At 36.9% G+C, this 72,089-nt stretch overlaps 1 protein-coding gene across 1 annotated transcript; it reads right to left on the bottom strand.

Annotated features, from left to right (window-relative positions):
• Nucleotides 1-16,209: 16,209 nt before the first annotated feature.
• On the bottom strand, nucleotides 16,210-67,792 carry LOC109680386 (vomeronasal type-2 receptor 116-like). Its single transcript, XM_074053473.1, has 7 exons — nucleotides 67,457-67,792; nucleotides 39,089-39,267; nucleotides 29,290-29,581; nucleotides 27,294-28,100; nucleotides 25,005-25,232; nucleotides 19,068-19,191; nucleotides 16,210-17,132 (listed from the first exon to the last, which is right to left on the bottom strand). The coding sequence occupies exons 1-7, from the start codon at nucleotides 67,790-67,792 to the stop codon at nucleotides 16,210-16,212; spliced, it is 2,889 nt and encodes a 962-aa protein (XP_073909574.1).
• Nucleotides 67,793-72,089: the final 4,297 nt, after the last annotated feature.

Genomic DNA, 72,089 nt, shown 5'->3' with positions numbered 1-72,089 from the left:
GCCCCAGACTCCAGTGCTGTGCTGGGGAAGCCAAGGTCTCTCACCACTGCTTCAAACAGATCCAACATCCTCATCGTCCTGAGACTGGGGACACTGGTCACAAACACCACATTGGCCTGCTATGGTGATTGTGGTTCTGCCCTCCAACCTAGCTGAGCTCACACGTAACAGTGGAGTGAGGTTGAGTCTACAGTCTCTAAATCAGAAGAAATTTCAGTGATTCAGAAAATAATGGGAACCAGAAAGTCATTTTCCAAAGAATAGGTGATTTGCCTCCGCCCACAGGATTCTGGTTGGATAATCTAGACAGTTCTTTTTCCAAAGACTGTTCTTTTCATTGGCTATTGAGCCAAGGCCTTGTCACATTAGATCTGTGTGAAAGGAGAAGTGATACTCCACATAGTAGAAAGTCAGGACCATAAGTGATTCCAGGCACAGCCCTTAGCAGACCAGGCCTCCTCCCTGGACCTTATGTTCCCCAGGGTGGGGATGCATTGTATTTAAGCCAAACCTGCACCTGGCTTTTCCAAAAGAACTCTATTTTTTGTGGAAATGGAGCCAGGAATCTTCTGAGAATATTCCAAACTTAGCATCTAAGGATATAGCCACTGATTTCACAGAAGGATCAATTTGTAGGACAGAGCAAGTGAGACTTCAAAAGAATAGGACAAAAGGCCTGATGTTGTCACAGTATGATCAGCCACTTGCCTTTATGGACAAGGATTTCTCACACCTGTTCCCTCAATCTATCCATTATTACCCAAGAAATTTCAAGAACAAGCTGGGTACCAGTGGCTCACACATGTAATCCTAGATACTCAGGGGTCAGAAATCAGGAGGATCATGGTTTGAAGCCAGATGAGGCAAATGGTTTGTGAAACCATATCTTGAAAAAAAACCTCTTCACATTAAAAGGTATGGCAGTGTGCATCAAAGAGTACACCATTACTTCAAGCCCCAGTTCTGCAAAAGAAAAACAAGAAGGAACATAGCAACAAGTGAGCCCAATTATTAAGTAGAAGACAAGCTGTAGCTATGACACCAATCCATACACTAAAAAAAAAAAAAACCCTGAAGGTAATAAAAACCTGCCTTATAGCAGACAGAACCAAATGTGTATTCTTTTTCCAGTGTACTTCACAAGCTTTCTCAATTGTCCGAAGGTACATTCTGACAAAATCAGCTCACTTAATGCATGTGCAAACAACTTGTTTGTGCAGAGGCTTTCAAGTGGTACAGGGCCTACCTAGCAAGTGTGAGACATTGAGAACAAAGCACAGTACCACAAAAAGAAAATAGAAACAGTTGAAATATTACCAAAGCAAAGTAGTCCTAGAAAACACTCATGATTAAATAACACCATCTTTTGTGTTCCCATTATACTTACATGCCTTTCCTCAGTAAACCTAAAACAAGGTAAGGCTCACACTTCAGGTATTCCCATTTTCTGCCTCAAAACTTTACCTTAATTGGTCAGAAGAAACAGAACAGCAATAAACAAATTTTCCTGATTGATGTCTCCTTTTTGCACTCCTGAATTCTATGACCTACCCTCAACCTGAGGCAACACAATAACCCCTTTTTATGGTCACCTGATGACAATGTCAGATCCAGGGGAAGGATATCTGGTCAGAGAGCTGATGGTTCTCCCTTTGTTATCCTTCTTCTCCCATAGTCAACCACAACAGTATGCTCCTCTCTAGAAAGCACAGCCCTGCTCTACTGCACCCTTGAGACCCTACAGACCTCAAAGTTGGTGCTGTCCTCCTACTGTGACTTCAATATGGTCAGTCCCTGTCTCCATCTGAAATTAAAGTTTGATCATACTATCTAGACAACTCCAAAATTTGTCAGAGATTGCAAAAACTCAGACCTTTGAAACCTTCCCAATATGTCCCCTTTATCATGAGCCCCACATGCACATGCAGAGACTTTGCTGTGAGCTGGACAATGCAAATACAGCATCAGTTTAGGAATTTATGACAGCCCTAAGAAGCACTGGGCTATGGACTGGGCTGCAGTTTGAGATCAGCTTCTAAACACTTAGCTAATTCTGGGCAATCACCAATAATCCAAGGATAATGGAGGAAACCAAAACCTCCCACCCACTGAAGCCTGGGGAGACCTAGAGCTCAGGTGCTGAGGAGTCCTAACAGGGTCTGGGTCTGGGCCATGTCACTGCACATAGAGGACAGGATGCCTGAGTGTGCCCATCTGAACAGTCCCACCCCAGGACAGAGAAGAAAAAGGGCAAAACTGCACAAGCAACAACTCAGGCCAGAAAATGCAGTGATGAACTTGGGAGGCCCACGTCTGTACCAGCCTCTTCAGGCCATTTCTTACCTTCTCATTCTCCTAGGGTCTAGAATGCCAGTTATAGACAGCATTTCAGGCTTCTTTGGTGAGATAAATTCTGCTCACTCACCTGGGACCATGCACAGGTTACAGTAGGAGAGAAACTAAGTTACATAGAATTGCTCTCAGCAGCACGATGCGATCCAGAAAATGGCAGAGACCAGAAGGCATTTCCTGTATTAATCAGAGGGTCCTATTTACACCAGCCTGTGATTTGTCAGGTCTCAAGCACTTCTCAAGGATAGTGATCCAGAACCCATCCCTTGATGAGTAACAGAAGATGTGATCCCCTACCAGGGAGAGTGCAAAAACTAAGTAATTGAATCCAGGAACAGCCCTCAGCAGTTCAGGTCTCTTCCCTGGTGCCTACCCACTCCAGCCTGGGGATTCATTGAAGTTAAGCGGAACCTGGCTTTCAGAATGCATCCTTCTTCCACTGGGAAATGGAACCTGGAGTATGGTGAGAGAATTTCACACTCATTTTCCCATGGGGACAGCCTTTGATCTCAGAAAAATTGTGGTTCTAGCCCAAACCAACAAAATGGAAAAACTTTGCATGAAGATAATATCATATCCACTCTTCACAAACTAGGAACAAATGAAAACAAATATGAAGAAACAGGGAAATGAGGATTGTCACTCAAAAAGCGTTGTAGGATTCCCTCAGACTGCTTTTCCTAAAAAGCATGGACTCCATACTAAGTCCATGAATCAAATAAATTAACTAAAAGCCGGAAAAAATATTGCATCTCTCCATTTTCAATAAATCTTTTCTCTGAGCCGTTTTCTGCAGTCACCTTGCAACACCCTTGGAATCTAGGGAGCAAAATATAGATATTTTCTTCAAGACCTGAAACCAAATCTACTCCCAACAGTAGACCCTCCTTTGCATGGACCATATCCTGGATAGCAACTCCAGAACCTCTCCCATAACAGCTGAGCTATAACAACTAGACCACACTTGTGATGGGAACTTTATAACTATGCATGTCTTTGGTCCCTGCCCCCAGTTCTTTGCCTATTTAAATCTATATCTCATGTCTGTACCTTGCAAATGGCAAACATAAGCTCAGTGCTTAAGCTGCCTCATCCCACAGCATATTCCCTAGCTGTGTAATAGTTCTCCTTTCCCTGCCTTCACCATGCTTCTTTATTTGAACTTGAAGGGTAATTAGCTGGACCTAGAATGTGGCCTCTGAGGAGCTTGGGCCCTGGGTCCAAAACTCTATTTTCAGAATGAGAATATTGATTGCTGAAAAATCTCAGGCAGTAGACTCATTTCACAAACCCTTTCTTGGGACAGTCTAAAGTAGAAAGAAGGGATTATAGGCAAGCATGTTGAAGAAACAGCAAAGTGGAAATACTATGCCAAAGAACACAATGAAGCCCACAAGAAAAATCAAAAAGAAGAAATACTACAGGTAATCAATGAGAATTTTATAGAGATGATACTGGATATGTTCAACCAAAATGTGCAGGAGACACTCAAGAAATTCAAAGAAAACAAAAAAAGAATTTGAAAATGCACAAGAAGAAATAAAAGAAACCATAGAAGCACTGTGTAAACACCAAAGTGAACATGATTAATAAGGAGATAAATGAACTCAGGGCAAAAATAGACAACATTAAAGAGGAAGGGACTCAGGATATGGAAAACCTCAGAAAAAAGAACGAAACAGAATTGCAAAACAAAATGGAAGGCCAATCCAGCAGAATAGAAGAAACAGAAGACAGAATCTCAGACCTCAAAGATGAAATGGTAATTAGAGGAAAAATGGAAGAACTATTAGTTAAACAACTAAGACCTGTGAAAAGAAAATGCAAGAAATCACTGACTTCATCAAAAGACCAAACCTGAGAATCATGGGCATTGAAGAAGGAGAAGAGGTGCAAGCAAAGGGAATGCGTAATATATTCAACAAAATAATAACAGAAAATTTCCCAAATCTAGAGAAATCTGTTCCCATACAGATGCAAGAGACCTCCAGACCACCAAACAGACCAGACCAAAATACATGTACCCCATGGCATATTATCATTAAAATAACAAGTACAGAGACCTGAGAAAGAATATTGAAGGCTGTACAAGGGAAAAAACAAATAACATACAAAGGTAAACCCATCAAAATCACAGCAGACCTCTCAACAGAAACATTAAAAGCAAGAAGAGCCTGGGGTGAGATCTTCAGGGCACTGAGTGAAAATAACTACAACCCCAGGATACTCTACCCACCAAAACTATCATTCAAAATAGATGGAGAAATAAAAGTCTTCCATGATAAACAGAAACTAAAACAATATGTGACAACAAAGCCACCACTACAAAAGATTCTTCAAGGGATTCTGCACACAGAAAGTGAAACCCAACATAACCATGAAAGGGCAGGCAGCACCAAACTACAGGAAAAGAAAAAGCAACAAAGTAGAGAGTAACCTCAACTTAGGTACACACAATCAAACCTTCAAACAACTAAGACAACTAAATGCCAGAAATCACCACATACCTATCAGACTAACGCTTAATGTTAACGGACTTAATTCACCCATCAAAAGACATCGTTTGACAAAATGGATTAAAAAGGAAGATCCAACAATTTGTTGCTTACAGGAGACCCATCTCACTGACAGAAATAAGCATAGGTTTAGGATGAAAGGCTGGAAGAAGATTTACCAAGCCAATGGCCCCCATAAATAGGCAGGAGTACCAATACTTATCTTAGACAAAGTAGACTTCAAACCTGCATTGATCAAACGAGATAAAGAAGGATATTCCATACTACTAAAAGGGGAAGCAGACCAAAAGGAAATAACAATTATCAGTCTATATACACCCAATGTCAACAAACCCAATTTCCTCAAATATACACTGAAGGATCTAAAAGCATATATTAACTCCAACACAGTGGTCGTGAGACAATTTAACACCCCATTATCATCAATAGATAGGTCATCCAAACAAAAAATCAATAAAGAAACCCTAGACCTAAAATATACAATAGATCAAATGGACCTACTTGATATCTACAGAACATTTCATCCAACTTCTACACAATATACATTCTTCTCAGCAGCCCATGGAACCTTCTTCAAAATAGATCATATCCTAGGGTACAGAACAAGCCTCAGCAAATATACAAAAGTAGAAATTATACCATGCATTCTATCTGATCACAATGCAATAAAACTAGAACTCAACAACAAAAGTAAAGACAAAAAACATGCAAACAGCTGGAAACTGAATAACTCATTGCTTAATGAACAATGGGTCACTAATGAAATAAAATAGGAAATTAAAAAGTTCCTGGAAGTCAATGAAAATGAAAACACAACCTAACAGAACCTATGGGACACAGCAAAGGATGTCCTGAGAGGAAGGTTTATAGCCATGAGTGCATATATTAAAAAGACTGAAAGATCCCAAATCAATGACCTAATTATACCTCTCAAACTCCTAGAAAAACAAGAACAAGCAAATCCCAAAACAAAAAGAAGTAGAGAAATAATAAAAATAAGAGCTGAAATCAATGAAATAGAAGTCAAAATAAGCATACAAAGAATTAATGAAACAAAAAGTTGGTTCTTTGAAAAAATAAACAAGATCGACAGACCCCTGACAAACTTGACTAAAATGAAGAGAGAAAAAACCCAAATTAATAGAATCAAGAATGCAAAAGGGGAGATAACAAAAAACACCATGGAAGTCCAGGAAATCATCAGAGACTACTTCAAGAACCTAGATTCAAATAAATTCGAAAATCTTAAAAAAATGGACAGATTTCTAGATACATTTGATCATCCAAAACTGAACCAAGAGGATATTAATCACCTAAATAGATCTATAACACAAAATGAAATTGAAGCAGCAATCAAGAGTCTCCCCAAAAAGAAAAGTCCGGGACCTGATGGAGTCTCTGCTGAATTCTATCAGACCTTTAAAGAAGAAGTGATACCAACACTCCTTAAACAGTTCCACGAAATAGAATGGGAAGGAAAACTGCCTAACACATTTTATGAAGCCAGTATTACACTTATCCCAAAACCAGACAAAGACACCTCCAAAAAGGAGAACTATAGGCCAATCTCCTTAATAAACATTGATTCAAAAATCCTCAATAAAGTAATGGCAAACTGAATTCAACAACATATCAAAGAGATCATTCACCATGACCAAGTAGACCTTATCCCAGAAATGCAGGGGTGGTTCAACATATGAAAATCAATAAACATAATAAACCACATTAACAGAAGCAAAGACAAAAACCACTTGACCTTCTCGATAGATGCAGAAAAAGCCATTTTACCATTTCATGATTAAAGCTCTAAGAAAACTAGGAATATAAGGAAAGTACCTCAACATTATAAAAGTTGTATATGACAAACCTACAGCCAGCATTATACTCAACTGTGTAAAACTGAAACCATTCCCTCTAAAATCAGGAATGAGACAAGGAAGCCCACTATCTCCACTCCTATTCAACATAGTACTGGAATTCCTAGCCAGAGCAATTAGGCAAGAAGAAGGAATAAAAGGAATATAAATAGGTAAAGAAACTGTCAAAATATCCCTATTTGCATATAATTTGATCCTATACCTTAAAGACCCAAAACACTCTATTCAAAATCTCCAACATGCCATCAATAGCTAAAACAAGGTAGCAGGATATAAAATCAACATAGAAAAATCATTAGCATTTCTATACTCTAATAATGAACAAACTGAGAAAGAATATATGAAAACAATTCCATTTACAATATCCTCAAAAAATCAAATACCTAGTTGTAAACCTAACAAAGGATGTGAATGACCTCTACAAGGAAAACTATAAACTTCAGAAGAAAGACATTGAAGAAGACTATAGAAAGTGGAGAGATCTCCCATGCTCATGGATTGGTAGAATCAACATAGTAAAAATGTCTATACTCTGAAAAGTAATCTACATGTTTAATGCAATTCCCATCAAAATTCCAATGACATTCATTAAAGAGATTAAATTTGTATGGAAACACAAGAGGCCATGAATAGCCAAGGCAACTCAGTCAAAAGAACAATGCAGGAGGTATCACAATACCTGACTTCAAACTATATTACAAAGCAATAACAATAAAAACAGCATGGTACTGGCACAAAAACAGACATGAAGACCAGTGGAACAGAATAGAGGACCCAGATATGAGGCCACACAACTATAACCAACTTTTCTTTGACAAAGGTGCTACAAATATATGATTGAGAAAAGACAGCCTCTTCAACAAAAACTGCTGGGAAAACTGGTTAGTAGTCTGCCAAAAACTGAAACTAGATCCATGTATATCACCCTATACCAATATTAACTCAAAAATGGATCAAGGATCTTAATATCAGACCACAAACTCTAAAGTTGGTACAGGAAAGAGTAGGAAATACTCTGGAATTAATAGGTATAGGCAAGAATTTTCTCAATGGAACCCCAGCAGCACAGCAACTAAAAGATAGCATAGATAAATGGGACTTCATAAAACTAAAAACCTTCTGTTCCACACAACAAATGGTCTCTAAACTGAAGAGAACACCCACAGAGTGGGAGAAAATATTTGTCAGCTACACATCAGACAAAGGACTGATATCCAGAATACATAGGGAACTTTAAAAAGTAAATTCTCCCAAAACTAATGAACCAATATAGAAATGGGCAAGTGAACTAAACAGAACTTTCTCTAAAGAAGAAATTCAAATGGCCAAAAAACACATGAAAAAATGCTCACCATCTCCAGAAATAAAGGAAATGCAAATTAAGACCACAAAAGATTCCACCTCACCCCTGTTAGAATAGCCATCATTAGCAACACCACCAACAACAGGTGTTGGTGAAGATGCGGGGAATCCATTCACAATGAGCTTTTAGTCAGACATGAAGAATAACAAATTTATGTCATTGCCTGAAAATTGATCATGTTATGTGAAATATTCCAGGTTCATAAAGACAATATATTTCTCTCATACACAGAATGTATATTAAAAATGCAAGGAAGCAGAAGGAAGACTGCAGGAAGGTGAAGATGATACGAGCAAGAGGATGGAAGTGGGAATGGATTGGTAAATATGAAGTATGTAGTATGCAAGTTTGAAAATATCATAAAGAAAAAAGTAAAAAATAGAATGGATATATTGACAGTGAGAGTAAATCAGTGAATTTACCCACCTTTTCCCCCCTTATTCTCCCTAGACTCTGGTAATAATTTTGCAGTTGGCTTCAATCTCACCGCTAATTATTGATCTGCTAAAGTTATTTGTATGTTCTTTGTTAATTTTTGTTTGTTTCTATGGGTGGTGCACCATGGAAGGTCAGGATTGGGTGCACAGAGAGCATTAGTATATGAATCCACCAATTCTCAAAGCATCATTCTTCCTGGTAATGAAAAATTAAAAGCATGTGAAATCACTGTGTTTATATATTTGCTAGTATCACAACTTCTGCTGTCTAGGAATAAATTGTAAAGGGAGAACAAACCTATAATTAGCGTATCTCCATCCTTTTATACACTAGGTTTCTTTCTGGAAAATCATTAGAGTTACCAAAGAAACTGACAACAAGGGGAAGCTGAAGGAGAAGAAAAACAAAATGAAAGGCACCATCATAGAAGGGTCTGTAAAGCTTTATTTCTTCATGCACCATTAGGAAGGCATATACATATATCTTGTATTTGTTTGCATATGTTTATATGCTTTTGTTTACTGGGGTAGCCATTCTATATCCCTGCATTTTCTTTTATCCCAGCCCTCTCCCTTCTTCTGAAGGAGTCTGGAAATCTTTCTGACCAGGAACTTTGCATCTGAGATCCTGCATCCAGATAAAAGCACACATGTTCAAAAATATACTTCAGAATTTGTCATTCCATGCCCATGTGCTACATTTCTTTTTAAAATTAATTGTACAAAAGAATAGATTTGAATGTGACATTTTCACACTTGCACACTGCAGACTTTTATTATATTCCTCTTTACACCAACTTCTTATCTCCCACCATTTAATTCTGGTCCCAATTCCCCCCTTTACTTTAATGTATTTTTTAAAAATGAAGAATCTGCAAGTGAGAGAAAACGTGATATTTGTCTTTCAGAAGGCTTATTTCACTTACCATGATGATTTCTAGTTCCATCCATTTTTCTAATAATCACGTCTTCATACTTCTTCATGACTGAATCATTTTTTTTTCATTTTTCTTTTATTATTCATATGTGCATACAAGGCTTGGTTCATTTCTCCCCCTTGCCCCCACCCCCTCCCTTACCACCCACTCCACCCCCCTCCCGCTCCCCCCCCCTCAATACCCAGCAGAAACTATTTTGCCCTTATCTCTAATTTTGTTGTAGAGAGAGTATAAGCAATAATAGGAAGGAACAAGGGGTTTTGCTGGTTGAGATAAGGATAGCTATACAGGGCATTGACTCACATTGATTTCCTGTTTCGTGGGTGTTACCTTCTAGGTTAATTCTTTTTAATCTAACCTTTTCTCTAGTTCCTGGTCCCCTTTTCCTATTGGCCTCAGTTGCTTTAAGGTATCTGCTTTAGTTTCTCTGCATTAAGGGCAACAAATGATAGCTAGTTTTTTAGGTGTCTTACCTATCCTCACCCCTCCCTTGTGTGCTCTCGCTTTTATCATGTGCTCATAGTCCAATCCCCTTGTTGTGTTTGCCCTTGATCTAATGTCCGCATATGAGGGAGAACATACGATTTTTGGTCTTTTGGGCCAGGCTAACCTCACTCAGAATGATGTTCTCCAATTCCATCCATTTACCAGCGAATGATAACATTTCGTTCTTCTTCATGGCTGCATAAAATCCCACTGTGTATAGATACCACATTTTCTTAATCCATTCGTCAGTGCTGGGGCATCTTGGCTGTTTCCATAACTTGGCTATTGTGAATAGTGCTGCAATAAACATGGATGTGCAGGTGCCTCTGGAGTAACAGTCTTTTGGGTATATCCCCAAGAGTGGTATTGCTGGATCAAATGGTAGATCGATGTCCAGCTTTTTAAGTAGCCTCCAAATTTTTTCCAGAGTGGTTGTACTAGTCTACATTCCCACCAACAGTGTAAGAGGGTTCCTTTTTCCCCGCATCCTCGCCAACACCTGTTGTTGGTGGTGTTGCTGATGATGGCTATTCTAACAGGGGTGAGGTGGAATCTTAGTGTGGTTTTAATTTGCATTTCCTTTATTGCTAGAGATGGTGAGCATTTTTTCATGTGTTTTCTGGCCATTTGAATTTCTTCTTTTGAGAAAGTTCTGTTTAGTTCACATGCCCATTTCTTTATTGGTTCATTAGTTTTGGGAGAATTTAGTTTTTTAAGTTCCCTGTATATTCTGGTTATCAGTCCTTTGTCTGATGTGTAATTGGCAAATATTTTCTCCCACTCTGTGGGTGTTCTCTTCAGTTTAGAGACCATTTCTTTTGATGAACAGAAGCTTTTTAGTTTTATGAGGTCCCATTTATCTATGCTGTCTCTTAGTTGCTGTGCTGCTGGGGTTTCATTGAGAAAGTTCTTACCTATACCTACTAACTCCAGAGTATTTCCTACTCTTTCTTGTATCAACTTAAGAGTTTGGGGTCTGATATTAAGATCCTTGATCCATTTTGAGTTAATCTTGGTATAGGGTGATATACATGGATCTAGTTTCAGTTTTTTGCAGACTGCTAACCAGTTTTCCCAGCAGTTTTTGTTGAAGAGGCTGCTATTTCTCCATCGTATATTTTTAGCTCCTTTGTCAAAGATAAGTTGCTCATAGTTGTGTGGCTTCATATCTGGATCCTCTATTCTGTTCCACTGGTCTTCATGTCTGTTTTTGTGCCAGTACCATGCTGTTTTTATTGTTATTGCTTTGTAATATAGTTTGAAGTCAGGTATTGTGATACCTCCTGCATTGTTCTTTTGACTGAGTATTGCCTTGGCTATTTGTGGCCTCTTGTGTTTCCATATAAATTTAACAGTAGATTTTTCAGTCTCTTTAATGAATGTCATTGGAATTTTGATGGGAATTGCATTAAACATGTAGATTACTTTGAGGAGTATCGACATTTTTACTCTGTTGATTCTACCAATCCATGAGCATGGGAGATCTCTCCACTTTCTATAGTCTTCCTCAATCTCTTTCTTCAGAAGTGTATAGTTTTCCTTGTAGAGGTCTTTCACATCTTTTGTTAGGTTTACACCTAGGTATTTGATTTTGTTTGAGGCTATTGTAAATGGAATTGTTTTCATACATTCTTTTTCCGTTTGCTCATTGTTAGTGTATAGAAATGCTAATGATTTTTCTATGTTGATTTTATATCCTGCTACCTTGCTATAGCTATTGATGATGTCTAGAAGCTTCTGAGTAGAGTTTTTTGGGTCTTTAAGGTATAGGATCATGTTCATGACTGAATCATAAATGATCATGAATACATCTCATTTATCAATGAGTCTTTTGGTGGCACCTAGACTGATCCCTGACTGGCTATTGTGAATGGTGCTCCAGTGATCATGAATATGCAGATATCTCCTCTTTATACTGTAATCTGAACATGAAAAAGGCTTATAGTAGGATCATATGGTAGTTCCCTTTTCAGATTTTTGAAGAAACTCCATGCTTATCTCCATAATTAGTAGACTAATTTATGTTTCATCCCTTTTCCTGCATCCTCATCAGCACTGGCTGTTTTTTGTTTTCAGGATGATAGCCATTCTTTTTTTTTAATTTTTATTTTATTAATATGTGCATACAGTGTTTGGGTCATTTCTCCACCCTCCCCCCCATCCTCTCCCTTACCCCCCTGCTTTCTCCCTTACCCCACTCCTCGCTCCCTCCTTTACCCCCCATTACCCTTCACTACCCGGTAGAAACTATTTTGCCCTTATCTCTAATTTTGTTGAAGAGAGAGTATAAGCAATAATAGGAAGGACCAAGGGTTTTGCTAGTTGAGATAAGGATAGCTATACGGGGAGTTGACTCGCATTGATTTCCTGTGCATGTGTGTTACCTTCTAAGTTCATTCTTCTTGAACTACCATTTCTCTAGTTCCTGGTCCCCTTCTCCTATTGGCCTCAGTCGCTTTAAAGTATCTGCTTTAGTTTCTCTGCATTGAGGGCAACAAATGCTATCTAGTTATTTCGGTGTCTTCCCTATCCTTATACCTCCCTTGCGTGCTCTCTGACTGAGGTGAGATGTAATCTCCATGTAGTTTTGAGTTGTATTTCCTGTATGGCTAAGTATGTTGAACAACTTCTAATCAATTATTGTCAGTTGTACTTCTTATTGAAGTGCAATTCATTTATTTACTTCTTGGTCAGATCATTTGTCCTTTTAGTATTTATTTTTTTGAGTTTTCTTATATTCTGGTATTAATCCCCTGTCACATAAATAGCTAGAAAATAATCTCTCATCTTTGGTAGACTGTCTCTTCACTTTAGTAACTGTGTCCTTTGATTGTAAAATCTGTTTAATTTTGTGCAATCCTTTTTATCAGATCTTGCTCTTGTTTCTTGAGATATTTGAGGCCTGTTTAGAAATTATTTACCTATGCATATAACTTTATTTTGGTGGTACTAGGGTTTGAACTCAGAGCCTGTGCTTGCCAGGCAGGCACTTTATCACTTGAGCCATAGCCCCAGAACTCTTTGCTCTAATTATTTTTCAGAAAAGGTCTTGTGAAATTGACTGGGGTTGGTCTTGCACTGTGATCATTCTACCCATGCCTCCTGAATAGATGGAATCTTGTTGGAATGGGGGCGTTACTACCTTTTTGCCCAGCTGGCCTAAAACTGTATTCCTCTAGTTCTTGCATCCCGAGTAGCTTGGATCACAGATGTGTCACACCATTCCTTCCTATGCCTGTATCTTGAAGTATTTCCCCTATATTCTCCTGTAGTAGCTTCAAAGTTTCAGATTTTGATCCAGTTTGAATTTTTTCTTTATGGTACTGGGGCTTTAACTCAGGGTCTACACCTTGAGCCATACCAGCCCTTTTCTTGTGATGGGTGTTTTCAAGACAGGGTCTCACAAGCTATTTGCCTTAGCTGACTTGAAACTGTGATCCTCTTGATCTCCCCTAAGTTGTTAGGATTGCAAGTGTGATCCTCCAGAGCCCAGCTAGCAATCATTTTTGTATAGAAATAAGGATCTACTTCAGTTTTCCATATGTGGATAACCAGTAGTTCATGCACCACTTGCTTGAAGAAGCTGTCATTGCTCCAATACATACTTTGGCACCAGAATCATATTATTTTTGTGTGATCCAATTTCTGAGTTCTCTAATTAGTTGATCTACATATCTGATTTTGTGTGAGTATCACGATTTTCTGGTACTATTTCTGTGCTATATAGCTTAAAGGCAGATATTGTAATACTTACAGCATTGCTATTTTTGTTCAGGATTGCTTTGGCTATTTGGGGTCTTTTGTGTTCCCAGATGAATTTTACAACTTTTTTTCCTCCTTTTGTGAAGAATGTCATTGTAACACTGAGGATAATTGCATTGTAATTGTAGATCACTTTTAAAATAGTAATTTTGCTAATCCATGAACATGGGAGGTCTTTCTATTTTCTAGTGCGTTCTTCAATTTCATTCTTAAGTGTTTTATAGTTTTTAATTGTAGAGATAGTTCATCTCATTGGTTAATTCCTAAGATTTTTTGAGGTTAATATGGATGGGTTTCTTTCTAGTTTCTTTCTCAGCATCTTCATTATTGATATATACAAAGAAAGGCGAGTGATTTTTGTATGTCAATATTTTATCCTGCTACTTTGCTGAAAGTGTTTGTCATCTAAGAGATTTCTGGTGGAATCATTGGGTATTATAAGTACTGAGATAGCACCTACTAATAGGAACAATTTTTCTTCTTTTATATTGCATCAGTTTTATTTATTCTCTTGCCTTATTGCTCTGTTTGCCAATTGATTTTTGACAAGAGTGTCCAGGTCATTGAAAGTGAAAAGAATATGCCTGTAATAGCTAGTACTAAGAACTGGAAAAGTAGAAAGTTATACTTCTACCTCAAAACACATTCAAAAGTGAACTCAATGGATCAGAGATGTAGATGTAAGAGCTAAAATTATAAAATTCAGAAGAAAACATAGGGGTGGAATTTTGTGACCTTGGATGTGACAACATGTTATTTTACACGCAGTATCAAAAAGACAAGCAATGAGAGAAAACCAAACTGATATTCATCATAATTGTAAACTTTTGTTCATCAAAATACATTATCAAAAGTGTGAAAAAGAAACCCATGAAATGGTTTCAAATAACATATTTGATTAGTGTCTCTGGTAGCCAAAGTATGCAGAGAACTCTTATAACTGCAGTATAAGAATATATATATATATATATATATATATATATATATATATATATATTCTCAATATATATATATATATATATTCTCAAGAATATATATATATTCTCTCTATATAGATATCTATATATATCTATATAGAGAGATATCTATGTCTATATCTACATCTATATCTATATCTGTATCTATATCTATACATATTGCAGGTGATTTGAAAGAGAAGTCACGAAAAATAATATACAAGTGGTCAATAAGCATATGAGAAGTTGCTCAACCTTATTAGTCACTGTGCAAATGCACATAAAGCACACAATGAGATACAATTTAACACTCAGTAGGATGGTTACAATTAGTAAAAAAAATCAACAAAAGTGGAAATTTTGTGGAGACTGGGTTGTGGATGAAACAGAACTCTGATACATTTCTAGTGGTAATTAAAGAGGTTCAGATATTGTGATTGTAGAATCAACTTAGATGTCATGTATGGATGAGTGAATAAAGAAAATATGGAAAATATATACAATGGAATACCACTGCACAACCAAATCAATGAAATCCTACCATTTTCATAACACAAATGGAACTGGAGGACATTATGTTAACAGAAATAAATCAGTCACAGAAAGACAAACACCACATGCTCTGACATATATCTGGAATCTAAAAAGATGATCTTAAAGAAGTAGCAAACAGCATAATAGTTACCAGAGGTTGAAGATGGTGCAATGAGGGAGGGATGGAGAGATTCTGGTTAATTGAAACAGGGGTGCTGTAGGATAAGATAAATGATCTATGCTATAATGTGGTAACTATGGATAACAAGAGTTAATTGAATACTTAAAAATAACTAGAAGAGATTTTGCATATTACCAACACAACGAACTGAGAAGTGTCTGAGGTGGTAGATATGCCAAGTACCTGATGTGATCATTACTGAAATAAGCATCCCTCACACCTCATAAATCTTCACAATTAGTACATGACAATGAAGCTAAAAATTTATTAAGAATACAATAAAGAAAACTATCACTTAAAAATTTGGACAATGCTGATTAAAGTGTTTTTGGGCACTACATTATACTAAACATAAAAGAATTTAACATGGACAGTTAATGTTTGCACTTAGGAGAACTTCCAAATGCATCAGAAGATACAATGCAAATATAAAGATGTTATTAAAATATTATAATTTTAACAAAACTCTACTGAGGATAAAAACATCTTTAGGTCATGTATAATTTAATTATTTTATCAAGTTATCAATATAGGCCTGCTAGTGGATAAGTAAAATACAGAAAGTAATTCAAAATCAATAATTTTAGCAATAGTCAAATGAGACAGTTTTGACATGTTAACCTTAATAACTGGACAAGGTTAGTTTCACAGAATTATTCTTTAGAAAGGACATCAATGTTGCTGATAAACAGGTAAAGACATTCACTATCTCATTATAATGTCGTAATTGAAAATTTGGTAAAGTTTTTGTTCCCAAACCCTATAATTGTGAGAGAGGTTTATGAGATAAACTTCAGAGGTAAACTCTCAGAATGCCTTTTTTCCCCTAGAACTTTTTCTGTTTTTAAAATTTTTCAAACAGTTCTTATCAGGTCTCATGATAATAATGTAGCATTTGGGGAAAAAGATGCAGCCTAGAAGTCCTGCACTGGAGGCCAAGATGGCAAAGACCTCCATGGCCACCATGATCTTCCCTTTGGTGCTGTGGTAGACAGGGAGGAAGGTGACCCAGACACTGCAGAACACCAGCATGCTGAATGTCAGGAACTTGGCTTCATTAAATGTGTCAGGCAGGTTCCTGGCCAAGAAAGCCACAGTAAAGCTTGCCAGGGCCAGGGAGCCCAGGTATCCCAGGACACAGTAGAAGGCAGTGAGGGAGCCCTTGTTGCACAGGATGATGATGTGTCCATGTTCAGAGTGTGCATCTATGTCAATAAAAGGAGGAGAGGTTGCCAGCCAGATTCCACAGAAGATAAGTTGGATCAGGGTGCAGATGGGGATGACAGAGTTCACGGCTCCTGATACCAGCAACCACCTCATTGTTCTTCCTGGTTTCATAACCTTGAAAGACAGGATTACAGTAATAGTTTTGGCCAAAACAGTAGAAACCGCCACAGTGAACACAAGTCCAAATGTTATTTGCTGGAGTGTGCATGTGACCATGTTGGGATGTCCAATGAACAGTAAGGAGCAGAGGAAACACAGGAAGAGGGAGATAAGCAGGATGTAGCTGAGATTCCGGTTATTGGCCTTGACAATGGGTGTGTCTTTGTGTTTCATGAAAAACCCCAACACCACAACTGTGATGACAGAGAAGCACAGAGCTATGCAAGCAAGAGTCATCCCCAAGGAATCCTCAAATGCCAAGAAGATCACAACCTTAGGGATGCAGTGAGTTCTCTCACTGTTTGGGTATTCATATATTGAGCACTGGAAGCAGTGGTCTTCATCTAGGGAAAACACAAGACTAAGCATTTTCCTTTTATCAAATTCTTCATTTTTTCCAAGTTTAACTAAGTCTAGATTTTCAATATTGTGTACACAGATTGCCTCATACATAACACTGAGATACAAAAGAGAAAGTTTCTACATTTCTTATCCAGGAATAATATTTTCAACTACAGGTAAGATCAAACCCCTTTGAATGGCATCCTCAGAACATGGAAAGATTTAGTGGGGTGCCATTTGATCACTGTCCTATGGCTCAGTTGTGTCACTGATGAAGTGGACTCTTCCTACCTTCTTTATTTACTATTTCTTACTGTCTGCCTCAAGGTAAGACTTGTATTGATAAATTTAATATACTTATGTGAGGTATTAAAATTTAGTTTCCTTCTTCATACTTAGATGTTTAAATATACTCTCTACCTTTCCTGGGACATCCCAAGTTTTATCAATATCCTAATTTCTATTGCATAGAACTTGATTTGTTGTAGAACAAGACTTTCTTATTTAACATTTTAGTTTTTCAGTGACCATTCTTGTACATTTTCCAAATAAATACTAAAAACAGGGATTGAATTTAAAGCATGTGGATTGAGAATGTAATTATATTATTTTTATTTTATTACCTGTGGAGTAGTTGAGATTTTAGTTCAATTACTGAATAACAGTGTGCTTTAAATTTTTTCCATTCATTTACAGCTGAAATCATGGTTTCTTTACTTTGTTTGTAAAATGGCAGGTCATAAATATTGGGAGTTCTCCACAACCTATCATCTCTCCTGTGATAGTTTATGTCTTCTTTCATAGCACAAAGTCATTATGCTATAGAAATATTACTGACATATCTGCGTTTCAATAAAATGTTATTTATTGAAATAGGCAGCATAATCCTGCCTCATGAGTTCATGTAGTTTTTAATAGTGCTTACGCAATAGTATGAGATTCTTAAATATAGAGTAATTTTATCTTACATTTCTCCTCTTGAGATTATTCTCTTCATAGAGATAATAGGTACCCTGGCTGCATGGTTGGCAAATACAAACATGTGTACATTTTATTATGCACCCCATATCCTGTGCCCCTTTATTTATCTTTCTTATTTTTCAGAAGAAGAAGAATTGTTTGAAATACTTCACAAGAAGTAATTTTATGTTAACTAAATTCTTTTTAAGCTAAAGATATCTATTTATCCTGCAAAATGTTTGAAACAAAATGATTACTACTGATAATATGAATGGAATTGCATAGAACTTGTTCAACACTTCAAGTCAGCATAATATTTATTATTTATATTTACAAAATGGAAATATCTTAAAATTAGCCCCCAATTTTTATTTTACCAAAAACATCATTTGTTTTGATATATTATTCTTTATTTATTTGTAGGGATGCAATATTGAGCCCTTCATTGAATGTTATTTGATCTTGTTGCTTTCCCTTTCTATTTTATATAATTCTATCAGACAGGGTACTGGTATTACACTGCTATTACTTATGTATAGATGACACCTGATAAGCCTTAAAGACAAGGCACAAGCAACAATACACTAATTCTAAAGCAATTTATGTAAATTTCCTCTCTATGTGCCATTTAGGTATGAAAACAATATTAGCTGAAGTGTTCACAGCACCCACACATATCTTGGAGCATTACACAACTACATTTCATTGGTAGATTTCATTTGTCTCTCTCAGTCCCTGTATGGCAGAGAAAGATGACTGTTGGAATCAGTGCCATGGTTGTGTGCTAGTGTGAGCACCTCTAGAAAACAGATTGCACATAGTGACATAGCAATGGGGTTACAAAATGGATATACTGAAACAATGAGTGAATGGAAAGCAATGGTACACTATGTTGCCATCACAAATATCTTTGTATTTTTTTAATGAGTTGCTATTCATGGGAAGATACAGTCTTGGGGCAGTTCTATATTTTCTACCTGTCTGATTGGATATGTGTCGGTCTGGGCAAAAACCACAAGTAAAGCAGCAAATGGGTCTTCCTTCCTGTGGAATTTTCCTGAATCCTGGAAGGCAGCTCTGGCTACAAACAGATTGAGAATTCTGAAGGAAAAGAGAAGCAACAATCATTATCTTGCATGTTATTAAGAACTTTTAAAAGATGTAAATTTCTGTCTTCGTAAAAGAGAAATTCACCTTTCAGTAGGTAGTCATTACTATGTCTTAGTCCACCCCTCTTGGACATCTAATTCTGTATTAAAATGGTTATTTTTCATTTGATTTTTCACTGTTTACCCAGTGAACATTTATTACCAATACTACCCAGGTTCACCTTTACTTCTTTCATATATTGCCAGTTAACATACCTTGGGATCTTTCTTCATCTGTACAACAATTTCCTGAAAAATCTTTATGATAAATGCTACCATGTAGTAATGTTTCTGAGAACTTGTATATCTGAGGATATTTTACTAGTTTTCATACTTGGCTGGATATAAAATTTTACATTCTAGATAAAAGAATGTCATAACATGATACACAGGCACACTATAGAAAGAAGTGAAGAAACAAAAGATACCAAAAAGCACAAATAACAAAGAAGTAATGGGAGTCCACTGTTAATCTTGTTTTCCTGTTTACTCCAGTTTCAGGCTTTATAATCCAGGTGGGCACATATTCATAGAAATCAGCCACACACCATAGTTGCAAAGAATGATTTTTACCTAAATCTGTAGCAAAATTTTGTGGGATTTTCTAACTGTTGAAAGGCAAAATGAAATCATGCAACCAGGAGCTGGAAAGCTTGTAAAAGTGGTGGAGGGAGGAAAACTCCACAGGAGAGAGGGGAAGACCCACTTCCCACATGAGCTGTGAACAAACATGCTGGCTGGCAGGAGCAACAGCACATGCCCAGCAATCAGGAGCAGGAAAGCTAGTAAAAGTAGCGATGGGAGGAAAACTCCACAGGAGAGGGGGGAAGACCCACTTCCCATGTGAGCTGTAAATAAACATGCTGGCCTGAGAAAGCAGGTGTAGTGTCACCTCCCCCAGTGTGCTTGGAAAGAGGAAAGCTTGTAGCACAGGGGAACTCTGAGTAAAAAAGCCTGCGGGGCCAGGGGATTGCTAAGCTCACCCCAGATATCTGCATAAATAATGCCTCCAGCAACCGCAGGCTGACAGCAGTGGACAGACAAGCCACAGCCACAGATAGCCATTAATATAACTATTTCCAGACTCTTTTTTTCCCTCTCTCCCTACCTTTGATGAGACAAGAACCAAACTACTTGCATGCTGAAAAGCTTACTGAAACTGTATTGCATTTGAACTTGGGACACTTTGTGGGTTTTTTTTTTTGTTTTGTGCTGTTTTGTTTTATCTTATTTTTCACCTTTGATGAGACAATTACAGAACAACATCTGAGGCACCATCTCCAGGATTGGAGGCTGAGGGACGAACACCAAAATCATTAAGACTGAAAGTTTATTGCATTTGAACTATATATATATATATTCATTTATTTATTTTTTATTTTCTATTTTCAATCCTCTCTCTGTCTCTCTAATGCCTTTTCAGCTTATGGTTCATTAGTACACTGTCTCCCCCTGTTTATATCTTTGAAACTTTTTTGTTTGTTTCGTTTTGTTTTTTTTCTACTTGTTTATTTGTTTTCCCTTTTCCTTTAACTTCTTTGCTTTCCAACTCCTCTCAACCTTCCATTCTAAATATCACTAATGCTATTATTACAAGCCAGAAAATACTTAATTGCACACAGTACAGGAACAATAATAACACAAAGGGCAATGACAGGAAGACAGAAAAACAGGGAAACCAGTTTCCCCACAGCAAAAAAATTAGTACAGGAACCAGAGGGAAATGAAGAAAACAGATACTCAGACCCAGACTCCAACAAAATGAAGATAAACTATGCCAAAGAACCCAATGAAACCCACAAGAATTATCTAAAAGAAGAAATACTACAGGTACTCAATGACAATTTTATAGAGATGATACTGGATATAGTCAACCAAAACATACAGGAGACACTCAAGAAATTCCAAGACAACAAAATAGAGAATTTGAAAAAGCAAAAGAAGAAATAAAGGAAACCATAGAAGCACTGTATAAACACCAAAGGGAAACAGAAAGCATGATTAATAAAGACATAAATGAACTCAGGATAAAAATAGACAGCATTAAAGAGGAAATGACCCAGGATATGGAAAACATCAGAAAAAAGAACAAAACAGAATTGCAAAACAAAACAGAAGGTCAATCCAGCAGAATACAACTAACAGAAGACAATCTCAGAATACGAAGATGAAATGGTATTTAAAGGAAAAAACCGAACAACTATTAATTAAACAACTCAAGACCTGTGAAAAGAAACTACAAGAACTCACCGACTCCATCAAAAGACCAAACTTGAGACTCATGGGCATCAAAGAAGGAGAAGAGGTACAAGCAAAGGGAATGCGTGATATATTCAACAAAATAATAACAGAAAATTTCCCAAATCTAGAGAAATCTATTCCCATACAGATGCAAGAGGCCTCCAGAACTCCAAACAGACCAGACCAAAATAGAACTACCCCACAGCATATTATCATTAAAACAAGTACAGAGACCTGAGAAAGAACATTGAAAGCTGTAAGAGAGAAAAAACAAATAACATACAAAGGTAAACCCATCAAAATCACAGCAGACTTCTCAAAAGAAACATTAAAAGCAAGAAGATCTTGGAGAGAGATCTTCCAGGCACTAAATGAAAATAACTTCAACCCCAGGATACTCTACCCAGCAAAATTATCATTCAATATAGATGGAGAAATAAAAGTCTTCCATGATAAGCAGGAACTAAACCAATATGTGACAACAAAGCCACCACTACAAAAGATTCCTCAAGGGATTTTGCACACAGAAAGTGAAACTCAACATAACCATGAAAGGACAGGCAGCACCACACTGCAGGAAAAGAAAAAGCAACAAAGTAGAGAGTAACCTCAACTTAGGTACACACAATCAAATCTTCAAACAACTAAGACAAAAAATGACAGGAATCACCACATACCTATCAGTACTAACACTTAATGTTAACAGAATTAATGCAACCATCAAAAGACATCGTTTGACAAAATGGATTAAAAAGGAAGATCCAACAATTTGTTGCTTACAGGAGACCCATCTCACTGACAGAAATAAGCATAGGCTTAGTATGAAAGGCTGGAAGATTTATAAGCCAATGGCCCCCATAAACAGGCAGGAGTAGCAATACTTATCTCTGACAAAGTAGACTTCAAACCTACATTGATCAAATGAGGTAAAGAAGGACATTCTATACTAATAAAAGGGGAAATAGACCAGAAAAAAACAACAATTATCAACCTATATGCACCCAATGTCAACACACTCAATTTCATCAAACATACCCTGAAAGACCTAAAAGCATATATTAACTCCAAAGCAGTGGTTGTGGGAGGCTTCAACACCCCATTATAATCAATAGGTAGGCCATCCAAACAAAAAACCAATAAAGAAATTCAAGATCTAATATGTACAATAAATCAAATGGACCTACTTGTTGTCTACAGAACATTTCATCCAACTTCTACACAATATACATTCTTCTCAGCAGCCCATGGAACCTTCTCCAAAATACATCATATCCTAGGGCACAAAGCAAGCCTCAGCAAATACAAGAAAATAGAAACTATACCATACATATTATCTGATCACAATGCAATAAAACTAGAACGCAACAACAAAAGGAAAAACAAAAAACATGCAAACAGCTGGAAACTGAATAACTCATTACGTAATGAACAATGGGTCATTGATGAAATAAAAGAGGAAATTAAAAAGTTCCTGGAAGAAAATGAAAATGAAAACACAACCTACCAGAACTTAAGGGACACAGCAAAGGCAGTCCTGAGAGGAAACTTTATAGCCATGAGTACATGTATTAAAAAGAATGAAACATCCCAAATCAATGACCTAATGATACATCTCAAACTCCTAAAAAAACTAGAACAAGCAAATCCCAAAACAAATAGGAGAGAAATAATAAAAATAAGAGCTGAAATAAATAAATAGAAACCAAAAAAACATACAAAGAATTAATGAAACAAAAAGCTGGTTCTTTGAAAAAATAAACAAGATTGAAAGACCCCTGGCAAACGTGACTAAAATGAGGAGAGAAAAAACCCAAATTAGTAGAATCAGGAATGCAAAAGGGGAGATAGTAACAAACACCATGGAAGTCCAGGAAATCATCAGAGACTACTTCAAGAACCTATATTCAAATAAATTCAAAAATCTTAAAGAAATGGACAGATTTCTAGATACATATGATCATCCAAAACTGAACCAAGAGGATATTAATCACCTGAAGAGATCTATAAGAGAAAATGAAATTGAAGCAGCAATCAAGAGTCTCCCCAAAAAGAAAAGTCCAGGACCTGATGGATTCTCTGCTGAATTCTATCAGACCTTTAAAGAAGAACTGATACCAACTCTCCTTAAACTGTTCCATGAAATAGAAAGGGAAGGAAAACTACCTAACACATTTTATGAAGCCAGTATTACACTTATCCCAAAACCAGGCAAAGACACCTCCAAAAAGGAGTACTATAGGCCAAACTCCTTAATGAACATTGATGCAAAAATCCTCAACAAAATAATGGCAAACCGAATTCAACAACACATCAAAAAGATCATTCATCATGACCAAGTAGACTTCATCCCAGGGATGCAGGGGTGGTTCAACATATGAAAATCAATAAATGTAATAAACCACATTAACAGAAGCAAAGACAAAAACCACTTGACCATCTCGATAGATGCAGAAAAAGCCTTTGATAGGATGCAACACCATTTCATGGTAATAGCTCTAAGAAAACTAGGAATAGAAGGAAAGTATCTCAACATTATAAAAGCTATATATGACAAACCTATAGCCAGCATCATACACAGTGGTGAAAAACTGAAACTGTTCCCTCTAAAATCAGGAACTAGACAAGGACGCCCAGTATCTCCTCTCCTATTCAACATAGTACTGGAATTCCTAGCCAGAGCAATTAGGAAAGAAGAAGGAATAAAAGGAATAGAAATACGTAAAGAAACTGTCAAAATATCCCTATTTGCAGATGATATGATCCTATACCTTAAATCAACATAGAAAAATCATTAGCATTTCCATACACTAATAATGAACAAACTGAAAAAAGAATATATGAAAATAATTCCATTTACAATAGCCTCAAAAAAATATCAAATACCTAGGTGTAAACTTAAGGATGTGAATGACCTCTACAAGGAAAACTATAAACTTCAGAAGAAAGAGATTGAGGAAGACTATAGAAAATGGAGAGATCTCCCATGCTCATGGATTGGTAGAATCAACATAGTAAAAATGTCTATACTCCCAAAAGTAGTCTACATGTTTAATGCAATTCCCATCAAAATTCCAATGACATTCATTAAAGAGATTGAAAAATCTACCATTAAATTTATATGGAAACACAAGAGGCCATGAATAGCCAAGGCAATACTCAGTCAAAAGAACCTTTTTTAAGCACAAACTAACCTAGAAGTTAACACACAAGCAAAGAAAATTAATGTGACTCTACTCCCTGTATAGCTATCCTTATCTCAACTAGCAAAGACCTTGTTCCTTCCTATTATTGCTTATACTCTCTCTTCGACAAAATTAGAGATAAGGGCAAAATAGTTTCTGCCGGGTATCGAGGGGGTGGGGGGGAGAGGGAGGGGGCTGGGTGGGTGGTAAAGGAGGGGGTGGGGGCAGGGGGGAGAAATGACCCAAGCATTGTATGCACATAGGAATAATAAATAAATAAATAAGGGTCACTCTTAGTCTTATTTCTGTACTCATTTCCCTTCATATTGAAAAGGTATTATACCTCTGTAAATCCAATAGGCCATTCTATTATCTTGTCATTGATGATCAAGAGTTGATCATGTGGACTCTTAGAGAAAATCTCTCCTACTTTAACCATCAACCCAAGACCAGCAGGAAAATTGACAGTGTTCTCAATATCGTAATGTGCCATATGGTTTGCTTCTTCATCTAAGGATATGTGGTCCCCAGCTGTGTTTGTGAATTGGATTTTCTTCATAAATGGATGAAGCTGCAAGAGAAGTATAAATTAGGAAATGAGGACTAAACAGAAATTAAAAGTGGAAAGTCCATATCTATTAAGAAACCCTTTTCCAATATCCTTGCACTAATGTCTCATTATTGGTAGACGCTATGGGGGATAATTTAATCCAGCCAGAGTGATTCTAGGCTGTTGCCTAACGGATGGCATTGGTATGATCTCTACTGTAAATCTGAGCAATAAATTCTGTCTGCAGCTTTTAGAAGGTAATCATTGTGCTTAAAAAAGGAGTATTTACTAGGACTTTGATTATGGTATGGTAGCATGGCTGCACACATATATCCAAACTCACTGAAATTTACGGGTTTTTTTTACTTATTTTTGGTTTGTTTTTCTTTTATTCATATGTGCATACAAAATTTATATGTTAAATTTGTGCACTTAAAATGTTAGTTTTAAATCAATAAACCTTTTTAAATGGGCTCAACTGGTATTCGCTCCATGTCTCCAGAACTCTTTTGGTAAAAATGCTATTGTTTCATAACATTTCATGCAACAATCAATGTTCAAAAATTTTAAAAAATCAAACATCCAGTCTAATGAGGTTTCTAATGGAGCGTGCTACTCCTTGAGTCTCTGTGGCCTTTAACATTGGCCTGTGGAAAGAAATTAACCTCCTATTGTTTAAACAACTGTTGTTAAAGTCTTCAGTTAAATGGAGCAGAAGCAGAATAAATAATCCACAATTACAATAGACCCTTGGTATCTACATATATGTGGTTCCAAGGAGACTGCCATTGAGGAAAAGCAGTGAATGCTCCGGATGCATAAAGTTCAGTAGTGTACTACGATTGCTTCAATCATTTCCCCCATAACACCACCCAGCTTCTGCTAAAGATACGCCACTTTCAACAAATCTAAAATTTTCACATTATGTGCCATTTTTTGTTTTGGGAGGATTACCATAACTTTATCTTATTTTTGTGCACCACTGGCTTTTTGGAAGACATATTTTCATAAAACTAAGGTCAGGGAAATATTCGGCAGATCACACAACTATTTATACACAATTGATTATAATGTGGGAGTGAATGAGAGCTTCTTCACATCAACTGAACTAAGTAATGTGCCTATGAGAATTAAATTTTATTTTTTTAATTCCTTTTGAATTTTAAAATTTATTTGTTTTTGACAGTGCTTGGTCAAAACCATATGCAATAAATCCTAGAATAAGGCAGACCTACGCTACATCATTGAAATCCATCTTGGAAAATGTACCTATTTGTCTTATAGGCATCCATAAATAAACTCAACCTTGGTACGGTATTTGAAATATTATTATTGTCAGTAAAAATGAAATCAAATAGTAAGTTAAGTTTTCCAACATCATTTGCACATTTCCATATTTTAGTATATGAATGTTAAATATATCTGTCTTATTCAATAAATTTGATTAATATATTTGTAAATTCTGTATGAAGACAAGAGTTCATGAACATTTCATGCATGTGTTATGGAATCAAGTAAGTCATTGTTAAAGTCTGGACAAACCTATATAAGACCCATGGAGGATATAGTGAGATTATTCACATTACCAATGGTTCTATATTTAAAAGTGATAACACCGGCCCTGCTCCCATGATTGTTCTAGGTTTTGAATGAATGGGTATGTCTAAAACCAATTCATTTCCCAGAATTGATTTAGGTTATTATGTAGAACCCATTTCAATTTTCACCCAAAGTACCACATGGAGAGCTTTGGATTAGTGTAGACCTGAGCATTTTAAAAAAATCATCCTGTCTTTGGTCTTCAGTTGTGTTTGGCTATTTTATCCTACATTTGGAAATATCTTGATATAATGTTTAATTTAGTAGCTTCAAATCACAGCCACCAGTGGCTGAATTCTCCCAGTAGAAATAAACATATAACACAACACATACATGTACATGCAGTGTGCAAAAATCCATATTGCTTTTTGCCTGATCCAGCTGATCTTGAGATGAAATGGAATCATGATGGTATACCTCAGTAAAATGCCTGAAGATGGTTTTAAGTGTTCAGTTATTGTCCTGTTTCTGGAAAAGGCTTACCTCCCAGGAAAGTATCCTTGGCTTGTCTGTATGTCCTGAGGACCCCATTTCAATTTTCTCCAAAAGCATTTGATGAAGAACATGGGCTATAGCATACACAGCAATATAGATGAAATAGCTGGAGTCTGATATGGTCATGATGTCAATATTTCCTGGCATAAACTCTAAGGAAGAATTTGGAGGGCACACTCCAATTTTTCCACACAGTGACCCAACAGGTGAACACTGAAAAGCGTGAAGCCACAATTTACTGAAGTAAAAGTCTCCTGGGTATTGGGAAGGGTTGACTCTCTTGAGAAAGTGCCTGAAGCCAGGGATTTCCCCCTTGTGGTGTGAAAATGAGAAACTTCCATGGAAAGAGTGTAGCATGTGGTCCATTTCATATATAACAATATCCCATTTTCTTGTCATGATCCACACCTTCCCTGTGGTTAAAAAGAATTCTGCTGCAATGTCCATGGTGATAAGGCTGTCTATTTCACCATACAGTATATGAACATTTGCAGATGAAACTCTAATCCTACTCATGAAAGTGATATCACTTGATCCGTACATTGTCTTAGGGGCAGAGAGCTTTTCTGTAAAGGCCACGCAGATACCATTCTTTATCATCTCTGTTTTCAGATTCCAAAGGAACTGCTCTCCTTTCATATCATCAGATACAAACAGTGCCACCCACGTCCAGCCAAAATGCAGCAATAATGAGATCATTGCATGGGCCAAAAAACTGTCCTTGGGTGCCATCTGATACAGTGATGGAAACTGGTCTCTGTCACTTAGCATGGGATGAAAAGGTCCATATGTTACCTGAGGGAACAAAGAAATATATCATGATTCTGAGTTTAGTGTGATTTTAGATTGCATCTCTTAAGGGGCTGATGAGGGAATTCTGTACAGAAGATGGCTAAAGAATGTATTAGTATTGGTTAAAGAAAAAGACTGGTGTAGAGATACCCAGTTCTCTCACTCAGGGCGCATAGAAGTTGATCTTTCCCAATGCAATTGCATTAACAAAGAAAATGTGACTTTTGATGAACAGTGTGTGTGAAAACCACATGTTCTTTTCATCTTGAGAAGTGAGAAAAAGGGAAGTAATTAACTTCAGATTTGGATTTGTCAAAATAATGGCATTTGTCTCATCTTATAACTTGTGACTTGTAGAGTATAACCATCCACCATAACCAACATTTGATGTAAATAATGAGAAAGAAATCAATATTTACTGTATTGATCTCTCAATACATTCAATTTAATTTATTACTATAGCACAACCAAGGACTTCTTTAAGAGTGTAATCACTTATCTGGTTCATTCTCTCAGGTATAGTTCTTCCAGAACATATATCTTCTTTTCAAATGAATACATTTGCTATTAATGCCTCCTTACTGATGCTTGCTTGAGATGGGTCTCCAGGAAAGAATATGTGATACAGAGAATTGGATGTGTGAAGTACACTGGTAGTGCTCTCACACATGTAGATTTAAGGCCAGAATGGTCATAAAGAGAATGCAAATCTCAGTAGAAGTGTAACTGAGCTCACCACTACTTTGGAGTTTTTGGAAAATTTATGGCTCTCAGTGTTGCCCCAAATGGAAAGCAGATGTCCAGTTGTTATTATCCTCACAAATGATAGCTGTCAGTCTCTGAATGCCCCTATGACTGTCATATCTTAGACTGGAGCATTTCTGTGCTGTGGAAATTTGCCATGAAGTAGACTGCTGTGCGTAGTTAGCTGTCACTGGTCTCAGTGACTGGAAGACAGATATATTGGCCCTAGAAAGGATTTTGGTAGAGAGTCCCTGTATGGTTCTATGTTGTTATCTTCCTTTCCTTCCCATTGTAAATAATCTCACAACTCAGGGAACTTCCTAGGACTTGCACTTAAATACTTGTGTATTATGCATTCTTAGTTTCCATAATTCATTTTCATCAGATGTGCATGGATGGCATTGAGGAAAGCCCAAACATTTTTCTTCACAATTCACAACACATTTACCTGTGGGATTCTGTAGAGTTCCAAAAGTGTTCCAATCTCAGCTGAAAATGCTGACTTAGTTCCTGAAATTACGGCAATAGACTTGCTGTTTGTCTGGCAGTTGTAATTAGGGAGAGCTTCGATATTTTCTGACAGCCAAAGAAGAGTGCTCCACAAGGTGAACTGGTCACTGGCAAAGGCATTATAGACATGGAAACCCAGGGATATGTTGGGGAGAAGATGAGAGTTCCTGTTTATCTCCTCAATGGTAAAGTACAAAACCAATACAAATTGGTAGTTCTTCCAAAACCACCTAAACACAGGAGAAAGAATTAGGTAAAAGAGTCAAATTATGTAATTCAAAAGAAATTCATCAGCAAATCACAGAAAAAATTGGGGTTTGACCCAGGCTTCCCATTTAGAGAATCTCCCTGCATTGGGATACGATGTTGGAGTGAATAAGGTTCTCATGAATTTGAAAGACCTTTGGATGGTTCTTTGAGTCTCATAATGCAATCTGTGTTCAAACTATTGAGAAGTTTTCAGGAATTTTGAGTGGGATGTGGTGGCAATTGGCTGGATAGTATAGCTCCCAAGTGGACAGACTTGTTTTGTTTATATAAATGAGAGGTCCACTGATGTATGCTGAAGACGTCAAGGTGTTCTCCCACGGAGATATGAATAAGACATTCATGCATCTATCTTCATAAACCCATTTGCAAAGGCTTTGGTGATTTACAACCTCTAATCCTTTTCTACTTAGAAGCAGAAGACAAGATGTAGGAACTTTTTTTTCTTTATGGTTTTGAGTAGCTAAATACCACCCAAATTTCAAGTTCTTCACATAATTGGGAACATTTAGTGCTTCAATTTAATTTTATAGATTTCAAGCTGCTCATTCAGTGTTTTTAGACCAGGACTTTATTTATTTATTGCACTACTAGGGTTTGAACTCAGTGATTCACGCCTACTAAGCTGTTTCTCTATCCCTTAAGCCATAGCTCCAGCCCTCATTCAGGTTTTTAAAAAAGATTTTCTTTGAAGTGATTTCTCTTTTATCAATTCTTGTTGAGGACATGGATCAAATGATAGACTAAGTTCCTAGCAAGTGTGAGAATCTGAGTTTATACCCAGTACTACTAAAAAATACCACTCATTTCTTATTTAACATTTGAAAACTCTGGGGTTTTTTGTAATTTGACCGAAGTATGAGTTGTTGCATTAAAAAAACTGCAGCAACTGTCACATGATGTTGTTTCTGAAAGAATTAATTTGTTTCCTGTTCAAGAATTTTTCCTCTAATTTCTTTGGAATTACTTTGTTTTTTTCCTAATTTCTTAAATTTCAACCTTAATTTAATTATTTAGAAAACTTCTTCCTTTTTATTCAACTATGTTAGTTTAATATTTTTTTTCGCATCAGTGCTTTAGTTGGTTTCCATTGGTCCTTACATTTTTAATTTTGCATGTAACACATACTATTTTATGCTGTCACTGAATATTTTTGATTTCTATCCAGTTCCAAAATATCAGTGTTTTGTTTTATTTTTATTGTTATGTTTTCCACTTTTGTCTGTATTATTCTTATCTTTGGAATTTGAAATTGAGTTCTGCATGTAAACAAATTATGATATTTAATACTATTTCATAAACACTATAAAGACAGATGTTTTCTTACAGATGACCAATTAGATATATGCTTAAAGATCCATCAGACATATTATGATATTATGTTATAGCCAAGGCTTAATTTTTTAAAAGTCAATAAAGTGAATTTTTTAGGTGTTTTGACTTATTTATTACACTTTTCCTTTGTGAATGGAATGTTCAAATTTTATATCTTTACAATGGTATATATTAATTTTACACAGAATGGGGTCTCATTGACATTTCTATTAATGCATATGATGTACCTTCTTCATATTCACCCTTACATTGCACTCTGTTGTCCCCACTTTTCCCTTCCCATGAGATACAGGTGTGACACAGCTCAGTGTGAGCCTTGGTGGCCAAGAGACTACATTTACCAGCATGACTCCAACTTTGAGCCACAAAGGATAGACCAATACACCATTCACTGAAGATTAGGACAGAGTAGTACACAGTGGACTTTACCTTGGAACTCTGTACAAAGACAGCAGTGCCTAACATTGAACAACTCCTAATGAAACCCGTCACCCGGCCTTCCTGTGCATGGAGCAGATGAAGCAGCCCAGGTGCCAAGAGGAAACACATGGCATTATTAAAACAGCCTTCTATTCTAGGCAAGATCTTGAGTGGTCTCAAGCCAGAAGACTTCACCGGTAGACAGTTCATATCAGTGTAATACTTTGTATAATCCTGGTGTTTTGCTTGTCTTGGTGGACTGTGCCCTCATAGAATGAAAAGCTTTGTGGATGTGGTCAAGAGAGGCATGACATAGCACCTTTGGGCTGGTCCCTCATAGTGCAAGAGTCAGGCAGAATCCCATAGTGTCATGTCACAGGCCAGTGACTGTGAGGCATTTGGGACTACTGTGGCCACAGCGAAAGGTTTATAAATATGAACTTCCCTCATGTTCCCCAGGTTTGTTCTCAATAACACACCATGCACTGATTTGAGACAAACCCAGGTTCAATTTGTCCTCTAGTAGTGAAAGAGTGGCAATACACCAACAGCAGGCGTTAAACAAATTGTGTTGAGAATGGTACACCTCCACATGTAGAAGACTGAAACTAGATGCCTATCTCTCACCCTGAACTAAAATCACTTCAAAATAAATCAAAGACCTTAACACAAGAGCTGAAACTACCATATAAAAACATAAGTAAACATTTGAAATACAAGCATAGGCAACAAGTTTCTAAATAAGAATAAAATTGCTCAGGAAATAAAGCCAGAATTGGCAAATGGGATTATATCAAATTTAAGATATTCTGTACATGAGTAGAAAAAACTAACAGACTAAAGAGATAACCTATAGAATGGGAGAAAATTTGTGAGCTATTCATCTTACAAAGGATTAATATTCAGAACACATACAGCTCAGAAACCTAAATAAATATTCCAAATAATAAATGACAAATGGATTGAACAGAGAGTTCTCAGAAGAGGAAACACAAATATCCAATAAAAATGAAGATATGTTTAATATTCTTAGCCCTGAATAAAACATAAATCAAAACAAAACTGACACCATCTTACTTCAGTCAGAATAACTATCACCTTTAAAACAAATAGCAATCAATGCAGGTGGGGATTCAGGGAAAAGGTTCCCCTTGTACACCATTGGTGTGGATATAAATTAATTTAGATCCTGTGGACGTCATTGTGAAGGTTCATAAGGAGACTTAAACTAGAACTACCATATGATCCTGATATACCATTCCTGAGTATTACTCCAATGTAAGAATTATACAATAGAGATTCTCACACACCCATATTTACAAAAAGCACTAATCAAGCAGCTGAGCTAAGGAATCAGCCAGTGCACCCATCAACTGAAACACAGCAGAAAACTAAAATAGATTGCTACAGGGCCATGCTAAATAAAACAGAATGGTACTGGTACAAAAATACACATATATAACAATGGAATAGAACAGAAGATCCAGAAATAAGTCCACACAGTCCTACAATTTTTGACAAAGGTGCCAAGAACATAGGTTCAAGAAAAGACAGTCTCTTTAACAAGTGGTTCTAGGAAGACTGGATTTACAGTTGTGGAAGACTAAAACTAAATCCTTATCTCTTACTCTGTATAAAAATCGCTACAAAATAGATAAATGACCTTAACGTTAGAGCTGAAACTCTGAACCCACTGCAGGAAAACATAGGGAAAACACTTTTGAAATATGTAAGAGTCAGAGCCTTTCTGAATAGTACTGCAGTAGCTCAGGATATAAGAGAAAGAATTGACCAATGGAATTGAATCAAATTAAAAAGTTTCTGCACATCAAAGTAATCATTTACCAGAATAGCCTACAGAACAGAAGAAAATCTTTGTGAGATATTCATATTTTCAGTGATTAATATCCAGAATTTAAGAGAAATCGAAACCTAAACAACAATATAACAAATATTACAGTTAATAAATGGGCAAATAAATTGAACAGACAGTTCTCAAAAGCATAAAAACAAATGTCCAATAAATATGTAAAGAAAAGTTTAACATCTTTAGCCCTGAAGGAAATACAAATGAAAACAACATTAAGGTTTGATACTTACTCCAGTCAGAATGGGTATCACCAAGAAACAAAACAACAAAAATGCTGGAAATGGAGATATTAATTAGTGCAGCCAATATGCAAATCAGCATGGAAGTTCATAAAAAAATAACAATAGACCTGCCATATGAGCCTGCTATTCAAATCTTGGGCTTATATCTGAAGGAATTGAAGTCAGTAGACAACACAGACACTTACACACCCATGTTTATGGTAGCACTACTCACAATAGCCAAACTAAAGAATCAGATTAGGCATACATAAAACAAAGAAAGAGTAAAGAAAATTTCTTGTCTATACACAATTTGTTAATATTCAGCCATAACAAAGAATGAAATTGTGCCATTTTTTGGAATAGCTGGAATTGGAGATCATCATGTTAAGCAAAATAAGTCATGGTCAGAAAGATAAATATATGTTTTCTGTCATATGTAGACTCTACACATAAAAAAATGACATGGGAGAGTCCTGGTTGCTTGTTCCTGTAATCCCAGCTACTCAACTGGCAGTAATTGAGGGCAATTTAGTTCAAAGCCTAGTCAAGTGTCAGAGATTGGGAGGATCACAGATTCAGGGCAGCCTAGGCAAAATGTTATTGAGATCCCATATAAGCAAATAATCTGGCATGGTGGTTCAGCTACACAGTAGGTGACAGGTAGGAGGATTATAGTCTAAGGCTGACTCCAGGCAAAAACACAAGATCATTTCTGAAAAACAACTAATGCACAAAAGGACCAGGGGCATGGCTTAAGTGACAGAGTAGCTGCTTAGCAAGGTCAAAACCTTGATTTCAAACCCCAATACCACTTAAAAAAATGACCTGCAGAGGGTGATGAGAGGTGAATATGACTGAAGCACGTATGTAAGGTTGAAAATAGCATAAAAAGACACTCTAAAAAAGTTAAATGTAAGTGAGGAGACAGGACAGGGATAAACTATTAACAAGAAAAGAAAGCAAGCACTAAAAACTCCATAACAAAGTCTGAGAAATGAATAAACAAGTCAGAAAAATTATAAGATACAAAATTGACAGGCAAAATTCTATACCATTGTTATATACCAATAGCAAACTATCTGAAATAGAGCTCAAGAAAGCCATCTGATTTACAATAGTTACAAAATACCCAGCAATCAATTTAATGAGATGATTAAATCAAGAGGATCACAATTAGAATTATGTCATTGATGAAAGAATATGAAGAGGGCACAAAAATATGGAATGACACTCCATGTTTATTAATTGGAAGAAACAGTATTACTAAACTATCCACATGATACAAAGCCATCTGTAGATTTGCAGCAATCTCAGTCATAATGCCAATGGCACTCTTCATAAAATGAAAAGAACCCGAATTTTTATGAAATTATGAAATGACAGATGATTCCAAATAGCCAAAGAAATTCTGAAGGATGGGGGAAGTAAAGCTGAAGTCATTACACTACTACACTTCAAAATGTCCTAGGAAGCTGTAGTAACCAAAATAGCATACAGAGGCTGCAGTGTGGCTCAGAGATAGATCACTTCCTGACAGATAGTAAGGCTCTGGATTCAATTCCCAGCACTTTGCTAAACAAAATGACACAAAACAACCACGAAAAACTCAGCATCCTGCTGACATAAAAGCAGATAAATGAACCAATGAAAGAAAATAGAGAACTAAGAAGCAAACGCACACATTCATGGCTAATTGACTTTTGGGCAAAAGCTCTAAGGGCAGATATTGGAAAAAGAAATCTTTCTAATGGTGCAAGAACAATTTGGTATCTGTAAACAGCAGAAGAAAACTAGAGTTCTCCCACAAGATAAAAATCAACCCAAAATAGATTAAATACTCAAACATAAAACCCTTAAACAATCAATCTACTAGTTAAAAATAGGTGAATGACTCAGTGCACTGGAATGGACAGGGATGTTTTGGACAACAATCCAAAAGCTTAATATATAAGAAAAACTGGACAAACAGATTACATTAAGCTTAAAAGATTGCTCTGCAATTTTGCTCTGCACAAATAATTGTAGAGAAAATTCCCAGAATTGGAAAAAATATTTGTGAAGAATACATCTGACAAGGAGTTGATGTTCAAAATATTTAAAGAATACAAATATAATATCATGAAAACAAAACAAATGACCTGATTCTTAAAAAATGGCCAAAAAAGCCTAAATAAACAATTCTCAAAAGACACACAAATAACTAACAGGCATATGAACAAACTCTCAACATTATTATTCATTAAGAAAATGTAAATCAAAACCTGTTTCAATGTCCATTATTGAAAAGGTGTTAGTCAAGTACCAGAGCACTTGCATAGCAAGCATGAGGTCTTGTGTTTAATCCCCAGTATTACATAAAAAAAAACTGAAGTTCTAGAGAGGATGTGTTGAAAAGGACACCCTTACCTAGAGCTGATGGGAATGTAAATGAGTGCAGCCATTATTGAAAACAGTATGAAGGGTCATCAGGAAATTAAAAATAAGACTACCACATGATCCTGTTATTTTATTACTGGGAATCTATCCAAAGGAAATGAAATAAATATGTCAAAGGCTCAGCTTCGCTCTTGTGTTTAATGCAGAAGTCATCACAATAGCGCCAAAAGGAATAAGCTAAGTGGGCATCAACTGATGAGTGGGATATATTCCAGGGAATACTATTCAACCATAAGAAGATGAGAATCCTATCATCTGTTATAACATAGATCAAATGGAATTATATTGTGTTAAGTGAAATAAGTACAGAATGAGAAGTACCTCACTATGTCACTCACATATGAAATCTGACTAAGCTTATCTCAAAGAATTTGAGAGTACAATGGTCATTACAAGATGCTGGCAATAGTAAGAAGGAGAGGAATGTAGAAAGTTTGATCAATGGATACTAAGTTACATTTAGATAGAAGTAAGAAGTTATGATGTGTGATTGCACAGTAAGGTGATTATAGAAAAAAAGATATAGTGTGTATTTCAAAAAGCCAGATAAAATAATGTTCAAAACTTTGAAAACATGGTAAGTATTTCTGAAGCCTGACATACTTGGCCTGACTTAAACATTGCACAATATTTTTAATATTATATATTTTTATGTGCATCTAAAGATATATGCATATAGATAAAAATATATACATATAAATAAATATATATTTTTATGTGTGAGTTCAATAATTAAACTTGAACAAAAGTAAGTTATTTTAAGATTTTGAGGGAAGTATTAACTTAAAATTTAGGATATATTAATAATGCAAAGAATTTCATGTGAAATTTCATATATGGTATATTTTCAGAAAGTTCACCTCTTCTATTATATTACCTTAATTTCCCTTTCTCCTTCCTCTCTTTTTCAAAACCACATTTGGTGGGTCTCTTTATGCTACATCCACATGCACATAACATACTCAAAAAAAGTTTCAAAATGGCTTTTGTCTCATTATATTCACAAACATAGAACCAGTCATTCTACATAACATACTAGCTAAATGGAATCTAACACAGAGTCAAAATTATAATAACGAAGATATTTTACAGAATTCCAAGCCTGCAAAAGAAGAAAATCAGTGATTTTAACCAAATACGACAGGTAAAAGCAGTATGAATCCTAGAAATTGTGTCCAGAAAATTGCAAATCGAAGAATACTTCCTATCTTATTCTATGCAACCAGAAGTAAATTGACATCAAAGCACACAAATATATTAGGATTGTATAAGAAATGCACAGTGCACACATGTGTTGCACCATGGATAAAACGAGAATATGGAAAAACCTGAAAAAAACAGTCATAAAAGATCAAAAACAACATGTATATACTTGTAGGAAATGTCCAGATCTCAGAGATGCAAAGTCAATTAGTGATTGATGGGGCTGGGGGGATGAAGAGATAAATGTTTAGAGCATGCAAATGGCATAATAAAAACAAGGTGGTTGTCTAGCAAGTATTAGGAAAGAAGAAACAGCTTTATGAATGAGCATATATAATTTTCAATAATTGTATTTCAATTATCTTATTCACAGAAAAATGAATATACTTATCATCTTATAGTTGTACAAAATTAGTAACATACCAAATATTCAATATCAGATGAAGAAGTGTTGCCATGTGGGTACAAAATGACACTTGGATGGGATGAAATCATTACCACAATGCCCATTAGTTACAGGAAATAACATTCATGATACACTCTTAGGTATCATGAGCACAATTACACAATGAAGGTGACATTCTAATTCCATATTGAGAGTTACAAAAGTTTAGGAATAATTATTGTAGGACTTGATATTCCAGATGATTCCTAGACATATTAAATAAAGATTATGGGTGGCCAGAAATTTCTCTAACTGTAGTACACAAGGCAGACTGTAAAATCTGGTTTCTAGCTTTGTGACATGGGAGGAAGGTTTACACACTTCTCTTTATACTGGTCTCATGGAAAATACCATGCTTTAAGAATCTCTGCCTGCGTCTCTAATGCTAATAGAATAAACACACGAGGTAGCTATAAGTTACAGAGAAATTCATATGCATCAAATAATATCCATGAAATACCACATTTCAGACTTTGTCTAATGATAGACAAAGAAAAAAGAAAATGAAACAATTAAAAGGAACAGATAATGGGCAGGAAGAGGAACTCAAACAAGTGAGAGGTGACCAGGCTGAAGTCTAACTCAAGGGTCAGCAGCCCCACTAATAACTCCCTCCAGGGGTAGACAAACTGGTGAAGTGACAAGTGCTAAATAATGTCAAAATGAACCACTAAGGATGGAGACACTCCATGGAAACAAACTGCATATCACTTAAACATTTTCTGAGGACATAAGGATGTTCATTTGCTGAATGTTTTAGAAGCATACTTGGCTATGACAACCAATGGGGCCTGTGGGAAGCACAGGCTGTCTGTTGGTAAACTGTCATGGAGCATCAACATGAGGACTCAGGTATTAGAGACACATGCCACACAGTTTCATAAAGCTCAGAATTAATGCAGTTCCTGTGCTTTTTTTGTTTTTTAGAAAAGTTAATAATTGTGATCTAAGAGAAGGACATGTACACCTTCTGAAAGATGTTTTCCTTTTCTTCTTTTGACTTTCAGGACCAGGGTTCAAATGCCTCAGGTTCTGATAGGATTCAATTGTTGATCTTTTAGAAGACTCAGTCTGGAAAGGGTTTCAGATACCCAAGGCTTCTCTTTGAGGCACATTTCAACAATATGCAGTAGGCAGGAGTAGGTAGGAGTGAGTTCCTGATCTTGATCCTAACCTTGGGCTATGGCTAGTGTGTAGGATGTCCATGTGCCCCATTCCATGTTCCTGTTTGAGGATAGACTGAAGTCCAATCACTCTAATTTGTTCTAATTTCCCCAGTGACTGATCATGATTATCAGGTTGATGGAGAGACAAAAATAGATTTTGAGTTCTATCCTGTGTCTTTAATGGAGTGAAGAGCAGAAGAAAAGGTAATGAAAGATTGTGGAATCATAAAGGAGAGAACGTCAGAATTCATTGGTGTGTATTTCTCTGCAGTTTTCATAATTCTCAAGAGGTATTAACCCTTCCACCCACAGATCATTTAATTACATGAATCTTAATCACACTTAATACATGCACACAATCTAGACCTTACCTTGTAACTTTCACATCAGTTTTTGGTTGGAGTAGAAAGGAGAGCCGGGATATTTCTGCGTCCTGTTTCATGTAGTAAAGGGGGAAGAATCCACCAAGCATGAGATCTCCATCTCTGTAGAGGGTTGGACTCAAGTACTGCAAACACCTCTGACTTTCCAACAGTGATGTGTGTAAAGGCTTCAGGAGTAGGAAGACAAAAATCAGAAAGAGCAACATGCCAAGCTTTGTTCAACACAGAAACAAAGCCTGTGTGTAATCTACATGAAAAGACAGATCTGGATCATGTCCACAGGCTCAATCTCATGCAGTAAAAGTCAATCTCTTTGTCCCCCACAATTTCCACTGTCACTCTATGTCCTCAAGCTGTAGAAACCATGTGAAATGTTAGACTGCTAGACAAAGGCACAGCCAGAAGCAAAATAGATGAATTAACAATGCAGTCACAGTGCAGAGACGCCACTTACCCTTACTTCATTGTCATCAGAGCAGCTCTGTCTCTCTGTTTTTTCACTAATTCATTTCAGTCCTAACCAGGAACTCTGGGGATCTGAGGGCCTGAGGCTTTGCACCTGTCACCCTACCACTTGGTGAAGAAATACTTGTGAAAAACATGTTTGGGACTACTTCTTCTATAGGATCTGTGACTTCAACAAGGCTTTTGGGACCACCATGTTCTGACACATTGGACTGCATAATCCTGCACCCTCAAGGGGCCATGGGTTGTTGTTAGAAGGCTGTTTTGAGAAATTCGGCAGTTTTTGAATGAGCAGGTGTTGAAATCAACAAAACTCCTGGTAACATAATTCCACATGGTGCTTCAGCAGGGGAAGAGCTGAATTCAGTTACAGATGACCACTGTTGCAACTCACAGAAAGTACTTTATTCGGTGTCCAGTGTCACTCATATAATAGTGACCCCTCCTGCAATAAATGATCTTCATGCTTCACAAATCATGGAGTGGGATGCATAGCAGCAATGACTAGAAAGTCATCTGCAATTTCTAGCACTTGATAAATTCAGACTACTTACACCTTCCTTTGTTCTGAGATTGTTCACTGAATTGTGTTTGAAGTCCTCATCATAAGGTTATACACATCATAACTAAAAATAACTGTGTTCTTGAACCAACACTTATTTGCTCTTTTATGTCCTTTGTTCTACCACTCCTCATAGAAAAGGTTTATGATAGAATTTTCATTTCTTTTATTTTTGGGCAATACTGGGATTTGAATTCAGGCCTGCTTGCTAGGCAGGCACTCTACCACTCAAGCCACACTCTCAGCCCTCTTAATCTCTTATCTATTTTTTATCACAAAGTTTTTTTATTGACATTCATAAATTGTATGTTTCATAGCAAGATGCTTTGATGTGTATATGTATTTTTTGATGGTTCTATCAATGTATTTGACTTACACATTGCCTCACATACTTCATATTTTTAGTGGTGGAGAAGCTTGAAATCTACTCTCAGCACTTTTCAGGTATACAATGTAGGTATTAGCTACATTGAGTAGGATGACAGATCTCTTGAAATTATTTCTGTCTAACTGAAAGTTTGTTTCTTTTGACCAGCATCTCTCATTCCACCTCCTTCTCAGCCTTCTGATAACCACAATTTCACCCTCTGTCTGCATGAGTTTAACATTTAAACACTGTGCATCTGACTGAGAACAGGAACTATTTGTCCTTTTTTTTTTAACCTTTTGGATTCTTTCATTGAACATAATATTCTCTAGGTTAATCTATGCTGACAAAAGTGACAGGGTTTCCTTCTTCTTTAGAGACTTAGCAGTATCCCATGTGTATAGGACATTCTAGCGATACAGATATAGATGTATATAGATATATAGACAGAACTACAGATATAAAGTACACTCACCCTTTGATGAAAACTTAGCTTGATCCTGACATCTTGACTATTTTGAATTAACATAGGTCTGTAGATGATACTTAGGCATACTTATTTAATAGCCTTTAGAAATGTGCTCAATAATTGGGATTTCTGGATGATGTGGTAGTTCCATTGTTTTTTTTTTCATTTTTCTTTTATTATTCATATGTGCATACAAGGCTTGGTTCATTTCTCCCCCTGCCCCCACCCCCTCCCTTACCACCCACTCCGCCCCCTCCCTCTCCCCCCCCAATACCCAGCAGAAACTATTTTGCCCTTATTTCTAATTTTGTTGTAGTTCCATTGTTTTTTATTTTGAGAAGCTTCCATGATGTTTTACAGAATGAATACACTAACTTACATTTCCCTCAGCAGTTTGCAAGGGTTCCCTCATTTCTGCATCTAAATGGAGACATATTATCTTCCATGTTTTGGGTAATAACCAGCCCAACAGACATGTGATGATATCTTAAAACTATAATTTGAAGATATATTTCTTTGATGATTATTAGTGATTATTTTACATTTATAACTATTCAATCATATTAATTGTACAAATTAAGGGATTTTATTGTGATATTTACATGTAAAATATATTGTGTTTTGATACCCTTTTGCCTTCTCTTTTCTTACTCTTCCCAAGTCCCTTTCCTCTTTCCTAATCATACCTCTTCTTCTTTAAGGTGACATTTTCTGGTTTTCGACTGTAATACGAAGTGTGTAATGCTCACCATTCTGTGCTTGACTGTGTTTGAAAGGTCACTTCCAGCACCATCAAATTTCTTACAAAGGAAATAATTTCATTCTTTTCCTATGACTCGATAATACTCTATTTTACATATATACATATCATAATTTGTATTCATTCATCTGATGAGTGTCTAGGTTGATTCCTTATCTGTCTATAGTGCCACAATAATTATAGGTGTGTAGCTACCTCATTTATATGCTGGCTTTTTTGCCTTCTAGCACATAACCAGTCATAAGACAGCTAAACTGTATGGTAGATATATTTTTAGATATTTTTTAGGAAACTTCAGTGTTTTATAATGTCTGTACTAACTTAAGTCTTAATGTCAGTGTATAAGGGTTTATTTTTCTTTACATCCTGACAGGAAATGTTTTTCTTTAAATAATGGTCATTCTGATTGGGGTGAAATGTAATCTCAATGAATTTTACCAGCATATATTAATAGAAAATGGTTTCATCATGACATTTCCATACATGTATAGTTCACACTTTGATCATATTCACCCGCCACATTACCCTCATTTATCTGGTTTCTCACTTTTCCTGATCCTTTTCCTTAATAGTCCCCCTTCTAGTTTTCTACATTCATGTTTTTTTTTATTTTGTAGATTGCACATATGAGGGAAAACTTGTTATTAGGTTTTGTGTGCAGTTTCTCACAACCGGAATAGTGTGTATCTCAGTAACTGAACATTCATGAAACATGCTTTAGACACCACGTCTATGTCAAGCATCACTAACAGAGAACAAAATTAACTGTGGTAACAATAAATGTACAGCCAAACACACCATAAAATGCCGTAATAACTAATTAAAGTGAAAGTTACCACCACAACACCAGTAACATTACAGGAAAAAGGGGCCGATAAGCCTAGTTAATTAAGGATAGGTGTGGAAGAAAGATAATAAAAAATAATGCCAGAGAATAATACTAGAAAAAAGAGGGAAAAAGTCAAAGAGGAAACAGCAAAAAAGAGATAATAAAGATCCAGCTAAAGGCAAAATAAAAATAGAAAACCCACAGCAAGCTCATAAACAAACAGGAAAGAATGAAAGTGAAAGAAATATTTTTAAAGTGGGAAAATAGAAAAAGAAACAAGAAAGAGTGAAAACTGATCAAATTGAAGAAAGAAAATAAAAGGGGAAAGGAGAGGGAGGAAAAGATATTGTTACAAATTAAATATTAAAAGCTTGGTGTAGTGGTCCATGCTTATAAGAGGCCAAAGCAGGAAGACCACAAGACCAAGGCTGGCCTGGGACCTATGGAGAGAATCCATCTCTAAAAAGAAAACAGGATATGAAGAAACAAAACAAAGAAATTATATGTTAAAAGGTAAAGTAATGAGAGGGAAATACAAAAGACAAAAGAAAAATATTGCACAAAAATAGAATAAAATCATATTTAAATATTTAAATCAACCAATCTGATCAAAAAGTCTCTGTAAAAAACAAGACAAAAAGTAGAACATCAAAATAACAAAGAGGAGAAATGAAAGTTTTAAAAAGAGGACAGGTTTCCCATTTTTCAAGGAGGTCAGTCTTGTGGCCAACAGTGAAGGATCTTGCTCTATGCTGACTCGCTCATTTTCTATGGCCACTTTGTCTATTCATCACCTGGTAAGAGCAGGGTCTGTTTGTTAAATGTTTGACTTCCTCCTTTTTTTTGCTTTATTGTGTTTTGCTAGAGACCAGATGGCATAATTTGTTGACAGAGCAAGCTGTGATTACTCTAAGATGCTCTGCTCTTAGGACTAAATGGGGTGGACTACAAGCTATCTGCCAGCTAGTCCTAGTTTCTGTTGCCTTCAAATGTTTGGTGGGGTGGGGAAAGTTGATGGCAATGCCGCAATCTGTCTCAGGAGCTTGTCTTGTTCCACTTTCTAGGTGTCTAACATTTTGCAAATAATCTCCTGCATGTAATCACTTGCACATTCCCTCTTAGAGTTCTTGTACCTAGTTTGCCTGTGTGATGGTACAAGTTTTTCCCCTTGTGATTCTATTTTCCTGCCATGTGGAGATCTCCATATCCCTGACTCCAAGTCTTTCCCCAGTAGCTAGCCCAGCTGTCCAGGCCAGCACTCACTGGATCCACACCTGACCCTTGTTGTGAGTTCTGGGAGACAGTCCTTTACAGTGAACAGTAACTTCTAAATCTTCAGACTCAGATAGGAACCTGTCAAAATTGCTTCCCTCCACTGCACTGCAACTAAATGCCAGGAATAAGAGAAAACTTTTCCACTGTCAGTACTTTACTCAAGCTCCACAACCCCTAACTTGTTAGACTGCAAACCTACTAAGTGCTGAGGCCAATGTTAGTAATATTTTCAAGCCATTTTTTCTGCCACCTCAGTCCCTGCCATCCTCTCTGGTGCTTCTCAATGGTCCACACAGTGATGCTTCATATTTTTCTCCATCTGTTTCACTCTAAATTTTGTGGTTTTTCAAAAAATAAGACCCTTGGTCTGGAGGTGTGCCCCAAACCATAGAGTGCCTGCTTAGTAACCATGAATCCCTGAGTTCAAACCCGAATCTTAACACCATTTTTTCTGCCTATTTGCAGCTGAAATTACAGTGCATGTTTTCTTAAGCTCTCATTCCTTCTTTTCCTCAGCCTCTAAGCTTAGGAGCTGTACACTTCAAACTCTTCTCACTAAAGTAGTCATTCTTTCCTGTCTTGTGCTGCTTTCTCCTTAAAAATGTCCCTTCTTTGATACTTGAAACCACTGGTGGCCACTTGGAGACTTTTAGTTTATGTGCCAGGCCAGTTCCCACTTTCTGCATAGTCCACTCATTTGTAACCTCAGAGGCCACACAAGTGCAATCCTTAGGGTGTCCTCCAAATGCATATGATATTAGGAAGGAGAAAAGCAGAGGCCTGAGTTCTGTACTGGTGGTAGAGAAATGAGGGACACAAGTGCTCTACCTTTGGTTCTTCATTCCTTCTGAACCTGCCAAGCAGTTTTTTGCTCTGCGGGAGGCAGGATGTTGTGGGAGGTTGCATGGCACCCAGGTCTTTTAATCAGAGTGGGCTAGCTTGTGCTAGCAAGCACCCACAGCAGCATATAGCTCATGAATGCCAAGAACTCTGTCAGGCATGGACTTGATGCTGTTTTGGCAGTAATTCTCAGGCATGGGAACTTGATATCACCAGAAGAGTGGGGGCAACAATCACCATATTCCTCAATATCTGAGAACACAGTTGCTTCTTAAACTTCTCAGTGGTCCCATATCAGATGTTTTTCTTCCCCATGCTCTGCTGCCATGACTTTCTACCACTGTAGCACCACAGCAGGGTATTCCAAGATTGCCTGAATGACAGTTGTTCTTTGGTTTTGAATTCCCTAGAGTAGTTCAGTCTCAAACCATGGTAGGTAGCAAATGCCTGTGGCTGGCAGATGACTCCATCTTCTGTTGTGATCTTCAGGCAATTGGGTTTACTCTGTTCAGGGATGGCAGGACCACCAACCATTGTGACCTTCACTGCCCATGGTACCAGCTTCTAACTTATCCGTGGTCCATATCAGATTCTCATTCTCTCTCCACAATTACCTCTTGTGGTCATCTCCCTCTTGGGTACTATGGCTTGCTGTCCCAAGATTCCCTATGCTGTGATTATTCATTGTTTTGAAGTTTCCAGAATAATTCAGTCTCAAACCATACCTGATGGCAAATCCCTGCTGCCAGCAGGCAGCTTCTGGAATGGGAACACTCCAGAAATTTGTTCTCATTTTTGTTTTTGAGGTGATCCCCAGGAATTGGCTTTAGCCAGGGAGGGAAGGAAGGGCTTTGAACAATCAGATTCTTTTCTGCCTGAGTTCTTGGTTGCTTAAACTTCAACCTGCTCCCTCTCCACAGCTACATCTTGTGGCTTTCACCCTCCCAGACACTATGGTTATGTGTTCCAAGACTTCCAGAGTTGGAATTATTTGCTGTTTTTATCCTTGAGTTATCTAAATGTCAGACTCATCTGTCAGCTTCTGAGTACTTGGATTTTCAACACTTGTCTCAGTGCTCTCTTTCTGACATGGTCCACTGCAACAAAACTTGCTCTTTTGAGGTAGGAAAAGGCAACTAGTTTCTTCATTTCCTGACATTCTAGATGACTAAAAGTTTCCATTTGCCTTTACATCTGCATGACTATCTTTTGAGCTCATCTCCATCCCAGAAACTGTAGTTGATGTCTCAAATCTCTCTGAGCTGTGACTGCTTCTTGTTTTCAAGTCCCAGGAGTATTGCAATCTTCAAAAGGGTTCATTTATCAAGATGGTATCTCACCACTGCTCTCCAAGCTATGGTAAGTGAAAGATTATATTGTACATAGCTATCCTGTCATGCTAGGTAGTCACTGTCCAACCAAATTCCTTTACTGGACTTAAGGCTTGAGGGATACTTGGGCTTGTTCCACAACTAGGTCTACCGGTCCATCACAAAGATCACCTAGTTTACTTTGTGGTGGAGGCTTTGGCTTTCCTTCTTCCCAGAGAGATAGGGCTAGAAATGCAAATTGCTCTTTAATTTACTCTATCACTCTGATTCAATCAAAGTCAATACAGAAACAACATTGCATCTTTACATTCTTAATTTTGACCTTATTCACTACTTGTATCTTCTGTTAGCCATACTGAATATATTTATCAACATATAATTATGAATTCTTGGAATACACTGCTGGATGACAAGATGGTGCCAAAAGACAAGAAACCTAAGAGTTCAACTAGTAAAAGGTGGAACTTTTGATTTTGGAAATTTTGGTACATTTCCTCATGAATATCTACTGTTTTATCCTTAATTTTTTCATATTTTCTGTTTTAAAATAGGAACTATTTCTTCTAGAGAAAATTAAAGTCAATGGAAAAACTGATAATCTAGGGAATGTTGTTCACATTGAACATTTCAAAAAAAGAACCTCAGTTGTTTCTGTAAAATAGTTCTCTGAAAGGTATTTGAAATATCCTACCAAGATGTACCTTAAGAAGAATGTTCTTTGTGATTGCATTTGATAAGGAGACTTATGAACTTATTACCAGGTGAGTCAAGGAGAAGATGAATCTGAATCTGAGGATTAGTTGGCCTCCCATCACAGGATTTTGCTTGTTAACCAAAGAAATATACATGAAAAACATCTACAAATAGACTTAGTTTTATCTGTGAATAAGAATCATTGTATACACAGACACACATATATATATTCCATTGCTACATCCACAACATTGGATTTTTCTCTTATTTGTCATCCAAGGATATGAGGCTCTGTGGGAAATCCCAAACATAATAAAATGACATAAACACAACCCTATCTCTCTTACCACTAAGATATTTTGGATGAGGGCAGATGAGCAGACCTCTATAGCTCTGGAAGACAGTGAAATTTCAGGGCAGTGAAACTATTCTGTACAGTAATGATGTTATATATTAGCCTATACTCATATAATATGCAACAAAACATGAATCATAATATAATTTATGGACTTTACTTAATAATGACATGTTTCTGAAACTTAGTATGTCTCTGAATAGAGTCTGCTTATTTTAAGAAAAACACAATTTCTACTCAGATAGCCCCTGGTCTCACAACATTACTACACATTGCAAATTTATCTCATCAAAAGAGAGAAGTTCTTTGAGTATAACAAAAACAACAAATTTCAAACTTTTTCTATGAGCACATACAACATTATTCAATGTGTTTATTTTTACTTTTATATTGGTTATATCTTAATATATTAAAACTTTTTATGTACCAGTTTTAATAAACTAAATAACAATAATTAAGATATCACAAGTCTATTGAGTGCACAAGATGCACAAGAAAATACAGGATGCATAGCCAATCATTTTTGACCTCCTGCAACGACTGTATAAACATATTACCTGACACAAGCAAGTACACTTCCTATAACTTGGAGAAACCATATTGCTATAATTTGATTTGTGATTTCACAAAGCACATATTAAACTCGTAACTTCTCATACCTGGAGTATGTTCTTATTTGGAAGTAGATAGATTGCAAGGTATCATCAAATTATAATTAATCCCATATGATCTGAGTCCCATAGAATGAGGACTACTACACCAAGTTGCAGGGACCATGAATGTAGTGATGCAGCTGCAATACAAGCACTACCAAATTGAGTGTCATCACCACATGCTAAGAATACATAGGAAAATTTCTATCCAGAGCCTTAGAGGATGCACAGGCCAGTTGAAATCTTGATTGTGAATTCCTATTTTCCAGGAGAAAGAAATATTTTGTTATGTTAAACCAGTCTTTCAGTTACAAATGACCAGGCTCATGAAACTTTGAACCAAACAGAAAACAATGAAAAACAACAGGGTCTATATAATCTCATTTCAGTATAGAAGAGATTAACAGAAAAAGTAGTTGATATAAGTTGGTGTCCTTGGTTTCAAGAGTTCTCTAGGATCCAAGTGCAAGAAGTCCACTGGAATATTTGAGAAGACAGATAAAATTGTTGGGGAACTGATTTTAATTTGGAGATTTTTGTGGAGAATATTAAGCCTTTTTCAACCTATATGTAGCTGGGGAAAGAAGAGGGAACAACAAACCTAATGAAAAGATGGTCTCCAATTTCTGGATGTAAATTTATAACTCAATGCAAATGTCATGCTACAGACCATATTCCCTGACCTTGTATTAAGGATGAATTTTGTTATGTGGTCTTTTGTGCTTCCTTATGAATTTTAGGGTTGAATTTTCCATCTCTGTCATTAATGTTATTGGAATTTTGATGGTGATTACATTGAGCCTGTAGATTGGTTTTGGTAATATAGAAAGAAGATCTCCCTAGTTACCATGCTCAGTCCCTTGGATCTGTGGCAGACAGGAATAAATACTCATACATCATTTGAATATCCAGAAATAGATGAAAGGAAGGAAGCTGTACTTGTGTCTATCAGGTTAAAATAAGCAATTGAAATAACCTATTGAGAGACATCATAGAAGTAAATACTACAAATGCAATTATCCAAGACAGCTTTGTTGGAAGATTAAATTTGAGAATATGAAAAAACATCCAGAAGGACCATTAAGTTTGAAATGTTATTGATTGCAGGTTGTATGGCTAATTCTATTAGAAAAGGAAATAAAGTTTAATAAGTAAGTCTTATGTGTCAATCTGAAATTAGACTGTTAGAATAGTGTAGTTATACTTTCAACCTCATGTATATTCAGAAACATATGGGTTAAAACACAACTAGGGTTATTGCTCCCAGAATGTGTTTTATCTCAGAACCCATATGGAGAGTAAATACATAGACTTAACAAAATAATGTAGCACTTAGGGGCAATAATATATCCCAAGATCCCCACACCTGCATACAGTATGGAGAAGATCTCCCTAGTTACCATGCTCAGTCCCTTGGATCTGTGGCAGACAGGAATAAATATGACCCAGACCTGCAGGGGACTTCACCAGGCTAAGCATGATGAATTTAGCTTCGATTAATTTATCAGGAAGTGTTTTGGCTTGTAAAGCCACAGTGAAGGTCCCCAGGCCCAACAGGCTCAGATATTTCCTGAAACAATATAAAGAAGTGAATGGTTTTGTATTACACAAGAGGATTCTGTGGCCATGGTCAAAGTATATTTCTAATATAGTCATTTTCACAATATTGATTCTACCAATTCATGGGAATTGGAGATCTTTCCACCCTCTGTGATCTTCCTTGATTTCTTTCTTCTATGGTTTATTCTTTTCAATGTAGAGGTCTTTCATTTCCTTTGGTAACTTTATTTGGAAGTATTTTGTTTTTTTGAATTGCAACATTAGGTATTTTATTTGAGATCATTCTGTGTTTTTAATATATGCTTTCATGGCTATTAACTTTCTCCTTAGCAATGGCTTTGCTGTATCCCATAGGTTCTGGTAGTTGTACTTTCATTTTCATTAAATTCCAGGAATTTTTTTGATTTCCTCCCTTATTTCTTTGATGACCCACTGGTCATAGAGCAATGTGTTATTCAGTCCCAAGTTGCTGTTTGTTTTGTTGTTGAGTTCTAGTGTTAATTTATTGTGGCCAGACCATATATGGAGGGTTATTTCAATTTTCTGGTATTTGTTAAGATGTACTTTATGACCTAAAATATCTATTGTGGAGGAAGTTTATGGGCAGCTGAGACGGTATATTATGTTGTTGCAGGATGCATTATTCTGCAGATATTTGTCAGATCCATTTGATAGAGGGAGTTACTCAATTCTAAAGATTCTTTGTTGACTTTTGACCTATCTATTGATGATAGTGGATTACTGAAGTCTCCCACTATCACTATGTTGGGGTGTATCTGTGTTTTTAAATCCAGTAGTGTATGTTTAATGAAGTTGTGTACAGTAACATTGGCACATATTAGTTAAAATTTGTTTTTTCCTCTTGATATATTGCTACTTTTATAAGTATGAAGTGGCTTTCTTACTCTCTTCTGACTAATTTAAGTGTAGCTACTGTTGCCTGTTTTGTGGGATTATCTTGGTAAATCTTTTCCCACCCCATTCACCATAAGCCAGTGTTTTTTTTCTGTCTGTGAGAAGTGGGTAACTTTCCTTTTTTTGGCTGCACTGGAGTTTGAATCAGGACCTCACACTTGCTAGGCAGGCATTCTACCACTTGAGACACTCTGCCAGCCTCTGAGCTGGGTTCCCTTAAACAACAAAGTGTTGGGTCTTCCTTTTAAGTCCAGCATGCCAATCAGTGTCTTTCAATGGAGGAGTTGAGGCCACTAAAATTGAATGCTAACATTGAGAAGTACATGGCAATTCCTGCCATTTAGTTGATTATGTTGTGAAAAGGTTTGTGTATGTTCAATTGATTATTGTCTAATTAATTGTCTGCTCTTCTCTTGAGATTTAATAATTCCCATTCTTCCATGGCCATGTTTATTTTCACTATCTTTGTATAAGATTCCTCTGAGTATCTTCTGGGGTACTGGTTTAGTGGTCATGTATTGTTTTAGTTTCTGTTTATCATGGCAAGTTTTTCTTTCTCCTTCAATTATGAATAATAGATTTATTGGCCAATTCATGAGCATGGCTTAAAATTCTTTTCTTTCAGCACTTGAAATACCTCTCTCAATGCCTTATCCTTTTTTAATGTTTCTGTTGAAAAATCTCCCACTGTTTTCATGGGTTTACATTTATATGTTATTTGATTATTCTCTGTTACAGCCTTCAGTATTCTTTCCTTGTTCTCTGTGCTACTTGTTTTACCTATAATAATCTGTGGAGAATTTCTACTTCAGTCATGTCTGTTTATTGCCCTAGAGCCTTTCTGTACTTACAGACATCACCTTATTGAGATTTGGGAAGTTTCCTGCTATTATTTTGTTGATTATGTTTCCTATACTCTTGTCTTGCACCTCTTCTCCTTCTTTGATGCCCATGATTCCCATGTTTTGTCTATTGATGGAGTTGCACAGTTCTTGAATATTACTTTTACAACTCTTCAGTCTTTTCTGTAACTATTCTTGTGTTTTCTTTAACATTTATTTTGTCTTCAAGATCTGAAATTTTGTCTTCCTTCTTGCTTAGAGGAATGGGTTTCCTCTGAGTTAAATGAGTATATTGGGTGCTCTTGCCCAATTTCTAATCCTCATGTTTCAGATGGCTGCTGCCATTCTGATTGCTGTATCTTTAGACAAGAATTTCTCTGGGTCTCTGCCTCTCCTTAGGATAGATATGTTCAGTTGGGTTGCAATTTGTTGTGCCCTTCTCTACCTGACAGGTTTTGGGCAGTTCCACTCAGGATGTTTAAGCCCAGGCTCCTCTTGAGCATTTGGCCAGTCAGATTCAGCTTGTTTGAATAGGTAGATTCTCTGAAGTGGTCCCACAAGGAGTTGATGTATCAGCAATGAACAGTCCCTGAGAGCTGGAGTTCAGCTATTTGATACAAAAACTCTTCTCTGTAAAGGCAGTTACTTTCAGCTCACTACAAGCTTCTCTGAGGTGTTTGAATGCACTTTCACTTTCTCTAAGCTGTGTAGGCTCAGTTTCCCTACCACACAGAAGTACAATCAACCCTAGCACTTTGGATTGCCACCCCTTCTCCACCATGTGGGGTGATTAGTTTCACTTCATTTATTAGGCCAACAGATTTGTCCAGGAGGGGTGCAAAATTTGCAGTGTGTATAGATACTTCAATTTATTTTATCACAAATGTTTGAAATCTGCATATGTGATTCAGCTTCCGATTGTGATACGGCAGCAAAAAAATTAGTTTTTCTGCTTACAACCCCAAACAAATGTGGCTTGTTAAAAGTTTTAAAAATTGATAACTATGACCCCAATTCATATATCTTCTGATGGTTTATTTTCTCATGGCTGGATACTAACAGTCCAATCAAGTGCTACTATATCCTCAAAGTCTCCCAAGTGATGTTTTAGTGATATGTAATGTTACTTGTAAGGATTCTTTGATTAATTTGTTTTTGATGTGGAAATTTTAGTTTCATTGACTTGGTTATATTTTAAATAAGTATGTGGTCTTAAAGAGAGACAAAGTTATACACTTTTATTTCCATAGCACAATGCCATAAACAATTCCCAGAAAGAAAATAGAAATTTTTGGTGGAACTGAGGTTTGAACTCTTGCTATTCAGGTTCTCCACTACTTGATGTGGTCCACCAGCCCAAAATAAAATGTTTGAAATCTAAAAACAATTCTTCTTACTGCTAAGATGTTGTTATAGTTACTACTATTCTTCTGCATAGGATCATGCAATGTCCTATGTTCAATGCGTAAGACCACATAAAGATGGATAGAATTGCATTTTCATACAGTTTATGTTAGTTACAGTATAAATATAATGTGTTCACTAGTTACAGTGTAAAGTATAAACTCTTTATACTTTACAGTATAAAGTGGCTAAATAACCAAACCAAACATTTGTTAAAAGGCCTTGTCAAGTTTCAGTTGTTTGCTGAATTTTTCTTCAAGATACAGCTTAAAATAAACCACTTTATTAGCTTATGAACTGTGAACAATGGACATTTTTATATTTTATTGAAAAATACACATTGACTTATTGATCACTTCTATGTAATTATGGCTCTAAGGAGTTTAACATACTCTAAGACTTGTAACTTAATTTAGCCTTGTACAAAAAAGTTAAATTATCATGTTTAATAACATCTTTAATATATATGACTACTGCCCATGACCTGCATGGGTATGCTGCATGAGCCTGACTAAGAGCAGTAGGGAATGAGAAATAAGACACACAGAGACATATAGACATAAAACATAAAACAGAAACCTGGGATCAGGAAGACTGCAATTCCTGATGGGAAACGTGAGTGACTACCTGAGGAGAGTGTTTATTATAATAGGTCAGCACAAAGAAAAGACTCAGGTAAGAATCAAGCTTTAACAATTCTTCATGCAAGGTAAAAGGAATGACATTTGGTGGGCTAATTTTCCTAAGGCTAATGAAGCTTAATTACAAAACATTAGTTCTGGAATCATCAAGGCACACAGGACACCTTATCAAAGGTATTGATTAATGTGGCATCAGGGAGATTCCAAGATGGCAAAGAGAGGGAGGAAGCAGAAAGCATTCTTCCTAAAGTAAAATCTTGGAGTGATGCTGGTGATACACCTTACAGGAAAAACAACCGAGAAGAGGCAAAATTCCAACTTCCCATACCCCCAGCCTGTGCATATCATCCCCAATCCACATTAAATGGAGAAACCAGGAGGGATCCTGTGCTAACAGATGCCAGCTCCTAACACCTCAAGAGACGCAGACCTCCATGTAAGCTAAGTGGCACACAGTAATCCCACAAACAACCCTGGGCCAGATCAGCATAGCCCCCTGGACAGACTGACCCCCACCCAGGGTAAAAAGAGAAAAAAAACCAAACTGAATAATAAACAACAACAAAAAAAGACACATAGCAAAGAAGGCAGGGCACCCTGAGCACCTAAGAGAGGGAGAGGGGCAATCCCTCATGGAACTGTAAATAAACAAGCTGGCCGGAGAAGACAGGAGTGGCAGCACCCGCCCAGCAACCTTGGAGCAGGAAATCTTGTAAAAGTGACTGTGTGAGGAAAGTTCCACTGGAGAGGGGGAAAGGGACACTTCACCCATGAAGTGTAAATAAAATGCCAACTGGAGAAGGCGGGTGTAGCACTACCTTCCCCAGTGTGCTTGGAGAGGGGAAAACATGTAACAGTGGCAGTCGTGCCACAGAACTGTCTCCAGGCCCTTTTCTTTTTCTTTTTTCCCTTTCTCTTCCTTTGATGAGACAATGACTAAACTACAACCTCATGCTGAAACACTTACTGAAACTGTACAGCATTTGAACTTGGGATATTTTGTTTTTTTGTTTCTTTTGTTTTTTGGGTTTTTTTTCCTGTTTGATGAGACAATGACAGAACTACTTCTGAGACACCATCTCCAGGATTGGAGGATGAGGGACTAACATGAAAAATTATTAAGACTGAAACTTTATTGCATTTGAATGTGGGGATTTTTTTTAATCCTCTCCCTGTCTCTCTAATGACTGTTTAGCTTACTGTTGATTAGTACACTATCTCGCCCTGTTTATTTCTTTGACACTGGTTTTTGTTTTTGGTGTTTGTTTGGGTTTTTAAAAATTGTTTATTTGTTTGTTTTTCCCTTTTTCTTTACCTTCTTTGCTTTCCCTCTCCTCTCACCCTTCCATTCTAGATATCACCATTGTTATTATTACAAGTTAGAAAACACTTAATTGCATATAGTACAGGGACAGTAACAATAGCAAGGGCAATGATAGGAAGATGGAAAAAGAGGGAAACCAGTTTCCCCTAGAAATAAACTAGTACAGGAACCAGAGGGAAATGAAGAAAACAGATACTCAGATCCAGACTCCAACAAAATGACAATAAACTATGCCAAAGAACCCAATGAAGCCCACAAGAACAACCAGAAAAAAGAAATCCTGAAAGTAATCAATGAGAATTTTATAGAGATAATACTGGATACGGTCAATGAAAATGTACAGGACACACTCAAGAAATTCCAAGAAAACAAAAATAGAGAATTTCAGAAAGCACAAGAACAAATAAAAGAAACAATAGAAGCACTGTATAAACACCAAAGTGAAACAAAGAACACGATTAATAAAGAGATATATGAACTCAGGGCAAAAAAGAAAATATTAGAGAGGAACTAATTCAGGATATGGGAAACCTCAGAAAAAAGAACAAAACAGAAATGCAAAACAAAATGGACGGCCAATCAAGCAGACTAGAATGAACAGAAGACAGAATTTTAGAATTCGAAGATGAAATGGTAATTAAAGGAAAAACCAAACAAATATTAGATAAACATCTCAAAACTTGTGAAAGAGAATTCCAAGATGGCGGCTAGAGGTAGGAAGCAGAAAGCGACCCTCCTATAGTGAAATCTTGGAGAGACACTGGAGACACACTTTGCAGGCAAAATCACTGAGAAAAAGCATAACTTTGACTCCTCCACATCTCCAGCCAGCGCAGAAAATCTCCACTTCACGTTAAACGGAGAACCGAGGAGGCCCCCGGGCCGCCAGTGGCCGGCGCCCATACGGCTTGGGAAGACGCGGACCAGGTGAGCTTCGCGGTACCGCGGTTCCCCCACAGACAAGCCTGGGCCAGAGCAGCATAGCCCCCTGGACAGACTGACCTCCACCCGGGAAAAAAAGAGAAACTGAGTACTAAGCAATAAGAACAGTTAAGACACGCTGGAAAGAGGGTGGGGCGCCCTGAGCGCTGAAGATTGGGGGAAGGGAATCCTTCCCGGGACTGTAAATAAACGAGCCGGGCGGGCCGGAGAGGCTCTGGCGGGAGCGGGGCGCGTGCCCAGCCACCAGGAGCGGGGACGCTTGTGAGAGGAGGGAAGACCCACTTCCCACGTGAACTGTAAATAAACACGCAGGCCTGACAACGCGGGGCAGTGTCGCCTTTCCCAGTGCTTGGAAAGGGGAAAGCCTGTAGCTTTGCACAGGAGAACTCTGAGCAAACAAAGCCTGTGGGACCAGGTGAGTGCTAGCTCACCCCAGAGATCTGCATAAATAACGCCGCCAGCTACAGGCTGAGAGCAGCAGGCAGGCAAGCCACAGTTACAGATACCACTCTCAGAACTGCCTCCAGATGCTTTTTTTTCTTTTTCTCCCTACCTTTGATGAGAGAACAACCGAATTACACCTTCAAGCTGAAAAATTTACTGAAACTGTATTGCATTTGAACTGGGGACACTTGGTGGGGCTTTTTTTTTTTTTCTTCTGTGTGAGTGTGAGTGTAGTTTTGTTCTACTTTATGCATCCCCTTTGATGAGACAACTACAGAACAACATCTGAGGCACCAACTCCAGGACTGGAGATTGAGACGGACATCCAAATTATTAAGACTGAAATTGCATTGCATATAAACTTGGAAGTTTTTTGGTTTTTTTTTTTAATTTTCTATTTTCCATTTTATTTTAATTCATTTTTATAAATAGATATTACTTTCATATAATTATTTTTTATTTTTTTTATCTTTGATATTCAATCCTCTCTCTGTCTCTCTATTGTCTGTTCAGCTTACTGTCGATTAGTACACTAACACTCCCTGTTTATACCTTTGAAACTCTCTTGTCTGATACCTTGTTCTGCTTTCTCCCTCTTGTCTGTATATTTGTTTTCCCCTTTTCTTTAACTTCTTGCTTTCCATCTCAGCTCACTCTTCCATTCTCAATATTACCATTGTTATTATTACAAGCTAGAAAATACTTAATTACACACAGTACAGGGACAGTAACAACACCAAGGACAATGACAGGAAGACAGAAAAAACAGGGAAACATTTCCCCACAGCAAAAAATTAGTACAGGAACCAGAGGGGAATGAAGAGAACAGAAACTCAGATCCAGACTCCAACAAAATGAAGATAAACTATGCCAAAGGACCCAATGAAGCCCACAAGAATAATTTAAAAGAAGACATACTACAAGTACTCAATGAGAATTTTATAGAGATGATACTGGATAGGGTCAACCAAAATGTACAGGAGACACTCAAGAAATTCCAAGACAATAAAAATAGAGAATTTGAAAAAGCAAAAGAAGAAATAAAGGAAACCATAGAAGCACTGTATAAACACCAAAGTGAAAGAGAGAACACAATGAATAAATGGATAAATGAACTCAGGACAAAAATAGACAACAATAAAGAAGAAAACAGCTAGGATATGGAAAACCTCAGAAAAAAGAACGAAACAGAACTGCAAAACAAAACGGAAGGCCAATCCAGCAGAATAGAACAAACAGAAGACAGAATCTCAGAACTTGAAGATGAAATGGTAATTAAAGGAAAAACTGAAGAACTATTAATTAAACAACTCAAGACCTGTGAAAAGAAAATGCAAGAACTCACTGACTCCATCAAAAGACCAAACTTGAGAATCATGGGCATCGAAGAAGGAGAAGAGGTGCAAGCAAAGGGAATGCGTAGTATATTCAACAAAATAATAACGGAAAATTTCCCAAATCTAGAGAAAGAGATTCCCATACAAATGCAAGAGGCCTCCAGGACACCAAACAGACCAGATCAAAATAGAACTACTCCACGACATATCATCATTAAAACAACAAGTTCAGAAACTAAGGAAAGAATATTGAAGGCTGCAAGAGAGAAAAAACAAGTAACATACAAAGGTAAACCCATCAAAATCACAGCAGACTTCTCAACAGAAACATTAAAAGCAAGAAGAGCGTGGGGTGAGATCTTCCGGGCACTGAATGAAAATAACTTCAACCCCAGGATACTCTACCCAGCAAAGCTATCATTCAAAATAGATGGAGCAATAAAAGTCTTCCATGATAAGCAGAAACTAAAACAATATGTGACCACAAAGCCACCATTACAAAAGATTCTGCAAGGGATCCTGCACACAGAAAGTGACACCCAACTTAACCATGAAAAGGCAGGCAGCACCAAATCACAGGATAAGAAAAAGCAAGACAGTAGAGAGTAACATCAAGTTAGGTACACACAATCAAACATTCAAACAACTAAGATAACTAAATGGCAGGAATCACCACATACCTATCAGTACTAACACTTAATGTTAATGGACTTAATTCACCCATCAAAAGACACCGTTTGACAAAATGGATTAAAAAAGAAGATCCAACAATTTGTTGCTTACAGGAGACTCATCTCACCGACAGAAATAAGCATATGCTTAGGATGAAAGGCTGGAAGAAGATTTACCAAGCCAATGGCTGCCGAAAACAAGCAGGAGTAGCAATACTTATCTCTGACAAAGTAGCTTTAAACCTACATTGATCAAACGAGATAACGCCAACACAGTGGTTGTGGGAGACTTTAACACTCCATTATCATCAATAGATAGGTCATCCAAACAAAAACTCAATAAAGAAATCCAACATCTAAAATACGCAATAGATCAAGTGGACCTAGTAGATGTCTACAGAACATTTCATCCAACCTCTACACAATATACATTCTTCTCAGCAGCCCATGGAACCTTCTCCAAAATAGATCATATCCTAGGGCACAAAGCAAGCCTCAGCAAATATAAGAAAATAGAAATAATACCATGCATACTATCTGACCACAATGCAGTAAAAGTAGAACTCAACAACAAAAGTAAAGACAAAAAACATGCAAACAGCTGGAAACTAAATAACTCATTACTTAATGAAGAATGGATCATCAATGCAATAAAAGAGGAAATTAAAAAGTTCCTAGAAGTCAATGAAAATGAAAACACAACCTACCGGAACCTATGGGACACAGCTAAGGCAGTCTTGAGAGGAAAGTTTACAGCCATGAGTGCATATATTAAAAAGATTGAAAGATCCCAAATCAACGACCTAATGATACATCTCAAACTCCTAGAAAAACAAGAACAAGCAAATCCCAAAACAAATAGAAGGAGAGAAATAATAAAAATAAGACCTGAAATCAACAAAATAGAAACCAAAAAAACCATACAAAGAATTAATGAAAGAAAAAGTTGGTTCTTTGAAAAAATAAACAAGATCGATAGACCCCTGGCAAACCTGACTAAAATGAGGAGAGAAAAAACCCAAATTAGTAGAATCAGGAATGCAAAAGGGGAGATAACAACAAACACCATGGAAGTCCAGGAAATCATCAGAGACTACTTTGAGAACCTATATTCAAATAAATTTGAAAATCTAAAAGAAATGGACAGATTTCTAGATACATATGATCATCCAAAACTGAACCAAGAGGAAATTAATCACCTGAATAGACCTATAACACAAAATGAAATTGAAGCAGCAATCAAGAGTCTCCTGAAAAAGAAAAGTCCAGGACCTGATGGAGTCTCTGCTGAATTCTATCAGACCTTTAAAGAAGAACTGATACCAACCCTCCTTAAACTGTTCCATGAAATAGAAAGGGAAGGAAAAATGCCAAACACATTTTATGAAGCCAGTATTACACTTATCCCAAAAGCAGGCAAAGACACCTCCAAAAAGGAGAACTATAGGCCAATCTCCTTAATGAACATTGATGCAAAAATCCTCAACAAAATAATGGCAAATCAAATTCAGCAACACATCAAAAAGATTATTCACCACGACCAGGTAGGCTTCATCCCAGGGATGCAGGGGTGGTTCAACATACGAAAATCAATAAACGTAATAAACCACATTAACAGAAGCAAAGACAAAAACCACTTAATCATCTCAATAGATGCAGAAAAAGCCTTTGATAAGATCCAACATCATTTCATGATAAAAGCTCTAAGAAAACTAGGAATAGAAGGAAAGTTCCTCAACATTATAAAAGCTATATATGACAAACCTACAGCCAGCATTATACTTAACGGAGAAAAATTAAAACCATTCCCTCTAAAATCAGGAACCAGACAAGGATGCCCACTATCTCCACTCCTATTCAACATAGTACTGGAATTCCTAGCCAGAGCAATTAGGCAAGAAGAAGGAATAAAAGGAATACAAATAGGTAAAGAAACTGTCAAAATATCCCTATTTGCAGACGACATGATCCTATACCTTAAAGACCCAAAAAACTCTACTCTGAAGCTTCTAGACATCATCAATAGCTATAGCAAGGTAGCAGGATATAAAATCAACATAGAAAAATCATTAGCATTTCTATACACTAACAATGAGCAAACGGAAAAAGAATGTATGAAAACAATTCCATTTACAATAGCCTCAAACAAAATCAAATACCTAGGTGTAAACCTAACAAAAGATGTGAAAGACCTCTACAAGGAAAACTATACACTTCTGAAGAAAGAGATTGAGGAAGACTATAGAAAGTGGAGAGATCTCCCATGCTCATGGATTGGTAGAATCAGCATAGTAAAAATGTCGATACTCCCCAAAGTAATCTACATGTTTAATGCAATTCCCATCAAAATTCCAATGACATTCATCAAAGAGATTGAAAAATCTACTGTGAAATTTATATGGAAACACAAGAGGCCACGAATAGCCAAGGCAATACTCAGTCAAAAGAACAATGCAGGAGGTATCACAATACCTGACTTCAAACTATATTACAAAGCAATAACAATAAAAACAGCATGGTACTGGCACACAAACAGACATGAAGACCAGTGGAACAGAATAGAGGATCCAGATATGAAGCCACACAACTATGAGCAACTTATCTTTGACAAAGGAGCTAAAAATATACGATGGAGAAATAGCAGCCTCTTCAACAAAAACTGCTGGGAAAACTGGTTAGCAGTCTGCAAAAAACTGAAACTAGATCCATGTATATCACCCTATACTAAGATTAACTCAAAATGGATCAAGGATCTTAATATCAGACCTCAAACACTTAAGTTGATACAAGAAAGTGTAGGAAATACTCTGGAGTTAGTAGGTATAGGTAAGAACTTTCTCAATGAAACCCCAGCAGCACAGCAACTAAGAGATAGCATAGATAAATGGGACCTCATAAAACTAAAAAGCTTCTGTTCATCAAAAGAAATGGTCTCTAAACTGAAGAGAACACCCATAGAGTGGGAGAAAATAATTGCCAATTATACATCAGACAAAGGACTGATAACCAGAATATACAGGGAACTTAAAAAACTAAATTCTCCCAAAAGTAATGAACCAATAAAGAAATGGGCATGTGAACTAAACAGAACTTTCTCAAAAGAAGAAATTCAAATGGCCAGAAAACACATGAAAAAATGCTCACCATCTCTAGCAATAAAGGAAATGCAAATTAAAACCACACTAAGATTCCACCTCACCCCTGTTAGAATAGCCATCATCAGCAACACCACCAACAACAGGTGTTGGCAAGGATGCGGGGAAAAAGGAACCCTCTTACACTGTTGGTGGGAATGTAGACTAGTACAACCACTCTGGAAAAAAATTTGGAGGCTACTTAAAAAGCTGGACATCGATCTACCATTTGATCCAGCAATACCACTCTTGGGGATATACCCAAAAGACTGTTACTCCAGAGGCACCTGCACATCCATGTTTATTGCAGCACTATTCACAATAGCCAAGTTATGGAAACAGCCAAGATGCCCCAGCACTGACGAACGGATTAAGAAAATGTGGTATCTATACACAATGGAATTTTATGCAGCCATGAAGAAGAACGAAATGTTATCATTCGCTGGTAAATGGATGGAATTGGAGAACATCATTCTGAGTGAGGTTAGCCTGGCTCAAAAGACCAAAAATCATATGTTCTCCCTCATATGTGGACATTAGATCTAGGGCAAACACAACAAGGGGATTGGACTATGAGCACATGATAAAAGCGAGAGCACACAAGGGAGGGGTGAGGATAGGTAAGACACCTAAAAAACTAGCTAGCATTCATTGCCCTTAATGCAGAGAAACTAAAGCAGGTACCTTAAAGCAACTGAGGCCAATAGGAAAAGGGGACCAGGAACTAGAGAAAAGGTTAGATCAAAAAGAATTAACCTAGAAGGTAACACCCACGCACAGGAAATCAATGTGAGTCAATGCCCTGTATAGCTATCCTTATCTCAACCAGCAAAACCCCTTGTTCCTTCCTATTATTGCTTATACTCTCTCTACAACAAAATTAGAGATAAGGGCAAAATAGTTTCTGCTGGGTATTGCGGGGTGCGAGCGGGAGGGGGTGGAGTGGGTGGTAAGGAAGGGGGTGGGGGCAGGGGGGAGAAATGAACCAAGCCTTGTATGCACATATGACTAATAAAAGAAAAATGAAAAAAAAAAACTTGTGAAAAGAAAATGCAAGAACTCACCAACTCCAACAAAAGTCCAAACCTGAGAATCATGGGCATTGAAGAAAGAGAAGAGGTGCAAGCAAAGAAAATGTGTAATATATTCAACAAAATAATTACAGAAAACTTACAGAAAATCTCCTAAATCTAGAGAAATCTATGCCCATATAGATGCACAAGCCCTCTAGAACACCAAACAGACCTGACCAAAATAGAAATCCCCACAGCACATTATAATGAAAAAAACGAGTACAGAGACTTGAGAAAGAATATTGAAGGCTATAAGAGAAAAAAAAATAACATACAAAGGTAAACCCATCAAAATCACAGCAGACTTCTCAACAGACACATTAAAAGCAAGAAGAGCCTGGGGTGAGAACTTCCGGGCACTGAATGAAAATAACTTCAACCCCAAGATACTCTACCCAGCAAAACTATCATTCAAAATAGATGGAGCAAAAAGTCTTCCATGATAAGCAAAAACTAAAACAATATATGACCACAAAGACACCACTACACAAGATTCTAAAAGGGATTCTGCACACAGAAAGTGAAACCCAACATAACCATGAAAGGGCAGGCAGTACAAAACTACAGGAAAAGAAAAAGCAAGAAAGTAGAGAATAACATCAATTTAGCTACACACAATCAAACCTTCAAACAACTAAGACAACTAAATGACAGGAATCAGCACATACGTATCAGTACTAACACTTAATGTTAATGGACTTAATTCCTCCAACAAAAGGCACCATTTGATGAACTGGATTAAAAAGGAAGATCTAACAATCTGTTGTTTACAAGAGACCCATTTCATTGATAGAAATAAGCATAGGCTTAGGATGAAAGGCTGGAAGATTTACCAACCAATGGCCCCTGAAAGCAGGCAGCAGTAGCAATACTTATCTCAGACAAAGTGGACTTCAAACCTACATTGATCAAATGAGACAAAGAAGGACATTCCATACTAATAAAAGGGGAAATAGACCAATAAAAAATAACAATTATCAACTTATATGCACCCAATGTCAATGCACCCAGTTTCATCAAACATACCCTGAAGGATCTAAAAGCACATATTAACTCCAACATAGTGGTCACGGGAGACTTTAACACCCCATTATCATCAATAGATAGGTCATCCAAACAAAAAATTGATAAAGATATCCTAGATCTAAAATATACCATAGATCAAACAGACCTAGTTGATGTCTACAGAACATCTTAAAGAAATGGACAGATATCTAGATACGTATGACCATACAAAATTGAAACAAGAGGACATTAAACACCTGAATAGATCTATAAAACAAAATGAAATTGAAGCAGCAATCAAAACTCTCCCTAAAAAGAAAAGTCCAGGACCTGATGGATTCTCTGCTAAATTCTATCAGACCTTTTAAAGAAGAACTGATACCAACCCTCCTTCAACTGTTCCATGAAATAGAAAGGGAAGAAAAACTGCCTAACACATTTTATTAAGCCAGAATCACACTTATCCCAAAACCAGGCAAAGACACCTCCAAAAAGGAGAACAATAAGCCAAATTCCTTAATGAACATTGATGCAAAAATCCTCAATAAAATATTGGGAAACCGAATTCAACAATATATCAAAAAGATCATTCACCATGACCAAGTAGGCTTCATCCCAGGAATGCAAGGGTGGTTCAACATATGAAAATCAATAAATGTAATAAACCACATTAACAGAAGCAAAGACAAAAACCACTTGATCATCTCAATAGATGCAGAAAAAGCCTTTGATAAGATCCAACACCATTTCATGATAAAAGCTCTAAGAAAACTAGGAATAGAAGGAAAGTACCTCAACATTATAAAAGCTATATATGATAAACCTACAGCCAGCATTATACTTAGTGTTGAAAAACTGAAACCATTCCCTCTAAAATCAGGAACCAGACAAGGATGCTATCTCCATCAAAATCCCAATGACATTCATCAAAGAGACTGGAAAATCTACTATTAAATTTATATGGAAACACAAGAGCCCATGAATAGCCAAGGCAATACTCAGTAAAAAGATCAATGCTGGAGGTATTGCAATACCTGACTTCAAACTATATTACAAAGCAATAGCAATAAAAACAGCATGGTACTGGCACAAAAATGGACATGAAGACCAGTGGAACAGAATAGAGGACCCAGATATGAAGCCACACAACTATAACCAACTTGTCTTTGACAAAGGCGCTAAAAATATATGATGGAGAAAAAGCACCATATTCAACAAAACTGCTGGGAAAACTGGTTAGTAGTCTGCAAAAAACTGAAACTAGATCCATGTATATCACCCTAAACCAATATTAACTCAAAATGGATCAATGACCTTAATATCAGACCCAAACTCTAAAGTTGGTACAGGAAAGAGTAGGAAATACCTTGCAATTAATAGGTACAGGCAAGAACTTTCTCAATGGAACCCCAGCAGCACAGCAACTAAGAGATAGCGTAGATAAATGGGACCTCATAAAATTAAAAAGCTTCTGTTCATCAAAAGAAGTGGTCTCTAAACTGAAGAGAACACCCACAGAGTGGGAGAAAATATTTGCTAACTACACATCAGACAAAGGACTCATACCCAGAATATATGGGGAACTCAAAAAGCTAATTTCTCCCAAAATTAATGAAGCAATAAAGAAATGGGCAAGTGAACTAAACAGAACTTTCTCAAAAGAAATTCAAATGGCCAAAAAACACATAAAAAATGCTCACCATGTCTAGCAATAAAGGAAATGCAAATTAAAACCACACTAAGATTCCACCTCACCCCCATTAGAATAGCCATCATTAGCAACACCACTAACAACAGGTGTTGGCGAGGATACAGGGAAGAAGGAACCCTCTTACACTGCTGGTGGGAATGTAAACTAGTACAATCACTCTTGAAAAAAATTTGGAGGCTACTTAAAAATCTAAACATTGATCTACCATATGATCCAGCAATACCACTCTTGGGGATATACCCAAAAGACTGTGACACAGGTTACTCCAGAGGCACCTGCATACCCATGTTTATTGCAGCACTATTACAATAGCCAAGTTATGGAAACAGCCAAGATGCCCCACTGCTGATGAATGGATTAAGAAAATGTGGTATTTATACACAATAGAATTTTATGCAGCCATGAAGAAGAATGAAATGTTATCATTCACAGATAAATGGATGGAACTGGAGAACATCATTCTGAGTGAGCTTAGCTTGGCCCAAAAGACCAAAAATCATATCTCTCCCTGATATGCAGACATTAGATCAAGGGCAAAAACAAAAAGGGGATTGGACTTTGATCACATGATAAAGTGAGAACACACATGGAAGGTATGAGGATAGGTAAAACACCCAAAAAACTAGATAGCATTTGTTACCCTCAACACAGAGAAACTAAAGCAGATACTTCAAAGTGACAGAGGCCAGTAGGAGAAGTGGACCAGGAACTAGCGAAAAGGTTAGTTCGAGAAGAATTAACTTAGAGGGTAACACACATGTACAGGAAAGCAATGCAAGTCAACTCCCTGTATAGCTATCCTTACCTCAACAAGCAAAAACCCTTGGTCCTCCCTATTATTGCTTATACTCTCTCTTCAACAAAACTAGAGATAAGGGCAAAATATTTTCTGCCTGATAGTGAGGGGTTGGGGGGGTAAGGGAGGGAGTGGTGGGGTAAGGGAGGGTGCAGTGGGAAGGTGGGAGAAATGACCCAAACATTGTATGCACATATGAATATAATCAAAGAAGAAGAAAAAACATGCCATCAGAGAGTTTCCTAACAGTTCTGGTAATTTATCTAGGTTTGCATCAGGGGGCTGGTATGCAGACACAGCAGGTTGTATTCTTCATAGAGATGTGAGAACATAGGTCAAGACACCAGGTACTGGGAAAATTATGGTAGAAGAGGCTGTGCAAACTTCTACATGGAGAAGCTGTGCAAACTCCATTATATCCCAGTCCAGTTTTCATGCCTGGTCCCCAACATCTCCCCCTACTCTATTTCTTAAGGGCTCCTGATGCATTTCTATGTTTAAACTGAGGAGTTGCCTTTTATCTTTCAAGTTCCAACTGAAAGTAAGCAAAAACAACAAATCATTAATAATAAAATGCCAATGAAATACTAAAAGGAATATTTCAGAGTATTAAAAAGGTTAAATTCTTTAATTCATCTAATACAGTTTTTTCAATATCTGCAGGAGAAGCCACCTGACCGTGTGTTCACTGCATGGCTAAAATTTGCTGTCTTAAGGCTTGTAGGTTAAGGGAATCATTGTTATTTTCCCAGGCTCCCATTACCTGTGCTTTAACGAGTTTGCATGGGAAGTCTGTGGCATTGTAGGTGCTGCAGTAACACAAATATATTGGAAGCCTGCATGGCACAGTAAATCTTGATGGAACTTTAGTGTTTGAACTTCATCTCCCATAGCCACCAAAGCAGCTTCTAGAGAATTTAAATGGATATCATTTCTTTTTTGTCTATAGCAACTTGTTGTTGAAAGGCATAACTGACATTTTGTGTTAAGGTATTAACATAATGAGTATTTTGAATGCTTTTGGAGAGGGCTACTGCAACAGTAGTCATGGTGGCAATAGTGGTGATGGCTGCCACAATGCCTGCTGTCAAGAGTCTTAACAAATATTTTTTCTCTTACTAATAATGATTTTATTTCTTTGACAAGCTGTAGTGCTTTATCATGATACCATGGTCCCGTGAAATTTGTAGGTACTAAGATATAGGGGCTTTGTTTTACTATAAGTAGGCTGCCATTTATGTAATTGCCCACACATGAAGTTAAATTACAATTAGAACAAGAGATATCAAAAATAGTTCCATTTTTAGAGATGTTAATTGATCCAGAAAATAAAACAAAATGATGTTGAACACAAGCTTGCAAGCCTTTAATAACAGAGCTGCCTGAATGGCTAGTTACATTGATATTAACAGTAGCAGCTCTGAGCTTCCATATATGTGACTGAATGGTCCTCTATCTGGTCCCACCAGAGGGGTGGTCCAATATCCCATAATATTAGTTTCAGAATTTCCATTATAAGACCAATACACAAGCTTGTAGCCTGCAACATTAATAGCCATCAGAGAAGCAAATATACAACGTTCCCATGAAGCTCCATTATGGGGGCACCAAGGATTGCATTTGTCATGACAGCAGGGAATGTGAGGCCAATGTGTAGCATTATATGGTTCAATGGCATTAAAGCCAAAAAAATCTAGTTTTTTATCAACAAACTGAGTGCCATTCCATAACAGAGCACTTTCTAAATAGGTGTGAGAGGGAGACAATAAGGCAAATTCCCCAGACATATGGGTAAAGCAACAGCTTGTCCAGTAAAATTATAATTAGTGAAAATAGGAACAGGTTTCCACTGGAGTGACCCCCTACCAGCTCAGAGTCATTAGTAAAAACTGATAAAGAAGGACTTTTCCAGGTAACTGCATGAAGCAGAAATGGATGAGGCACAAAAGCCAATGTACTATGTTCTGGGCTTCTGCAGTATCTACTTGTTGACTAATGATGGTAATCATAGCTAACAGAAGAACAGCAGGAGTTTCTTCCTGTCCCCATCCCTTAATGGCATTCTTGGCCGTATCCACCAAGCATTTTATTTGACCCCAAGTTGGGGGATTAGATCCCCAGGTTGTTTTACTGCATTTGTCAAGGTCATCATGTTGCCTCTTGTAGGACTGGTAATGGTGGTTCTTTATCACTTTCAGTGATAAGATCTCTGTAGGTTTGGTTTTAGGTGGACTTGGGCTCCTCTCCTGCTCCATCATGTGAAGATTCTGCCTCTGATGACTGATGGGTTTCATGCATCTTCACAAACCATGAGGGTACCCAAATTGGGCTTTCTGAACCTTCAGGAAAAACACAAGCGTGGCCTCGGCCTCATAACAAGACCAGGCTAGGGCCTTGCTAGGCCCTAGTCATTACATGTTTCCACAATACCTGTGGTAAATGTTTATTATGATTATCCCAATGTTTTTCTGATGGAGTAAAGCCTGATTCAGACCAATTTTTAAAATTTAAAGTGAAAAGAGCTTTGTTAATCTGAGTGGCCGGGGAGCTGTCTGGCTCTCCTTTTCTTTGTAATTGAACTTCTAAAGTTTGGTGAGCTCCATCTCTAGCCATAAAGGAAATGCAAATTAAAACCACACTAAGATTCCTCCTCTCACCTGTTAGAAAAGCCATCATTAGCAACACCACTAACAACAGGTGTTGGCAAGGATGCGGGTTAAAAAGAACAATTTTTCACTGCTGGTGGAATGCAAATTAGTACAACCACTCTGGAAAAACTTTGGATGCTTCTTAAAAATCTAAAAATACATCTGCCATAGGATCCAGCAATACCACTTTTGGGGATATACCCAAAACAATGTGACACATTTACTCCAGAGGCACCTGCACACCCACATTTATTGCAGCACTATTCACAATAGCCAAGTTATGGAAATGGTCAAGATGCCCCACAACTGATGAATGGATTAAGAAAATATGGCATTTATACACAATGGAATTTTATGCAGCCATGAAGAAGAATGAAATGTTATCATTCGCAAGTAACTGGATGGTCCTGGAGAATATCATTCTGAGCAAGGTTAGCCTGGCCCAAAAGACCAAAAGTTGTATGTTCTTCCTCATATGCAGACATTAGATCAAGGGTAAAAACAACCAGGGGATTGGACTTTGATCACATGATAAAGCGAGAGAGCACACAAGGAAGGTATGAGGATAGGAAAGACACCCAAAAAACTAGATAGCATTTGTTGCCCTCAACACAGAGAAACTAATGCAGATACTTTAAAGTGACAGAGGCCAATAGGAGAAGTGGACCAGGAACTAGAGAAAAGGGTAGTTCAAGAAGAATTAATTTAGAAGGTAACACACATGTACAGCAAAGCAATGCCAGTCAACTCTCTGTATAGCTATCCTTATCTCAACTAGCAAAAACCCTTGGTCCTTCCTATTATTGCTTATACTCTCTCTTCAACAAAATTAGAGATAAGGGCAAAATAATTTCTGCTTTGTAGCAAGGGGGTGGGGGTTAAAGAGAGGGAGTGTGGGTGGGGGTAAGGGAGTGGGTGCGGGAAAGGGAGAAGAAATGACCCAAACATTGTATGCACATATGAATAAAAGAAAAATAAATAAATAAAATATAAAAAGTTTGGTGAGCTTGTTCTACTATAGCTTGGTCTTGGGGATTGTAAGGGATGCCTGTGGTATGAAGAATTTTGTAGGAGGAACAAAAATCCTTGAAGGCAGTAGATGTATAGCCTGGTCCATTATCAGTTTTAACATGGACTGGCTTGCCCATCACAGCAAAGGCGGCTAAACAGTGATCTATGTCATGGCATGTTGCTTCTCCTGATCTTGGAGAGGCAAAAACAAAACCAGAGTAAGTATCAATAACAGCATGGACATCATGCTGTCATCCAAAAGATGGAATGTGATTAACATTCTCCTGCCATAATATTAGAGTGCAAAGACCATGAGGGTTAACTTCCTCACTGGGCACAGGCAAATAAGAAGCACATTTTGAACATGACTTAACAATCTGATTAGCTTGTTCTTGGGTGATATGAAAGTGTTTACAAAGAGCTCTGGAGTTTTGGTGGAACTGAGAATGACTTTGTATGGCCTGGTTTGTCGGTGATGAGGTATCCACCTGAAAAATTAATGGAGAAACCAAGGCATCTGCTTGGCAATTGCTCTCTGCCAACAGCCTAGGAAAGCCAGAGTAGGATCAGAGATGGCCCACAAAATAGGGATGTTGGCATTGTTGTAATAAAGCCCTTAACTCATGGAAGAGATGAAAGAGCTGCTCATCGTTAACAGGTCCTATATAAGCAGTTTCAATAGTCTTAAGTACACCATAAACACATGCACTATCTGTATACAAATTAAAAGGAGTATGAGCAAAGTCCTGACAATCAAATATAGCTGCCTGAAGCTCAGCATGCTGAGCAGTGGAAAAACCTGTTTTTACAACCTTTTGTCCTCGAGAGGAAAAGTATGAAGCATTTCCAGAAACTGAAGCATCAGTAAAAATCACAAGAGCCTGAAACATGGGATCCTCTCAGATATTGTGAAGAAATATAAAAGTATGTTGAAAAGCAAAATTCAGAAGTTTAGAGGGAAGCAAATGTTCTCCAAGCTGTCCTGTGAAGTTTGGTAATGTATTTTGCCACATGGTATCATTATGCCATAACCAAGCCTGTTGTTCCTTGGTAAATAGGATAATAATAAAGGATGGTTCTAGTCCTAGCAGTTGTACAGTGTGAAAATGTCCCATAGCTATTAAATTTGCTACTATATTATGTTAAAGAATGATGATCCTAGCAGGGGAGTGAGGTAAATGTAGCCACTCTAGTACTCCCTGAGACTGCCAAAAAACTGTGGGTAAACTTGCAGTAGGTAAAATAAGAAGCTGTATTGGTTGAGAATAATCAACATGAGTTCTCTGAAAATTATGAATAACTTGTTCAGCCTTATCCAGGGCCATATGACCCTCTGGTGTAAGATAACTAGGAAAAGATGGTTGAGTCTCTCCCTCTAAAATTTTAAAGAGGTGGTTAGTTTTAAGGCAGGACATAGCCAATTTATATCACCTAATAATACTTGAAAATCATATAAAGTTTTTAAATTATCTTTACAGATTTCTATTTTTTAGGGGTGAATATTCAGTCACTTGTAAGCTGTCCCAAATATGAAAAGGGAGATTGCTTTCATATTTATCTTGAGCTACAATAAGACTAATTGGCCAAACTATAAGCAACAAAAGAAGATTAGAAGTGGGTTTACCTGGCATCCATTTTTAGTTCTGTCTGAACTATAGATGATATCCTGACAACTTAGAAATGCTGCTGAATGTCAACAGACAACATTTAAAGCTTTTTTAAAAAGCCAACAATATTTAGAAGGCTGAACTCAGTTGAAAATAGGTATTGGGTAATTGTAAATGCTCCATAGAAGGACCCAGACTGAGAATGAAAAGACTTAGAATAACAATGGTTACAATACTGAAAAGTAGTTATGGAATTGTCAGACATTTAGTTATTTCCATTGTAGACTGTATTTTTAGGAGAATAATTAGGATTGGTAGTAGTAAAACAGCAGCACTTGTTATAATTAGGAACACATGGACACAAGCTTGTTAAAGTCTACCATCATTCACTTTAGATCTCTTCAAGAAGCCAATACCTGTGATCCCAACTGACCTTATTTTACAGTATATACAGTAAACTTATTAGACTAAAACTAATATAGGCCAGGTTTTAAGCAGCAGGATTGCTCAAATGGCAAGGTTTTTCTGAATGGTACTAATTATAAACAGCACACCTGCCAAAAGTTTCATTAATCATTTTATATGTCAAAGGTATAGATGAAATTCTTTTGGATAAACAACTTTAGCTGGTCAGTTAAATGTAACACTTTTGGATAAAATAAAGCTTTAGCTCATCATTTTACATAAACTGACACTTTTAACTTTGTAAATGTTTGTACCATATTTAGATAAAGTGCAGACATGGAGCACAGTTATAAGGTGGTCATTTAAGAGACCTTTGCATGAGCAAATATGTAAATGAACTCTGATTTAGTAGTACTTAAAGCTTGACAAGATCAACAGAAAACCAACAGAAGCTCAACAGAAATCCAAATAAGAGTTTTATACAGATGTTACTCAGAGCAGAACAATATTAAGATAGCCGTGTTATTTTATGGACATAGAGAATTAGATTTTAGTCTGACATGACCCTAAAAGAATTCTTTTAGGCAACTCTTAGCTTATAGTCAACTTTAACTTTATCACACACCAATGTTTTTATTATATACTTTTAAAACTTACTCAGACCTTCATACAACATTTTGAATTTTCTGATGATTTATCCTTATCACTCCTCTCCATATTTGAAAAAATCTTTAGGACAAACTCTTCTTTACAAAATCCTTTCTAATCCAAAAACATTCATTTTTTTTCCTTTAACTCTTTCACAAAATATACACACAGTACCTATCTATATCCTTTCTAATTGTTCACTTTGTAATTTGTATTTTAAAATAACTTTTATGAGAATTTAAAATTTAAATAAATTATTTCAATTAGTCTTA

This window comes from Castor canadensis, chromosome 14 (genome assembly GCF_047511655.1).
Source record: "Castor canadensis chromosome 14, mCasCan1.hap1v2, whole genome shotgun sequence".
Taxonomy (NCBI): domain Eukaryota; kingdom Metazoa; phylum Chordata; class Mammalia; order Rodentia; family Castoridae; genus Castor; species Castor canadensis.
The sequence above is the reverse complement of the archived record's forward strand: the minus strand, read 5'-3'. Positions and strand labels throughout refer to the sequence as shown.

Coding starts and splice junctions, on each gene's coding strand:
- LOC109680386 (XM_074053473.1), bottom strand. CDS start 67,792: ATGAAACCCATCAGTCATCAGAGGCAGAATCTTCACATGATGGAGCAG. Junction 25,233..27,293: donor CAAGGATACTTTCCTGGGAG/GTAAGCCTTTTC, acceptor CTTCTCTTGCAG/CTTCATCCATTTATGAAGAA. Junction 19,192..25,004: donor GGCCTATTGGATTTACAGAG/GTATAATACCTT, acceptor CTTTTCCTTCAG/AATTCTCAATCTGTTTGTAG.